The following is a 72089-nucleotide window of genomic DNA, read 5'->3' as shown; positions in this document are numbered from 1 at the left end:
ATGTCTCGTTGGCTATAGCAGAAACGACATTTTCCAGCTACAAATGTTATATTCTTCGCTAAAGCTTAGCCAAAAATGGAACTAAAATCCAACAGGTAATCCATTAAAAATATTTTATAATCACAAAAATATTTTTATATTATGAAATTAATGTTTTGAACAAAAAGGAAATAATGAAATCTTAAAGTTTACATATTAAAAGCAAGACTATGAATTAATTTTTAAATATAAATAACCAATTAGTTTTAAAATAAGCTACAAATTACACAGCTGGGCTTTTCAATAATTTTATTGAATTTATGGCGTATTTAAATTTTATGATTATACTCTTTTTCTCATATTTATTTTTTATCATATACATCTATACTGGTATGCTTCTTGAAGATGTGGGTATAAAATACCTCGAAATGTATGTGAAATATATATACATGAATGTGTATAACTGAATCACTACATTTATAACACAAACCAATACTTAAAACTTTTATATTTGTGAGGTTTTTCGATGCAAGGCTATCTTCGTCAGACACATCACACAAGTAAATAGAGAAACTAAATTTGTTTCTAATAATAATTAGACATATGTTCTTATAATATTAATGTAGCCTGTATGGAGTAGTGTGTTAAATAAAATAAAATAATTACTAAAGTAATTACCATATACATAAAAAATTTTATTTTTGTAAGTAATATAGAATTTTGTATTGCTACATGTTATTAATGTAATAACTCTTCTGTATTAGGTTGATTTATGTAATAGGATACCCAAGCATTTTAATATCTAGGTGTGTTAACGTGTTTTAATATTTTTATTCCTTTTGATGTAGCGTTTCCAGTATTCATACAGAGGTGTGCGAAAGGCCTAAGAAAAATAAAAGTTTTAAGTATTAGTTTGTATTATAAATATAGTAATCAAGTTCATAGTAGCCAATACCAGCTTCATCTTCAACATAAATTTGTATATTTTATTGAAAAGATACTTGAAACAAAGGAAGATTACATGAAATAGAGCATCATATTTGACCATCAAAATACTTGGTAGATATTATAGTACGAGAATACAGTGAAGTATATTATACAAGATAGGAATACTGGTATATTCACCGCCAGGTACCGCCTTCAAGCTGTCGAGATAGGTTTGCTAGTATAATCACAATATACTTTATTGACTTAGAGTTGTGACTAAGCATGTATATTCCCATACTGACTTTATTCTCTCAAAATAAGATTTATTTTTTTTAGAAAGTTTTAAAGTTAGGTTGTCGGCAAAATATTCTAATCTCGATATATGTCTGGCGAGATGGAATTACCGTTGAAACCTGTGTATTCTCTACACAACTGTGATGGTGGTGAGATGGAATTACCGTTGAAACCTGTGTATTCTCTGCGCAGTAGTGAGATGGAAATTACCGTTGAAACCTGTGTATTCTCTACACAACTGTGATGGTGGTGAGATGGAATTACCGTTGAAACCAGTGTATTCTCTACACAACTGTGATGGTGGTAAGATGGAATTACCGTTGAAACCAGTGTATTCTCTACACAACTGTGATGGTGGCGAGATGGAATTACCGTTGAAACCTGTGTATTCTCTACACAACTGTGATGGTGGCGAGATGGAATTACCGTTGAAACCTGTGTATTCTCTACACAACTGTGATGGTGGCGAGATGGAATTACCGTTGAAACCTGTGTATTCTCTACACAACTGTGATGGTGGTGAGATGGAATTACCGTTGAAACCTGTGTATTCTCTACACAACTGTGATGAGTGAGATGGAATTACCGTTGAAACCTGTGTATTCTCTACACAACTGTGATGGTGGTGAGATGGAATTACCGTTGAAACCTGTGTATTCTCTACACAACTGTGATGGTGGCGAGATGGAATTACCGTTGAAACCTGTGTATTCTCTACACAACTGTGATGGTGGTGAGATGGAATTACCGTTGAAACCAGTGTATTCTCTACACAACTGTGATGGTGGCGAGATGGAATTACCGTTGAAACCTGTGTATTCTCTACACAACTGTGATGGTGGCGAGATGGAATTACCGTTGAAACCTGTGTATTCTCTACACAACTGTGATGGTGGCGAGATGGAATTACCGTTGAAACCTGTGTATTCTCTACACAACTGTGATGGTGGCGAGATGGATTTACCGTTGAAACCTGTGTATTCTCTACACAACTGTGATGGTGGTGAGGTGGAATTACCGTTGAAACCTGTGTATTCTCTACACAACTGTGATGGTGGTGAGATGGAATTACCGTTGAAACCTGTGTATTCTCTACACAACTGTGATGGTGGTGAGATGGAATTACCGTTGAAACCTGTGTATTCTCTACACAACTGTGATGGTGGTGAGATGGAATTACCGTTGAAACCTGTGTATTCTCTACACAACTGTGATGGTGGTGAGATGGAATTACCGTTGAAACCTGTGTATTCTCTACACAACTGTGATGGTGGTGAGATGGAATTACCGTTGAAACCTGTGTAGTACTGGAATTACCGTTGAAACCTGTGTATTCTCTGCACAACTGTGATGGTGGCGAGATGGAATTACCGTTGAAACCTGTGTATTCTCTGCACAACTGTGATGGTGGTAAGATGGAATTACCGTTGAAACCTGTGTATTCTCTACACAACTGTGATGGTGGTAAATGGAATTACCGTTGAAATCCTGTGTATTCTCTACACAACTGTGATGGTGGCGAGATGGAATTACCGTTGAAACCTGTGTATTCTCTACACAACTGTGATGGTGGCGAGATGGAATTACCGTTGAAACCTGTGTATTCTCTACACAACTGTGATGGTGGCGAGATGGAATTACCGTTGAAACCTGTGTATTCTCTACACAACTGTGATGGTGGCGAGATGGATTTACCGTTGAAACCTGTGTATTCTCTACACAACTGTGATGGTGGTGAGATGGAATTACCGTTGAAACCTGTGTATTCTCTACACAACTGTGATGGTGGTGAGATGGAATTACCGTTGAAACCTGTGTATTCTCTGCACAACTGTGATGGTGGCGAGATGGAATTACCGTTGAAACCTGTGTATTCTCTGCACAACTGTGATGGTGGTGAGATGGAATTACGGTTGAAACCTGTGTATTCTCTACACAACTGTGATGGTGGTGAGATGGAATTACCGTTAAAACCTGTGTATTCTCTTTACAACTGTGATGGTGGCGAGATGGAATTACCGTTGAAACCTGTGTATTCTCTACACAACTGTGATGGTGGCGAGATGGAATTACCGTTGAAACCTGTGTATTCTCTACACAACTGTGATGGTGGCGAGATGGAATTACCGTTGAAACCTGTGTATTCTCTACACAACTGTGATGGTGGTGAGATTCGGTTGTAATAAAGTTTACACTTTAGTGGGAGGCTTGTGATTGAGTCCTTTTCAGTCAGATTTATGCATTCCTACAAATACTATAATACTCCCAAAACAATGAAGAAAAGTACAAAGAGGAAAATCCTTCAGACAACTTAGTATATTTAAATAGTGGAAAACTGTTTTAAGAATTGTCGTGGTATTCCAAGAAGTGTAGGTGAGCTGTTGCTGGTTCAATAGTACTTTTTGTGAAGAAAATAATTTAACAGTTTGATAGCATGAAGCATGGTAATCATTTAAACTTTCGAGGTTTAATCACAAAGGCACCATTAATCAGCCTGCTCCTGTAAGAGTTTCTTCTCTCCTGACATGGATCTCGGCATGTGGAAGACTGTTACAAACAATCTTTACAAATCAGGTATATTTACTTATAAATACACATTTGGGGTATATATGCATAATAAATTGATATTCCCCGAAATTACGTTTACTTGACATATAACTTTGAATGATTATATTAGATATAAAACATGTCAGTTACTAAATATTTGATACAAAAATATTTTATCTCTTTCGTATGATTTGTTCAAGTTGTTCTGTTTCATGGAAAATTTTGTGAAACAGCACTAAAATTCTGTTGGGTAAAAGGATTTATATTTCCGTGCAAATACATTCTAATAACCTTTATTTCGATTCTTAGTTTCTGTTTTGTTTTTCAATTTAACAATAATTTGAAATTAAATATTGATTTTAATATAGATTTTAATATCAATACAGTAAAAGAGTTATCGTATTGTTATCGTTGACCATCCTAAACCTTAAACGTAATGTTCAACATGTATGAATTTTGTTTTACCTTCAATTTTGATCTTACGATCAATAAAGGACGATAATTTTACGGGGCTAAGTTTCGAGTCTTCAGGAACTTTCGTATAGACAAAAAGTCAGACAATGGAACGATCTGCTCAGTCCAGATTCTTTAATGTAAATTTTACTAAATTAGGACATTCATCCAATTTTACAATTAAATTTGTTAAGAAGCATACTAAAGATTGAAGAAATTATTTAAAAAACTAACTTGTGTTTTCTATTTAAGTAAACATTTCCAAATCAATGTATCATCAGAAAAGATTTTCTAAAAATAACTCAATCCATACTTTCGTCACTTTCAGTATTGTGCTCCCAGGTAAAATAAGTTTCTTAAGAACAGGAGTCAGCTTGTCTATAAAACTTTTGTTAATTAAAAGTTTAAAATATTTAATTATACTATATTGACATAGATTGCTATGGATCATAGAGAGGTTAGTGTATGGATATGAAAACTAAATATAAGAGGATTTGTAACACCTGTTATAGTCATCAGTGTAATGGCTACAGAACAATTAATTATAGAGATATCTCTACATCAGCATCACCTGAGGCATTCAACTTAGCCTATTCATATGTTCCTACAACTCTTAGTATTGCAAGCATTTATTTACATAAATACATTGGTTTTATATAAATTTCTTATTCGAGGTATTGGCTGAGTGGTTTTTTAAATTATTTTCTGGGGGTTACGCCCCCCAGGGATCCATTGATGTGGTGTATTGGCTAAAATTATGTACGAAAAAATGAGAAAATAAGAATATGTGTTCTTTATCTAGACTACACCGGATATCTGCAGAGTAACGAAGCTGAATGTTTTTGTAGCATAAGTGTGTCCCTGATGTTTAATGATGCAAGGAGTTCGTTTAAAACGTTTTCCCCAATTTTTATGGATGTCTTGAGACAGATGAACTCCAGATTCCAGGAGTTAATCTATACCCATGACTAAATGGAGCATAAATCAATATCTGCAGTGAATAAATCATTCCAACTATAGCTGCGTTATGGGTTAAAGTAGATCATAAGCTAAATAAATCAATATCTGCAGTGAATAAATCATTCCAACTATAGCTGCATAATGGGTTAAAGTAGATCATAAGCTAAAGTCTGAGATATGAGTTAGCTGGGAAATTAAATTTTACTTAGTTTGTGTAGTATCAAGAGAGTGTTGCGTTCATTATTTAATAACCATTAAAAATTTATCTAAAGGGGAAAACGTTAGTGCTTCTAACAGAATTAATATTCACCTTCCATAAGGAGTTACCTGAGAAATTTCGGCCTTTTGTTGTTACTGTACTACATGGAATACTATATACAATCACGTTGTCTTAATGAATAAAACTTAAACAAAAATACATATTCATTATCTTAGTAAATTAAAAAGACAGGTAAACTTCACAAATTAATCTCACATCTTAAGGCAAGGCATTATTACAGTAACATTCTTTTTGTAAAGTTAAAGAGCTCAAAAATCTTTGATGACTTAAATAACACATAAGATTTTTAAAGTGTACAAACTCTTTATCGTCAAGGAGTCATCTAATAATATTTATAAAGAAATAAATGTCGTAAAAATATTTAGAAAATTTTATATATTATTGTAAGTCTCTGATTAAGTTAACATTAAATATTGAGACAAATTGTAATAAGAGAATGATACGAAATCATTTAAATGAAAATTGTAGTTTAAAGATTATGATTGCTAACAAACTTCTTCAACGTAAAATTATTCCCACCTGGTATAAAAGTTCTTGCACACTTTTCTAAACCTTAAAGATGGCAATACTGATAGTCTAAGCACTAAACGCCAGTTTTCATTGTATAAGCACCTACCTTAGTTGTTTGTGAGCTAGATAGAAAAATCTTTCCTAAAAAATTGCATTAGCATGCATGATAATTAGATAAGGGTAGGCGTGCTAAGGTATCAAAAAAGGTTCCAATAATTAATAAAACATATAAGTTTCTAGGCACACCTAAAACATCTACTTTGTTTTTACTTAGAGTGTGTGCGGCTTTGTGTTTAAAGACATCACTTGATCCCCTGAAGATTTACTACTATTAATTCTATCTATGTAGTATCCGTTATACGAGACTGAGTAAAAGAGAACAGTAACGTTTAACAGTCAACTATTGGTGGTATCCTATTTTAATTTCAAAAATGAACCTTGATACATAAGTGTAGCATTTTCTTATAACCGACTTCTAAAGTGATAAATTTAATATGAATGTAAATAGATTATATTGGATTAAAAAGTGTAAGAAATTATCAATATATTATCAGTATGTAAATAAGAAAATAAGTTCCCTTATAACTATTGAAAAATGATTTCGGTATGCTTTCAGCTGTTACTAACATACAATACCATTATATTATACTACAATAATATATTAAAATTTCATATGTTGGGTTATGACCAGGAAATTTATTTTCTTTTATAAGTATTCTATGCAATTCACAACTTGGGTTGTAGTGAAGCTATCTAACATAGGTTTCTACATTGTTTACATTTAAAAGACAATAGCAAAGCAGTTCCTTAGATTTTGTACCAAGATATTGGCAAATGGAAAGGAAAGCCTTGTTACTATGGAAAGTTTTGCAGAGAATTAACTACAACCTTAGAATCTGGCTAAATGTCTCACCTTATCCGTCAACACCTCTGATCCTGGAGCTAATAGAAACAGTACACTAAAATGTAAGATGCGTTATATTTTGTTAAGAGAATTCAGTATGGACAGTACGCAATTTGAATTAGAATAGTTTTTTTCAAGAACCACGTAACCGTCAATACTATTTTGTAGATATGTTTAAATAATATAAATTAAAAAAATTCTGGTTTAAATAAATATATAAAAAAAATAATTAATTTGAACTTTCTCTAAATGTTAAATTTTAAAAGCAGTAGGAGAAAACAGTATTTGCCTTTTAGTACATATAACAGGGAACGTAATACACAAATAAATACTTTCAAGGAAATTGTAATAGAATCTTAAAACTAGAATAAAAGCAACAGTTTAGGACAGATGTAATCAGAAAACATAATATGAGGCAAAGTACTTACTAAAGGTAAATGATTTACCGTATAAATACTAATTTTCCGAATAATTTCATATTGGAGAAAATGAATTATTTTGCATAATATATTATTTTAACTGTGTTACCATGTGTTTTAAAATTAAACTTGATGAAGAAACTAGAATAAACACAAAATGTTATTTTAATAAATACATAAATTATAAATTAATAGGATTGAGCCGTGAACAAATTTCGAAAAAAGCCATTACAATTTTTATTGGTAAAACAGTAGGAATGATGATGAAGGCGACGGCATAAAATAGAATAATCACTTTTTACATATTTAATAGCTTGAAAATATAATATTGGTAAATTCAAAAGCAAAAAGTAGTACTTAAAGGCATTATCACACAATTATTCCCTAAATGCAACTATGTTAGAAGTAAAGTGAAAGTCTCTTTAAACAAATATAAAAAGACTATTACAAGAAATTCTCCACCCACTCATTACAAAAATTAAAACTTTTTAAGGAGAAAAATATACATTACAAATACATAAAACAAGCAAATAAAAATCGAATAAATTTTACGTAGTTATTTAATTAATAAAATAAGAAACATTCATAGTAATTTTAATGATTACTAGGGTGGCAGTAAAAAAATTCTTTTCGTATTCTTAGTATGATTTACGAAATTATATCTTTGACTCTATTGAGTAATATTTAAAATGTTATTTAATTTTTTCTATAATTTATTTTAGTATGTAGGAAGAAGGGTAAATTTAGCTTCTCTGTGTTAGGTTGCACAAAATGACAGTGATACCACAGCTCTGGTCACCTCAGTGTCACGTAAAATATTATGAGAGAGTATGGTCCTCCGTTACTGCAACTTGCGTGACGCAATAACCTTAACATAACGTAGGTTCAGTATTCTACAGTCAACCCAATCCAAGTGCCTGTGTTATTTTTGTGACATGTTTGCGTTAACCTTCATCGTTGAACCTAAGTTGTGTTGGTGGACGGATTTATCACAAAATTGAAATTACATAACATAAAACATAAATAGACTAACACATTTAATATCAGTCGCATATTGCCACAACAGAAAATCACGCGCTATGTTACATTTATGCATGTCGTTACAAGTGGATGACTAGAATTACGAAACCTCTGTTGCTTGTTCTGTCCCGCGTGTGGTGTTGTAGTTCCAATCAGCTGTTCTGAATGAGACAGAAATGCCTTGGAAGTAATAAATCATTGCGAAAATGGCAATTTATTATTTGTGGAGCTCGTAAGTGTGATGATGGTATTAATCTGTTTATTTAATATTTACACTTAAAATCTAATACTATATACAACACTGTTATCCACAGTGAAAAGAAGGACAGCACTCCAGTTAGCTTAGCGTATTTTTATATAGACATTGATTTCTATTCCTTTTTTATTAATTTTTTTGTACAATAAAACTTTACGGTGTCAGTATAATAATATAGTTCATCTAAGACTTCTTAGAAAATCAGACTACGTTGCAGTTCTAGTAGAGTCAAAGCAACCCTGGCTGTAATACTACAAGGGTTCCGACTGTTTTATGAATAATTTACCACTGCGGCCAACGTATCAACTTTTATAATGTGAATGGCTCCCTTGGCTAGCTGGTCTAGGGATAGAGTGACTGCAATGCTACACGAGTTACGACTTTTTGTGAGAAGCGTTTATGAATCATTCACCGCTGCGGTTACCTCGTCAACGTTTATATTTTAATGGCTCCCTTGACTACATAGGTTTGTTTTCATAAGAACCTATTCTCTACTTATGAAATTTTACAGTATAGATTACAGATTTTGTGTAATGGACAGAAACAATGAATATCGTCTTTTTTCATTTCATTGTCATTTTATCAATAGGATGAGATATTTATGATTGTACTGAAATTTTTTTTCCATTACGACAATTAAGCTGGTAATTTGAATTGATTGATCCAGTGGATAACAGATTATAAAGTTGATTCTGGGAAGTAATCTTAATCCTAAATGAGTCATATATTGCTAAAATATTAAAACGTACTCATTTATGGGAAATAACATTACTTTATAAAGTTAGAGTTAATATTTTTCCTATTACTATACATACCGATAGTAAGTATTGTTACATCTTGGTTGTATTACACTGGAAAATGCTTATATTTAAACTTGTTTTTGCTTTCTTAATAAATAAGCGTACTAAAATATTTTATTTTATTTTCTTTATTCAGTTAAAATAATTTAATAACGGTTACAAGTTCATGCGGTTTTATCGCTTCCTGTAAAATAGACTTCTCTCATAAAGAACAATTAAAGGTGGTTGGAACTACGATCAAGATAAGAGACATATAAGGTTTCAATGCCACCTTGTCTTCCAAAACTGCTCGCCTTGTCAGTGGTTAAGTTTATTGTGACTGAGGTCCCAATAAAGTCGATTAAAACAAATTCTCTCCATTGTGGGTTGCCGTGTGAAGGGCAGAGTTGATTAACAGCGGGACTACAAAGATTACACTGTCCTCTTGTGCCATGAAGTACGCAAGGTGTAATTAAATTAGATTTCCGATAAATTCTACAAGTAATGATGCTTGAATTAACGGATATACAATAGTGCGCACAAGTGACCATCTATTATTTTTGCAATTTTACGTGAAACTAAAATGTACGTACAGTTTAAATTGTATACACAACTTTGAAGTATCACATTGAATGAGATGTTTTAGTTTTGCTAAGGACATGAAGTATATTGTGGCTTTACCTAAGAGTGTAATGAATGTGTACGTTTCAATGTCTGAAAACTACATTTGGGTCGTTCAACACTGGAATTTATTTACAGAATTCTTAATAGAATAAAATTTTAAAGTATAAAAATATCTCAACAATTGATTTACTGTTATTTGAACAAATTTTTACAGTCACCTTCTGGAATTCGTAATATGAGCTGAACATAAGCTTTTCTGAAAAGTCGGCATTGTACATAAAAACATATACACACGTTTGATAAATAAAGATTTGAATTTTTTATATAGTAAAGATAAGTTTAAGTATTATTTCGCATTTTCTAGCTAATCAATACTTCATTGTAAAAAGTTGCGAGAGAATATATGATCATATTATGGACTCTAACGAAAATTCTGTTTTAATTGTAAAAGCAGTTTTAGATCAATAAGAAATGATTAATTTTTCTTATTTAGCCTGAAATGTAGGCCTTTCGACCACATTATTGCTGGTTCATAGTAAGTGAATTTTAGCGAAATTTCATGATGTAACTCGTGGCGCTGGAAAATTTCATTTCTACATGTCTGCCTGTTCACTAGATCTCGAACTGAACTATAAACTTGAAAGCTTCATTTTTATATTAGCAAAACTGATCTGACTTCAGCGTACTATAGCGTTTTAGTCCCCTCCATACCCAACCAAAACTATGACACCTGTTTTATTGAGGAAAGAATGTGCACGTATCATGTGGCAAGATATTCAATAAAGATCTTCAGACTTTAAATTGTGCAGGAAAACTTATTTCTAAATAGACAATAATAATTTGTATGCACGTTCAATCATGGAAGTTGTCATACTATGACACAAATGGTTGTTAAATCTGTTTTCTGCATAAGGATATAGAAATGTCTACTGTGTAAGATGATTACTGTTGACCGAAAGAAATTACGAGAATTAAATCAAGTAAATTAGAATTTTACGTGCAACTTTTGCGAAGCACGTGTGTATGTATCTCCTTGTCCATTTCAATTTAATCCATTACCTAAGAAATAAGCTTTAAAATTCAGTTGCTCTACTTAATCCAAGCATATAAAGTAAAGGTATATCCTGATTAATAGGATATAACATGAGTAGATATCAACCCATGATATATAAATGTATGATATAACTTTCTGGTAAATTTAATCGGCAATAAAAGAAAGAATACTGGTATTTTAACTTCTCTCTTTACCTAAATTCTTATTTGCATTGAATCAGTTAGGATAACTAAAGAAACTGGAAAAAGTCACAGAACTAATCCTGCTGAAAGCCGAGGTATACAGTTGGAGATAATTCTATATGCAAATGCTGTCTCCCATTGAGGAAAGCCAAGAAACAAATATTTCACCAGTTATTCAGATTGAACATAATAGAAAGAACAAAAACTCTAAATATGAAGTCTTAGTGATTGTGAATGTTGTCGCATTGAACGGGTTGTTTAAAAGTAGGAATATGCTCCTTCTTCTCATATCATGATGAGGAAACAAATTACAAAAAGAGCATTTATGACTCCATGATATGGTGGGAGGCATTGATTAAATGTAAATATTTATATTAGCTCCATTCAAACTTCCACTTAATGAAATCTAACGTTTCTGTATATTTTAATGAATCACCTTTTATAAAGCGTACAATTATAGAAATAAATAATAAAGTAATAAAACTCAATTTCAAAGAAGTGATACAAGCTGTTAGTGGCGTAGTACATTTTCTACAAACGAGAGATCGTTCTTTATCAACGCAAGTTTTCTATACAGCTTAGGTTTTGTTTGAATATTCATAAAAAAAACATATAATTAAGTTCCGTACAATAATAATCGATATATATATATATATATATATATAATTTCAATAAACATTGAATCACAAAAAGTACTTGCTCCGCCGGGATTCACAATATATATATATATATATATATATATATATATATATATATATATATATATATATATATTCATCATTATAATGAACGCTTGGTGGAGAGAAACTTCTTAGCTAAAATGTTTGACACTTCAAGTACAAATACACATGAACAAATAAAGTTTGATTCATCTACGAATAGCATGTATAATGCGTAGGAAATTCTTAAAAATGTAAACATATTTTTATAGAATTATAGAACATAGTTCTTATTTTAAAGAATTTATTATTTAAACTATCCGACCGTTCCTACCTCCTCATGATATTTTTGTCTCCTAGATAACTACTCATCTATGTCATATTCCATCAAATAGTTATACGTTATTTTATTTTTAAACCGTATACGCCACCTTGGTAAAGTTTTTGATTTTTAAGTACTTAGATTTTAGTTGTTTCATTTTTAACGTAAATTCTCCAGGTTCTATTTAATACTGACAATAAAACACGATTATGTAGTGAAACATTTCCTGTGGATAAATTATAAACGTGAAAGTTTGAGAAGATATTTTGTTTGGTTATTATCCTGTATACATATATCCTGTCCTTAGAAAACAATTAACTTGGGTATAGAATGAAGGCAGTGAACCACGTGGCCCGCGAAGTAGGCATACATACCCTTGGGATTAAACATATGGTAAATTTATTAATAAATCGGAACAATTTGAATGGTTTATATTTTTTCATAGATATAAACGACAGCGTAATTCTCGAAAACAGTTAAAAGTACAAAGAAGAGATTTACCACCAATATGCGTCTGCTGAATTGTAACGCAATGTGAAAAGTTAGGAGTTTGCAATCTACCCTTTATATCAGAAGTGAAGTAAAATCACAGGAATTGAACGCTTTATTACAGGGATAGCTTTTTTGTTAAAAATATGGATATATATATATATATATATATATATATATATATATATATATATATATACTTTTAAATGTTGTTTCTTTGGGTAAGAATAACTTTGATCATTAGTTTGATGTTAGCCACAATACGTATCGATTATACATCAAGTAAGCCTACTTTTATTAAAACATATTATAAGACTCTGTCGTATTACACCAATATTGCTTTAACTAATAAGCTTTGACTTTGGGGCTCCTTCATCTCAAATTTGTCAAGTGTAGTAGATAATGTGGTACCTGTTCAATCAAATAAATATAATGTTGCAGATAAATTGTAATCAAGCGAAGGACAGTTACTAGTATTATAATGTAACTGAATATGTTTAAATGTTTATTTTTGTTTAACATTACAAACTACTTTCTATTATGAAAACATAATTTAATTAATTTCCCTTCGGCACACAATCTGCTATGATTAAGATAATAATGGGATGGAATTACATTACCATACGATTAGTGTTTGCTATCAGAGGTATGTAGATACGTAGTTATGACTTCATTATCTGACTGAAATTGTTCATCGGTTATTAAACCTATAGATAGAGATAGATATAGGTTATCATGTTTTTGAATAAATACTCTTACAATTATGACGTTAAAAATGAACGTGATGTCAAACATCAATGTGTGTTTTTATAGTCATTGACTTCCTACCACAAATATTTATTTATTTTTTTAATGCTATAAACTGAAATCGTGATTTCTGACATTGCCCGTCGTTATATGTTACAAGGACATTACATTTAGTGTCGAGGGTATATTTTTGCGTCAGTCTATTACATTGTGTGGTGCTAATAGTATGTTATGTATAGTACGCTTGTATTATGTAGTCCATAGTTTATGATTCTCTAAACAGCTATGAGCCTCAGGTACTTGATTAACACCTTAAACCCCCCGTGGAGATATATGATTATGGCATTTAATCTTGCTGAAGAGTAACGTAGACGTCTGGAGCTAAAAGTGTAAAATAGCAATACTGTTTTCGGTAAAGTATAAAATGTTAACACTGTCAATCCCAAGTAAAGAATTAATTTTGGTATCTCAAATTTCTGCAGATTAACATAAACGCCTGTCGTTGACATTATATATTTTTGCCACTCAAGTTTTTCTGTTTTCGGTATTATTGTCTTCATCTAGTACTTCACTATGTGTTTATTTAAGCGTTCTAACTCTGAGTATAAGTCTTTGTATACTTGGAAAATAGGAAAGACTGCAGCCTTCGAAGCGTCGCGTCGTGTTCTTTGCTTAAAGCTTGACCATACCATTACTTATAGATACTTTCTAACGTTCATTGATTCTATTTAAATCAATAACCCATTTAACGTATATCGTAAATGTTCAACCTTCGATATTCAGTTTTTCCTTTAAATAAAACAAATTACATAATATTATATATTTTAATACACAGTATTAAATAAAGGAAATGTTCTGGGATCTATGTTAAAAAAATCAAAACAAAAAACATTAAGGTATCATAATTTGCTTCTGTTATAAATGATAGCATGAGATTCGATTTTACATTGAGAAGATAAACTATCCTTATTCTTGCCCACATGTATGAATTTAATTTAATAATTCCATTCAATCTTAGATAATCTGGAAATATAGAATATTTCTAAATCATAGAAAAAACATATTTCTGGCCAAAATATAATTCTATGTTTTATCGTGGTTAGTTGACCTAGTATCATTCACAAGGAAACTATGTCGGTTGGCTGCATCATTTTACTAAATCAGGCATGAAACCACAATTAATTGGATTTTTTTCTATAATTATATCAACATTTAAATTGAAAGCAAATATTTGTTTTTATTAAATTTTTCTCACTATTTCCTGAATCCAAGTCTGAGTTTTTTTTAGTAGTGATACACCCTAAAATATTTATATTTTTAATAAAAAAACGTCTTGGAGTGAGACCTTAAATTAAAAAAGAAAATGTTTTATTATTCTTCCTGACAGTACTGAGGTAAATAATAATTGAATATTAATTAATAAATACTACAGTGCCAAATATGATTTATTTGAATTACTGAATTGATGAACAGCTTAGTTTGATTTAATATTTTACTTCTATTTATCTGGAGTGGTTTTATGCGTTATTTACGTACGTGCATGCTAGAAAAACATGGATATAAGAAAATAACAATCAACTCAGTAACATTTGTTTGTCGTAATTAAGTGATAATTCTTTAGAAAACAACATCACTCGTGATGCATGGTTATTTTCTTCAGTAGAAAATCATATTAATTATAACAATCAACTCAGTAACATTTGTTTGTCGTAATTAAGTGATAATTCTTTAGAAAACAACATCACTCGTGATGCATAGTTATTTTCTTCAGTAGAAAATCATATTATTATAACAATCAACTCAGTAACTTTGTTTGTCGTAATTAAGTGATGATTCTTTAGAAAACAACATCACTTCGTGATGCATAGTTATTTTCTTCAGTAGAAAATCAAATTATATAACAATCAACTCAGTAACATTTGTTTGTCGTAATTAAGTGATAATTCTTAGAAAACAACATCACTCGTGATGCATAGTTATTTTCTTCAGTAGAAAATCATATTATTATAACAATCAACTCAGTAACATTTGTTTGTCGTAATTAAGTGATATTCTTTAGAAAACAACATCACTCGTGATGCATAGTTATTTTCTTCAGTAGAAAATCATATTATTATAACAATCAACTCAGTAACATTTGTTTGTCGTAATTAAGTATAATTCTTTAGAAAACAACATCACTCGTGATGCATAGTTATTTTCTTCAGTAGAAAATCATATTATATAACAATCAACTCCAGTAACATTTGTTTGTCGTAATTAAGTGATGATTCTTTAGAAAACAACATCACTCGTGATGCATAGTTATTTTCTTCAGTAGAAAATCATATTATATAACAATCAACTCAGAACATTTGTTTGTCGTAATTAAGTGATGATTCTTTAGAAAACAACATCACTCGTGATGCATAGTTATTTTTCTTCAGTAGAAAATCATATTATTATAACAATCAACTCAGTAACATTTGTTTGTCGTAATTAAGTGATGATTCTTTAGAAAACAACATCACTCGTGATGCATAGTTATTTTCTTCAGTAGAAAATCATATTATTATAACAATCAACTCAGTAACATTTGTTTGTCGTAATTAAGTGATGATTCTTTAGAAAACAACATCACTCGTGATGGATATTTATTTTCTTCAGTAGAAAATCATATTATTATAACAATCAACTCAGTAACATTTTGTTTGTCGTAATTAAGTGATAATTCTTTAGAAAACAACATCACTCGTGATGCATAGTTATTTTCTTCAGTAGAAAATCATATTATTATAACAATCAACTCAGTAACATTTGTTTGTCGTAATTAAGTGATAATTCTTTAGAAAACAACATCACCTCGTGATGCATAGTTATTTTCTTCAGTAGAAAATCATATTATTATAACAATCAACTCAGTAACATTTGTTTGTCGTAATTAATGTGATAATTCTTTAGAAAACAACATCACTCGTGATGCATAGTTATTTTCTTCAGTAGAAAATCATATTATTATAACAATCAACTCAGTAACATTTGTTTGTCGTAATTAAGTGATAATTCTTTAGAAAACAACATCACTCGTGATGCATAGTTATTTTCTTCAGTAGAAAATCATATTATTATAACAATCAACTCAGTAACATTTGTTTGTCGTAATTAAGTGATAATTCTTTAGAAAACAACATCACTCGTGATGCATAGTTATTTTCTTCAGTAGAAAATCATATTATTATAACAATCAACTCAGTAACATTTGTTTGTCGTAATTAAGTGATGATTCTTTAGAAAACAACATCACTCGTGATGCATAGTTATTTTCTTCAGTAGAAAATCATATTATTATAACAATCAACTCAGTAACATTTGTTTGTCGTAATTAAGTGATAATTCTTTAGAAAACAACATCACTCGTGATGCATAGTTATTTTCTTCAGTAGAAAATCATATTATTATAACAATCAACTCAGTAACATTTGTTTGTCGTAATTAAGTGATGATTCTTTAGAAAAACAACATCACTCGTGATGCATAGTTATTTTCTTCAGTAGAAAATCATATTATTATAACAAATCAACTCAGTAACATTTGTTTGTCGTAATTAAGTGATGATTCTTTAGAAAACAACATCACTCGTGATGCAATAGTTATTTTCTTCAGTAGAAAATCATATTATTATAACAATCAACTCAGTAACATTTGTTTGTCGTAATTAAGTGATAATTCTTTAGAAAACAACATCACTCGTGATGCATAGTTATTTTCTTCAGTAGAAAATCATATTATTATAACAATCAACTCAGTAACATTTGTTTGTTTGTCGTAATTAAGTGATAATTCTTTAGAAAACAACATCACTCGTGATGCATAGTTATTTTCTTCAGTAGAAAATCATATTATTATAAACAATCAACTCAGTAACATTTGTTTGTCGTAATTAAGTGATGAATTCTTTAGAAAACAACATCACTCGTGATGCATAGTTATTTTCTTCAGTAGAAAATCATATTATTATAACAATCAACTCAGTAACATTTGTTTGTCGTAATTAAGTGATAATTCTTTAGAAAACAACATCACTCGTGATGCATAGTTATTTTCTTCAGTAGAAAATCATATATTATAACAACAATCAACTCAGTAACATTTGTTTGTCGTAATTAAGTGATAATTCTTTAGAAAACAACATCACTCGTGATGCCCATAGTTATTTTCTTCAGTAGAAAATCGGAAAATCATATTATTATAACAATCAACTCAGTAACATTTGTTTGTCGTAATTAAGTGATGATTCTTTAGAAAACAACATCACTCGTGATGCATAGTTATTTTCTTCAGTAGAAAATCATATTATTATAACAATCAACTCAGTAACATTTGTTTGTCGTAATTAAGTGATAATTCTTTAGAAAACAACATCACTCGTGATGCATAGTTATTTTCTTCAGTAGAAAATCATATTATTATAACAATCAACTCAGTAACATTTGTTTGTCGTAATTAAGTGATAATTCTTTAGAAAACAACATCACTCGTGATGCATAGTTATTTTCTTCAGTAGAAAATCATATTATTATAACTTTTCACTATAAAATATATATATTTTTTATGCAACAACACAAAAAGTAAAGTCTTGAATCGAATAACAAAAACAAATACATTTAGATATGAGACATGTGCTACAAAACAGTTTAAGCAACATCAGTGCTTATTTTTCAGTGAAAGGTACAATAACATAAAAGTGGCTCTTTACTTCTTCCTGTCACCACCACAGAAAGAGAGGAAATCAAAACCAGAGAGAAAGTGAGGCTGTTAAGCCTGTAACAATGGAGGCGCTGCCTTTGTCTGACCGAGAAGTCTCCTGCAGACATTACCAGACAAAGATACGGCAAAGAGACAAAGCTTGATTGATCGTTACTGAATTAGGAAAACGCGAGAAATGCCTTTCCAATTGATACAAAGATTACTTCCCTCAAAATGAATTCTTTGTAGTTAAGAGAACCCTATATAATATTGTGGACGGATGTGACATGCGATAAAAAAGCTGGAGAGTCGACATTATCTGTGTTTAGTAATACAAGTGTTTTACGATAATTAATTAACAAAGTAGCCGCCAGGGTATCTAAAAGCGCTGACATCAGACTGATGTGAACATTAACCGCTTCACAGATTATAAATGCACAGGATGTCCTGTCGGTTCCATCGATAGACCATAGGGTTGTTGTTATATACAATTTCTGTTTTCCGAATTACAGTATTCTATTTTCTGGTAGCGCTCAATTATTATATCACCTTGAAACCTTGGTATCACCTTGGTAAATAATATTTAAATAATGTACACTTTTTGTCGTTTAAATAAATATATCAAAGGTCATACGAGTTACTAGAAACGACCTTTGGCTGTAGAAAGTATTTTGTACATTTTTAGCTTTAACTAAATTGTATTTAATACAATTTAACTCTCCTCTGGCTAAAAATTCAGGGACAAATAAATATTGCGTGTAATTACATTTATTTATTAAGTACACTTCCTGATTTATAGAATAAAAAAAAACAATTACTGGGAAGTACTGGGATTATAAAAATGTATTCCTCGAGATTTTAATACAATGTATTTTTAAACAGCAAAGGAAAGGATGAAACATTATAACAGTTACAAGTTTAGATGGTTTTGATGTGATGTTTGGTGAATATAAATATATATATATATATATATATATATATATATATATATATATATATATATATATATATATACTGAATATTTTATATATTCCGAGTTCAATTGCGCATTGAAGATTATCACGAAATACAAAAACTAAAAGTGTCAGAGAGGTGTTTTAGAAATTAGCAGATTCTGTGGCAATTGAAATTGTTTATTAAACGGTAAGAGTGTTTTAAACAAGGTATTTCAAAATTATTTATTATTATTATGGAATACACGATTTTCACGATGTAAATTAATAAAGACAAGATACTGAGCGATAACTCATTATTAACTGTTCCGCCTTGGTACTGAAATAAACGTCACGCTGACTGCACGTTATACTTTATAAATTTGCTTAAATACAGTAAAATATAAACTAAAAAAAATTTGCTCACAAAATAACTATCTAAATTAAAAGTGTACAGTTCTCAGTGCCTGTGGTTGTTTTCTGTAAAGGAAATTATTTTCTTACCAGATAATATAGTTTGGAAGATATCCGAGGGAACTTCGATTGTATTTAGCATGTGGTGAAGTGGACGAAACAATGTTCACCTGCTGTCTTGTATCGGTGTCTGGGGAATTGTTTTGTAATTTTTTGAAACCTCGGATTAGTTGACAAAATAATATTCTCAAACTCTCTGGATATCCCCATTCCTACATTTCAGTAACCAGTTTATTTTAAAGATTAATATTATAGTTCCTGGTTAACTTAAAACTACTGCTTAGTAACTAAAATATCCAGTAGAATGGATTAGGTTTATATATTTCATAAAATACTCTTTACTACTTTTGGCTGTGAAAATTATTTAGGGCATTCCTATGCCAAAACCAATACCGGTGAGCTTATCCAAGTGACCGTTTTATCCATCGTTCAATTTAACGGCGGTCTCTCATTGGTGGACACATCGCGTGGTCCTGTCTGTCTGTCCCTTAGACGCCCGGCTCCTAGAGTAAACCGTTATAAAGTCTCGCATTGTTCCCTCTAGGCAGAGTAGTTCCGTGGTTCTAGATGCCCCACGTTATAAAGTCTCGCATTGTTCCCTCTAGGCAGAGTAGTTCCGTGGTTCTAGATGCCCCACGTTATAAAGTCTCGCATTGTTCCCTCTAGGCAGAGTAGTTCCGTGGTTCTAGATGCCCCACGTTATAAAGTCTCGCATTGTTCCCTCTAGGCAGAGTAGTTCCGTGGTTCTAGATGCCCCATTTTCTCGTGCTCGTTATTGTGTGTATCGTAGCCCCCATCGGAGATGACATGGTTCCTGTCTGTCTGTCCCTTAGACGCCCGGCTCCTAGAGTAAACCGTTATAAAGTCTCGCATTGTTCCCTCTAGGCAGAGTAGTTCCGTGGTTCTAGATGCCCCATTTTCTCGTGCTCGTATTGTGTGTATCGTAGCCCCCATCGGAGATGACATGGTTCTGTTGCAATCACTTACCTCTTTGTTCTCGTGACGCTTCATCTCTAAACTTACTCCTACCCCGATGCCAGTAACAATTAGCAGTGAAAGTGAATCATTCTTCAGTCGATCGTATTCTAGCCCTGGAAGCCCTGAATGAGCTGTAAGTCACCCCTCCCGCGGATGAAGCAAAACAAGAACCAAGATAAACCTCGGTGAGTTGGCATCTGTCCTCAAAAACACCCTTTATACCTCATGTCTCACCAGTCCCCCCATCTCCAGATTTAATCGTATTCGTTTTTAATTTTATTTGTAACTCTTCCTCCAATTAACATTTCGAGCCGCCAAACGAGATTCTCTGTTTCCATTCTAACTATTTGTCTCTATTTCAGAATTTAACAACTACATGCTGCCCAAGTCACTAGACTAATGTAAACATCCTTGTATAATTCTATATCTATGCATATATTTTTAAATATAAATGCTACGTGTAAAATTTACGTAACTATAATGATGAAAATGTTTGATTGTAGTATTTTGGAGTCAGTCAAAAACCTTGATTTAACAACATTAAAGGATGTTCCGGTTTAATATATTTCCCGTTATAAATCTAATTATTAACTTTATTTTGATCATGCAACTGGTTTTTAATGAAATTTATGCATATGGTATATATACAAAATGATTATTTTAAAGAGATTTTTTTACGAAGACATTTTTTATTAAAACACAACTAAGTTTAAAACGTTCATAATGTTTTAATTATATGTAGTAAAGAAGTAAAGAACAAAATTTGTTGGGATATTGAAAATATTGCTTGTTATTAAGCGGTTTGAATTAACAGTTTTTTTTAATAGACCAAGTTATAATAATAAAGCGGTTTATAGAAAATATTCAATACTTCAACATAAAACTACAGGATTTGGTAGAACGAAAGACGAACAGTCGTGTCCCCTGAGAAAAAAGTCAATACTAGATCTATTATCCGTAAATCATACTTAGTTAATATTAATTGGTTGCAATAGATCTATCCCTTTTCAGATACAGAATGGCTGTACGTTTCAGTTTACTCATTTAGAAATAAGATAAAATACACACGAATAGCAATCCTTTAATCATAATACGAGAGGTTACTTGAACGGACAGGTGATAACAATAACTTAAAGCTCACTCCTCCACCAAACACGTTTACTTTAATCCGAGTGAAGAGACAAACTTTTCTCTTAAATACTGCTCAGTGCTTAAGTAATCACGGCAGATCTCACAGACTTCTCACGTCATATATAATTCTTGCCGCCGACCCAACTCTCCTGGGAACCTTTTACTTTAGAGATTCCCCGATTAACAATGCATTATGTAATTTGTATGTTGCTTGTTGTATAACTGTTTTAGTTTACGTATATATGTAGAATGTTAGGATACATGTAAAACTAAACACTTTCTAAATACTCTTTAACCATAAATAAGTTTATAAATATGCTTAGATAAATAAATTAATTACATATTACTTAGTTTGTTCTAAGGTTTTCACTTATAACTTAAATCTGTAACTAAACATATCAGTCATAATGCTGTAATATACTAAATTGTTAATTTGCGTAAAAGGACTCAGCTAGAGCACCAGCAACCAGATTGCGCCACCGGTGAGAAGCTCTTACATTTATTTAAAGCGCTATATATGGTATAAATTTAAATTTTATTCAAACATATTTTAGTTAAAAAGATTTGGTTTTAACATTAATCTTCCTATACAAAACAATCCTTAGTAATTAGTTCTAAAGGAACTTCTAATCCTCTTTCCTCGTAATCTCATAGAAGTTTATTTACCAATAACGACCTATTAAGAAAGAGAACTTAAAACATTGTTTAAATGCAGTTCTCAACCATACGCAGTAACAAATAGACACACGAATTAACTTTAATTCACCTGCATACAAGTTTTTAAACAACTTATTCGTACTTAATAGATATAAATATTACTCGCCCCCACGGTAGTGTTAATGAGTGTGGTTGCAATAAATCATCTTCTCTACGTCAATTGACCATTAAAAGTACACTATAATTTACGAAAGACCATTGTATTGGCGTTTATAAGTAGTAAAATTTAAATAAATAGTCAAATTAAAAAACTCGGCATTATAACTAAATTTTAATTTAGAGCTAAAATCAATAATAATTTAGAAACATATATTTTAACATGTCTTAAGTTTTTTTTTATTAGGAAGGTAAGGAATATTTTTTTGTTTACTTACTATATATATATATATATATAACTTTAGAGAATCAGGCTTTGAGTTGTCTGGTTTACCTCAGTTACGTACATTCGATTTGAAAGTACTTGTTTTACTGTTCAATGTGGATCAATGTGAATATAGTTATTTAAGTAGTTTTAATAATATATGAAGTGAATAGGACGTTTTCGGTATAGTAGTTTTTTCATACTGTACGGAAGTAATGGTATTAGTCCTGGAAACTCTTCTTAAGTAAGATAATCTTTGTGTGAAATAAACATAAAGTGATACCGGTTTTATGTAGAGTGTAAGGGAACATCATATTTAAAAAAGTGATTGATGTTAAGAATATAGAAGTTTGACAGTATGTGGTGCAAGAATCATTGGAAAGAGGAACGTAAAACAATAATTTTTAAAGTCATTTTTTAAACTCGGTTTCATAGTTTTATAGAAAGCACGAATTTTTATTAATTTGCATTTTAATACAAAATTTATATTATTATATTATATTGTAAATCATCATACATATATTACTGTCTGAATGCATGCTATTTCCAAGCCTATTTAAAATTCTTAAAAATGTATAACTTTAAATTAAATTACTACTTCTTTGAGTAATACGTATAAATTTATTAATTTTTTCGGTCTTCACAGAAGTTGTATTAAAATGCAATGTCTTTGAAACTTAACACAATTATCCCAACCAAACTGCGATTTCACAACCCTAATGGTGGAGTAATTACATTTTCTTGAGAGGGTGAAAAGTGAGCTGGATTTCCTGGTATTGTAACACTATCCACGTTCAGTGTGCAGTGTCTCACATTCTTACCTTTCCTGCCACAGTAACGTAATGTGACGAGGAGGAGGTTTACCTCTTTCACCTTGGTGACAGATATATTTGGCTTTACACAGAGAATGACTTTAAAGTTAAAAAAATCTCATCGAAATATTTCAGTATGTTTTCAGTAGTCTAAGTTTCTATACCTACAACTAGTTTAGTTTTTAGTTTTAACTTCAACTTCAACAATATGTTTTATGAAAATCTTTCGATGTTTTGCTTTCAGACGTAAATTATTCAACCAATTTTACTGAAACTTTACCTGGATATTTATAGGTTCCCTGGGATGAATGTGACAGCAAAACCATATCTTTTACAAATATAACAACTATTTTCAATAGTTTACATTTATAGTGTGTAATTTTTTTAAGGAACACTTCTAGTTTCTTTTGATATAAATAGGATTCTGATATTGTGATAGCTGTGTATGTAAACTTGCACATGATTATGAAATTCGCTAAAGGAAGATAATTTAAATCAGTAAATAACTCAATTATTGACAACGAGTAATTTGAGGGATGAACTCATATAAAAGTCCATATGGTTATTGGCCAAACAGTCAGCTGAGCATTTATCACTCAATGTCGGGTTACACAGTTGACTGATAACAGCTATGCACATACTGGTACACTGCCACCACCCCTTCCTATCATCGGTAACTGTCACCTCAATTACTAGCCGTCAACAAACGATATTGTGCTGTTTTGTGTGAGTTTACCAAACATCTGTTTTCACGATGGAATGATGTGTTGGCCAAAATTACAATTTTTCAACTAGAAATACAAATGTTTATCGTATTGGATAATTCAAATTGTTGGAGTATATACAGTTTGAACAAATTGATGTAAAAGCGTCGAAATTATAAAACAAATCTAGAAGAAATGTCAATAGGACTGCATTTAGCTGTAGAAAGAATATAAGAACTTAAACAATAAATTTCATGCTTATTTGGCAGTTTATAGTACCATAATCAAGCACAATGGTAACATAATAACTTTATGTAGTAACTTATTGTATAAAAAATATCTTGTTTAATGGTTTAATGGATATTTGTGCACCTTCGTTTCTATATTGGAAGAAATTAATATACAACACATTATTTTCTTCATCCGATATACAATCATTGTATATATATATATATATATATATATATATATATAATTATTATTATTTATTCACTGTTTATTTACTTTTGTTTGTACTTTTTCTTTTATATTTTTATATATTATACAATTTATGCACCTGAAGACGGTTTTCACCTAAATATAGTGCCAATTAAAAAAAACCTGTTTTTATACAGTAATTTACTAAAAATAATATATACCTGTATACATATTATTACATATATATTACATATACATATATGTATTACATATATACGTATATGTATATATATATATATATATATATATATATATATATATATATATACATATTGTATGGGAAATATAAATGCGCAAAGGATTCTTGCAACAATAAAAGAAAAAGACTTCGTACAATCTTTCAATATTTCGACATAATGTCGTTCATAATAATAGTATACAAACACAGAATAAAAGTGAAGTTACCTTAATTAATATTTAAATTATAAATTGCAACAATTGTGTTACAACAACTTAAAATTTAAAATATATATAAACAATATACTAAAATTATAAAGATATAATATAATTTAGTTTTTATTTAAATACCGGGAATCAATGAAAAAAAACTGCTTGATTTAATACCGAACATTCTCGTATAACAGTGGGAAAATATTTATTCTAAAAAACTGAGAGTAAGACATTACTTCTCTTTTATTGATTCTTTTCCCAGTGAAAAAAAATTCAAATTATCTATGTAGTTCTTGTATTAGATATTCCTGTCGTCAATTGACTCTTCGCTTCAAATATTGTTAGTTTACAATAATGTGCATGTTGAATTGTGCTGGCTTTAGATTATTTTTCCGAACTCATTGTTGACCATCCACCATTGGATGTGAAGAGTCAATAACTACTTTAAAATATTTCTAATTCCAGTATTCATTCACTGAGTTTAAATTTTACAGCTTGAGCCAAGCCATGAGTAAATGTTTCAAACTACACACCAGCGTACTCTTCAGTTCGAAGTTGCAGCATTGCCTCTAATAATGAGACGTTAATTTGATTTACTTCTTAACCTACGCTCTAATTTAAGATTTCCTTCTGTCTCCTTACGTGCCATCTCCCAGACGTAACAAAAAATGGTAGTTACAAAAAGTATATATAGGTGCAGTAATTATGTACCAGGTTTTATTGTTTTACCTGTAATCGTTCAGAAATTAAAAAGTCTGTGCGGGACTTTTTCTACGCTCTGTATAAGATCAGAGAATATTAAAGGGTTTTTAATCATCACTTATGGTCAACACCTTAAAATATACATCTGATACACAATTCTGATAAGACCTCTGGAAATGTTAAACTTTTTCTTAATAAATGTTTATTTATATGCAACAACACTTTGGAATGATTTCTTTTAATTTATACGTAAGTTTAGGAAATTAGGAAATACTCTGGCTAATTTTGGTTATTGAGACAAGTCACAGAGATTTTGGTTAGGATCCAGCTAAATATTGAGACAAGGACTCAGAAGCAGAATATAACAGCTGTCTGCGCAGGATATTGTGTCTCTACTGTGGTAAGACGTCAACTAAAAGCTTGGATTAATTTACAGTGTACTCTCTTTACACGTTGCATAAAAAAATAACAATGCTGTTTTGCTCAGACCAACTATTTTATCTCTAAAATAAACTCTGATTGAGTATTCCGATATTGTAAAAATATAAATTTATAAAACTAATAAAGTCTTAAAATAATTTTATTTGTTTCCGCCTCTTGAATGTCATTCTAAGAATGTGATATTGCTAACTGTTATTTGACACGATAGACGACAGAAACGTCCTAATATGGAAATGCTCTAAGAATGCAAAAACTGCTGTTCGTGGTTGCCAATTTCCTGACCCTGTGGCCCCTTGTAAGTAATGGTCTTGCATGACGAATTCAATGATTTGCTCACCATTTCATCTCAGCCGCCACTTACTAGATTCGTAGCCGTCGATATCCGCCATTAAAGTTTGGCTGTGACATCACATGTTTACCAGTTTTCTTACAGGGCAGTATTAGAATATTAATCAAATATTACACTGGTAAAGTTACTGGTAGCAAACATATTCTGCAAAATGCAATGGTTTACTGTTATATGCATTCATTAAGCAACATTTCATTTATAAATTTTTTATACTATTTCAAAACGTTGTAATAATACAAAATACATAGTTTACAGTAGCTGATATGTTTGCCTTTTTATATGATTTAAGGAATTTAAGATAATAAACCTATTAATCTCCTTCCAAATCGTGTCTAATAAAATATCTTGAAATGTTAATTATACTTTGTAATGCACTATGTTATAAATTCGTTCCGTGTTTCCTTAGACTATTTTCAAGCAGTCTATAAACGTTATCAATTACTGCATATTTTAAAAAGGCGATTTAAAAAAATTATGTAATGCTAGCCATGAATGCGTTTAAACTACGTACATTTCTTTGAAGAGAAGTTTAGTAAATTGTTGTAACAACATAAATTTTGGCCTAAAAGGTGCAGAACCTCACTCTTTTGTAGGTACATTATTTTTTTTGTTGGGTAAGACGTCCAAAAATTGCAACGTAGTTTTGAAGGTTACACATTTCCCTGTAAACGGCTAATATACCAAATAAATTTAGAAATAAGCAAATATTACCTTTTATAACTTTTGTATCCTAGCACATGTTTCGGCAATCATTCCATAATAACAGTAACATTTATAGACTGAAGACAAACTATAAACAAATACAAATATAACACAATATGGTAATGATGATATGTTATGAACCATAGCTGTTTATTATTAAAGGCTAAGAATTTGATTAATTTCTTAATTTTGATTATTACAGTGATAATATTATAACACAGTTACATAACTCAAATAGGCTCGAGGAGTACTAACCGATCGGGGAATTACGTTTCCCACAACATCACCCTCACTCCATTTCCGTGACGTAATTTTCATATAACACTGCTATTTTTTAACCAGTCGCTTTAACCAACATTTAATTTAAAACTAGTTACATTTTTCCCAAGACTCGTACATGATGGAAGCTTGTTTCTGCATGCGCCGCTTTAAGCGCTCTCTTTTCTTGGGCCTTTAATTTAAACTTCATACCTTAGCTTTTTTAGGTTTCTACAGGGTTGTCACTGTGTGTAAAACCCCCTAAGATGTAAGGTTAAAATTTACCTTACGCTATTTTTAGTTTTTATACTCCTAAAACAATATATAGGACAATTTATAGTAAATCCTCGAAAAGCAGTGTTTCTTCTTTTTTTAAACAGAGGCCTATATTTTGTGTAGGTTTATTCTATCCGTCATCATGAGCATATTGTGTGTGAGGATTTTCTCAGAATTAGGGGAAAGTGGACAATTAAGACTTCGGAGTTACTGATAAAAAGTTCTAAGGTAGCAGACACGACTCGAACCCGCGTTATCTCAAACTCAGATCCAAAGTCTGACATCCGCTATTGCAGGTTATAATAATCACAATTGTCAGAAACCTATTCTATTTCAAATTATACATCGTCAACAAAAAATTGTAAACAAAGAGAACTTAGTTACCATCGTAATTGTTTTGGAGTACTGTTAGTGCATAATCAAACATGTTATATACGTAGCAAATAATTCTGAAGCCATATTAACTGAACAACTCATAAATTATAAAATACGGAATAAAAATATGTACCTTTTCTTGTATCCTTTGCTACCGCAATACTCCTCTTCAACTGAAGATTAAGGGGAGTCCGACTCCCATAAGACCGCAATGTTAACTATATGTTGCATAACTTGAAAAATATTTAAGATAGCTTACTGCTTTTGGTTTTATTTTGAAGATAATGTATTTTTCTAGTGCCCTAGGAGAGGTTTTTAGTTTTTTCTTTTAATAAATAAATTATGAATTTTTAAAATTTTTGTGTTTAAAAATTTAAAATTTAAATATATAAATATTCTTAAATCAAATGAGGATAATTATATCCCAAAACCCTCTCCTAGGGCACTAGTATTTTAGCCAAGGAATGTGTGTTAAAAATGTCATTAAGATATCTCAATCGGAGTAGGTTTTATGCAACATACAGTTTAAAAAAAATTAAGTTTCGGTAAACAGCAAAAAACAAAAAATATATGTAATAAATACATTTTCTTACTTTTAATAATGTCCAGCACAGTAACTAGGATTGTCTGGATCATCTTCTGCCTCATAAAAGTCCTCTAACTTCCTTTTGGCAAAATTTTTTGACTGTCTAATTTTTTTTCATATCGGAAACAGCTTTTTCAGCTTTGGAAACACGGTCGAAATCGAGTCGTCTTGCAGTTTGAAGTAAATTCCTTCCAATTTGTAGGCCTAAGTGTTCCATTAATTTTACTTTAGCTAAGTGTCCACTGTTGAAAACAGCTTCAAATACACCAAATTTCAGGGTTTCAAGATTTACAAATGTTCTTTTAGGTATTTTACTCCAGATAAAATTGTTCAAAGATTTATTGGGGTTTTGGGATTTACCTCTGAGACATTTTTGCAACAGTTCTGGCTTGGCAAGATCCTTGAATATAGGTTTGATCTCTTGAAGTATCACCTCAGGCAAATGGAAGTGCTTGGTGTGGTCATAGGTATCATTTTCACGGGTTGCTTTTACAAACTTGCACCAAGTGTCATCTGTTTTAGGGTAGAGTTCGTGTCTAGGAGTTTCATTGATGGACAAAAGATGAAAATAAGTTGCCCATACATCTTGCTTCATGGCAACCAGGTTGTTACTGTTCCTGCGAATAGCCAAACCATAAAATATTTGTATTTTTTGTATAGCAGCATCTGTCAGTCTGTTTTTGCCAGAAAGTGGTTTTCCATCGGACAATAGCGTTTTCTTCGACCTTTCTTTTAGTTTGCGCAACCTTGTTCCCATTCTTTTTTGGACATGACCCACACACTCTAATTTACTAATATTAGTAAGTGGGCCATAAGGTTGGCTTTCAGAAACAGCTTTGAATGCATTTGTGTCCCCGTCGCCAAGATATTCTGTGTACTTTACATCATACAAAGACACAGAACGCGCAAAAATATCAATCGCTCCTTTCACCTCCATCCCTCCGCTAGTGCCTAAATAGTTCGCAGTACACAAATCAATATGTATATTTTGGGTCCTGTCTGGGCATTGGCAATACTTAGACATTACTTCAATGTTTAACACTTTTCCTGTATCAACTGCAGTTACGGAAACTTCCATTTAGGGAAGTATGGCCCCGTTTCTGCCAGGATCCGTCTACTGCCACACTTAAATCTCTGTCATTAGGCTCCTCACACTCAGCAACTGCCTCATCTACAGCCAATGTCATAGACTCTTTACACAATAATTCAATGTGATGGCTAATAAACATTTCATGTTTTCTATACTTAGTTGGTGGAGAAGGGATATTCAAAATGCCGCATAAACTCTGAGCGGAAGTATATCCTTTTCCGATTACCCTCATGCCATAGGCTAACCTAATATTTAGATCAAAAAAGTTTTGGGTAGTTTTCAGGCCTAACTTGGTGTTTGTTTCCTGTCTACAAATATCTTTACAATTGGTAAAAGTGTTATTGTTATCACAATTACTACATGCAATGTTGATTTCAATTGCTAGGCCTACAATGGATTTTCTTGTAATGTTTAGAACTCCTTTGCATATAGTACAGGCTGCTATATCCTTCAATGTATTGTTAAGAACACTCAGATCAATGACATCATACTGCATATTTTCAGTTTTACTATCATAGTAGTCAAAGTAGGATTGTAACTTTACCTTAGAGCTAGAAGTTGTTATAGGTTTATCTACAGCTTCTGGAGTGTGGGTAGGAGTAGACCTCGCCCGCATCGAGCCCCAACATGGGCTCTTATGGGAGGGAGAAATTCCCTCATTTGCTGGAGAAATCCCCTCATGTGCGGGAGAAATTCCCTGCTCACACTCTTATCCTATGAAAATGTTCCAAATTCTGTCGAAATTATCGTGTTTTTTCGGTAAAATCGGTGATTTGTTGGGTCCTCACACTCCCCGTGAGGGAGAAACGAGGGACGGAGGGAATTCCAATATGGCGGCGGGGGCGGGAAAAAATTGGCGGGAACAGGGGAACCTAACCTCACTTTCTTGGTTTCCCGCGTATTCAAGATGGCTGCGCGCAGTTGGCGGGAACAGGGGAACATAACCTCACTTTCTTAGATGGCTGCGCCCAGTTGGCGGGAACTGGGGAACATAACCTCAATTGTGAAAAGGGCGGGGAAAGTTAACTAAACAAGAGAAATAAAGACGAATCGCAAATATCTGCCCTGCGTGCCCAGACAGTTTCTCCATCCTGTAAAGAGGAGCATGGAGGAATAGTTTGCCCACAATTGATTTTGACACCCTAAATCACCGATTTTACCGAAAAAAATACCGATTTTGACACCCCAAATCACCCCAAAACACTAGGATAAGAGTGTGAGCAGGGAATTTCTCCCGCAAATGAAGGGATTTCTCCAGCAAATGAGGGAATTTCTCCCTCCCATAAGAGCCCATGTTGGGGCTAGATCCGCGCGAGGTCTACTGGTAGGCCTAGGTTTATTTGTTTTCATTTGAGCAGTAGTCTTCTTCCTATAAAAACTGTATCTTCCTTGTTTCTTTTTGTTTCCCATAATGTAGGCTAAACCAAATCTGTACTAACACTACTCAGTAACACTAAAAATATTTACACTATTATGTTGCACGTAACTATTGAAACAAAACTTTACAAACAAAGCAATCACAAATAACACAGCAGATTGAAGCAGAAGCTACAGACACTGACAGTGAATACAACTGTCAAGCAGAATAGCCAACTACATAAAACTAAATCAGCTGATAAATGTATCAGTGTACTGTATAAAGTGAGTCTGACTATAGTAGCGGGGCTGGATCGACTTTTTGGTGTGCAAGGTTATTTTGAATAATTTTTTCACTTATTTAGAAGTTTCTGTACTGTATGTGTTATATATCGTTAGAAAGAGGAGATTCCAAAGAAAAATAAAGTGTTATAAACTAAAAATCACACAAAACAAAATTTCTTTGGTCAGACTGCCGTTACGCTATTTTCAATACAAATGTTTTTAAAGTTATTCAAAGAAACCTTCAATGTACTGCATGTATTTATTATTTTTTTAAAGGAATTGAAGTAATTTACCATTATACTTTTATTTTAATGTATACATTTATGAAAATATGTAAAGTTTTGTTTTATAAATTATTTATTTATTATCTTAGTAGGCTATATCAATGAATAAATCCAGTTATAGCATTTTACTTAATAATTATCTTGTAAATTTCGGAATGGTTATTAAAAAAATATTACATTTATGCTTATTGAAACAATTTTAATATTTAAGTAGGAACAAATTAAATGTAATTAAGGGGAATACTGATCCTCCAACTTCATGTTTTGAAAATAGAGCTGATAAATTTGTTCACTATAAACAAAACATGGTAATTATAGATGTTTATGTTTTGGCAATGAATAAGGAAAAAACTTCTTCCAAATACATTATTCTTCGTTATGCTTATCGTAAGTCCTTCAAAGCTTTTTTAATAGAAATCTCTCAAAAGTATTATACATTCACATCACTACGTGCGATGATAAATGAGGTTTAGTGGTGTATTATGTACTACTATGTAAAATTTGGATGTCAAGATTAATTAAAGTACATAATACACCACTAAACCTCATTTATCATCGCACGTAGTGATGTGAATGTATAATACTTTTGAGAGCTTTTCTATTAAAAAAGCTTTGAAGGACTTACGATAAGCATAACGAAGAATAATGTATATATATGTATATATACATTTATACATACATATATATATATATATATACGTTTTTATAGTAAAATTGCTCAAATTAAAGTTAGGTGTCAGAAGGTTTTACATTTAGATAAAAGTTTAATTTATTAACGTCTATAACTGAATCTACATTAGAATAAAGATCAAATAAATAAATAGAGATGACATTTAGAAAATGTAACACCAAAACCTGCCCAAGATTTCAAGGACAGTTTGAGAACAACGGTATTTTACAGCATTCCAACAACAAGTGTAATATCTATACGGTTTATATTACACACAAGTCACACAGAATTTTAGAATACACAGAGTTAGGTCATTTTAGAACGCTGCTATGAAACAAAACATAAAAAATTGATCTTAATAAATAAAAGTGCAGTCGAGTATCATCTACTACTTTTAAAGAATTAGTACCACTACCCATCGTTGTTAGTAAAACCCTATATATAAAAAAGGGGAAATAACGTCCAGAAATAAGATGGCTTTAAATGATTACAAATCTATTGATGATGCCTCCCTGAATCAAAACCTAAATTATACAAAAATTTAATAGTATTAGAATAGTTTTATCCATTAAGTTTATCTTTGAATGCTATGTTTATTATTTCCAGTAGAATACAGTTTGTTCTATATTTGATGCTAATTGAACAGATCACTTAGAAACTACAAGAGATATAGTAAAGACTAAATAGACAAAGTTGTGCGTAATAATAAGAACAAGAAATTATTGTGGTCAAGTTGATTATTTGTTGTGTCGTTTACTCGCTGCGCTCAATAAACTGTTTTGGTCAGAATTTTAAATTTGTAACAGTATCTATATTCTTACTTTTTTCACATGAAACCTGCTCGAAATTTTATCTATTTGCCAAATATACTAAAAAAACTTTTTATAACAGCAAGCAGAACGTGTAGGGCTAGAGAAAATTGTTTTAATGCATCGAGCCTTTTTTACTTAGTATATATAAAGTAGAATTTTTATTAATTTCAAAAATTCTATACATGCTATACTTTTCTGGTGGTTTTCGGCAAATAGTGTAATCGATAAAAGCACAACATAGTGGTGTGAAGATATTTTGATTGTACTATTCCGATAGTTAGTAAAGATGGCTGATATTGCAATGCGCAGTGCACACAGCGTTAGAGTCAGTTGTTTAGTACACATAGAAATTGTCTGACAAGATCATTATAAAAACTACTGATCTGAAATTCTTTTAATCGATTAGCAATAGCACGTTAGTTTTATTAATAAAATGTGTCATTTTATAAAACTTAAAAATAAGAACCATTAATGAAAATGATTAACAACCTAATTACAATTTAACGCATAAGTTATTTTAACTATAAAGGATTATAATGCTTAAATACATTTTTATGTAGGACGAATATAAACGTAGACTTAGTTTGAAGTAACTTTTTAAAATTTGTTTTCTATAACGCGTTTTCATCACGCACATTCTACAGCAATTTCTAAAACATTCAATTGGCCGCTATTTTGTACTGGTTTAAAATAGAGACCTGTGGTTGCGATCTAGTTTTCATAACAACCTTTAGAGTCAGGTGTTACTCTATTTGGCTTATCATTTAACATTTTTAAATTGCACTTACAATTTGCCTTTATAGGTTTGTGAAAAAAGCAGTAATTAAGCTCAAAAGCTATTCATAACATGACATAAAAGTGTGCAGAGTTTAATTTCATATGTTTTAAAAAACCTATATATATATATATATATATATATATATATATATATATATATTTATATATATATATTAGTTATGTAAATTCGTGTATTACTAGTAAATATATACTCTAAAAATAATCCACGTATAAACAAAGTGTAAACCCAGTTTTGGTAAAAATAAGTCTCAATTACCAAGTTGTAATAAATAATAGCATTTTCAGTACTAAAAAACAAATTTATTGTAGCTTTAAGCACCAAAGGAGGCATTTGCAAACCAAGCTCGATAGGAATATAAGGTTTTATGTTAACTCAGGTTTGCTTTAAGCACCAAAGGAGGCATTTGCAAACCAAGCTCGATAGGAATATAAGGTTTTATGTTAACTCAGGTTTGCTTTCCATATTTTATGCATGAATTCAAAACCACATTCTATAAACATAAACCTGTTAGCACAGATATCCTTACTGAAATGAAAATAAGAACCTTGAATGTAGAATGTAGGTTAAACAAACAACCAGCTCAGTTTAACAGTAGCGGTTGCGTTTATTATTTTCTAAAACCTAGTACAACATTTAAATATATTATAAAAACTGTTTGGATTTTTTAAATTCACTACTTGCTGAAAATACATAATAAGATATGAACTATTACTAGTTAAAAATATGCAGCTGATAAATTGAAACATAGATCTGTTAAAATGGCACATCTATTTATAATGTACTTCCGTTGTTATCGTAATACATAAATACACTATTTAAACCTACAGAAAAATGCATGCTATGATAGATAAAGCAATATTACTTAGTTATATGCAGCTCATATTTTATCTTATATTATGAATAAAGGTAATCACGGTACGGCTGCATAAATTCGGCTAATTTGTTTTAATATTCTTTGAAGTCCGACAAAGAATATTTCAGAGTTCAGAGAAATAATTAAAATATTCACGAAACGTAAACCAAAGTGAAGTTAACAGCTGTTGACACTTTTCAGCTGTAGTTCATCAAAGAGGCAGACAAATTTGCTTACATTTATATTTTAGAAATACACTGCATAATCATTAGGGTATTGCAAGGACAGATACTTTATAATTTTAACTTTCGATTGAATTAGGGACGAATGAACCAGCTAATGCATTGCAAATACTATTAGCAGAACTCAAGGAGATAATTTAGAGGGTTGTTTATCAGAGTAGTTTTTTTATTCTAATTTGGTTCACTAATCTCAAATGTGTATTTATTTTCTTAATCAGTGCAGCAACATAAACTCAAATGTGTACCCGCAAATAAATTAGATCGGGTGTGAATATAAACGGGCGAAACTGACACATTTTACCGTAGTAACTTTTCAGTCGTACGATATATTTCCCTTATTGGAACCAACAGACAAACACGTATGGCACTTGAAATATCTTGGATTAGAGGAAGATAATGAGAGCTAGTAGTAACCTTTTTTAACCTATCTATATCTTAAAACCAACATACATTTTCTTGATCCAGGCAACATTACCTGTGATACCATAAATAAATTAGAGTGGAAGGTAAATAAAACGGCCGGAACTAACTATTTTGATCATACTATTCTCTCAAAAGCAACATATAACTTTTAGATTTAAAATCGAATGCTTATTGGATGTTTAATGAAGTGTTTCAGTACAAAATATTTATTTAATGTAAAATCATGGTACTGATTTTCACGGAATGTCTTAGGTCCCTGTCATAACGATCAGTTGTAATGGCATAACGACATATACAAATATTATTAGTTGATTTTATCCATACACAATAAAATGGAAAAAGGTACCTTAATAGTTTTCTTTCCAAACAGGTGACATAATATTTGTTTATAGTTGGTTAAAACATTAATGACAATAAAAAATTAACAGCAATAATTCTGCAAAGAGCTGGATTTGCTATAAGATTATTTCCTTAAAAGGGAGGTCGTCCTGAAATTAGAATTTTCCTAAAATTTTCTATTTGAGATAAGAAGAAAGTCGTCCCTTACTGACCTGAGCAGTGAAGCGATAACCAGACAAAAATAAACAATCCAGAACCAGTAAAACAAATACAACTTCACGTGACACTTCTAGTTCTGGATTGTTCCTCGAGCTTATTTTAAAAGTGATATTTTTTTTGGAAAATATGGCTATTTCAGATGAGCACATAAATTAAAAATGTAATATTGATGTAATCAATATGTTCGTTCAAAATTGTAACGCATTAATTGTTCCTACATGCGTCATCTAATGTGGAAATTCTTACCCACTAAGGAAAAATATGAAGAAATATCTGATTACCTTTATTTATACAAGGTACTTTGCACTAATTATGGGGTGACAGAATATTCAGAATGGGTAAGGTGGTGGTAGGGGCCGGCTCCTTCCAACATAACCCAATTCAGAACAATTCTTCAATGGTCAACCAACCACCAAGAATTTTTTTTACTAAAAACTAAAAAGATATAAAATGATCCTTTTAATTTAATCAAAATCCACGGTTTTTAATATTTTTCATTAAGAAATTGTATATTTCCCCGATATAACTTTATTTATACGGTAATGATAAAATTAAAAGAGATTAATATGGCAAATATTCAATGATGCCTATTATTTATATTTTGAAATTTCACAGATTTTACCGCACCCAGCTCCTTACTGTTATTTAAACGTCACATTTAACGCCTGATAAACAAATAATACTTTTGAAGAAATGTAAAAGCCATTTATTATATACAGGATTATCTTGTTTGTGACAACAAAATTATTTTAATGCCAAATTTCAATGACAAAATGCAAAACAATTATCAGCATTTCTGAAAATTCACAATCACCATACACTAATAACATGTAAAGTGTATTTTATTTACAATAATTTAAACCTCTTACTAGAGAGATAAAATGATATAAAAGTAGAAATGTAATTAGAAACTATCAATTGTGACGTACAATAAAACAGTTGTATTTCACTTAATTCTGCATATTCTACTTATTAAATTACGATGAATGTCCTTTATGTAACACTAGAAGTGCTATACAGTGCTTGAACAGTTAAATTATGACTTACTGGAAAGATAATGGTAAATAGAAAGGTATTCTTCATTGTCTGACGGAATTCATTACCCTTTATTGTTCACTCAGGATAGAAGAGCGAGGTGTTTAGTCGACATAGCTTGCTCTTGAGAGCTACACTACAAACATTACGTTGTCTTTATAACTTCATTCTTATGGGAGTAAAAATAAACTTTTAAATATTCATTTCACATTCATATATTATCACTGTATTTTTAATAAGACCATCTTAGTTTATTTAAAACAAATTATTGCAAAAGTTTTCCTATTTATTTAATTTATTGGGATCTTACTTAGTAGCAAATAACCATATGGATTAAAAAAAAATAGTAGTTGTATGCACAAGTGTGGTTATTTATCTAATTTGTCAAAAACCGACATAGCAAAAAAATATGAGAAGATTTTTTATCAGAAATATTTTAGCATTACCTGGAGAGACCGCATCGACATTGTTTTTTCAAAAGTTGCCTCAGGCATTTATGTCTTCGCAGCCTAACAAAATTTTCCCCATTGAATGTATTGGAATAACTACTTTGGCCTAATAGATCCACATCCGGCCTGCGCTTTGGAACTATGCAACAGCTGTTCTAAATACAAACATAATAGAGTATTTAGAACACAATATTTATCAACGGAATTATTTATAAACAGAGAGTTGTGTAAAATTTCTTTCGGGGATCTTGGATTGTTGATCTGACCCAGGCTGTATGTTCTTTATATCACCCAGTTGCCGATTCAAATGTGAACTGGTTCAGATTAGGGACATCCACCAATACGAAACCAGATGCAGGGATAACTTCAGGATAAAGCTACTACACTCGAACACTTGCAATCCCAAGTAGGAAGCTCCATAGTAATCTCAAACGAAACAATGAACCTAACCGATTCGTCTCAATTAACACACTTTCGTTTTCAAAAACATTTAATCTCTTAATAAGTTTACGATGGGCCACTAGGATGAATATTTGCTTTTTATTAATATTTAATTTATCCTTTTCTAAAATCTGAAACGTGCAAATTGCTAATATAGCATTAAAAAAATAATAATATGTGGAATTGACTGTTTCAATAATAATTAATTATCATAATTGTTTTACTGCAATAGAACTATTATTATCGGTCTAAATTAAGAGGTGGTGACATTATTAAATCAAAGGTGATATCAACAGCAAAATTTAAAAGAAAGGGGCAAAATAGAAAGAAGAACACATTTCATACGTATGTAAAATAGTTTAAATTTACAAAAGGCATTAATAAATAATTTCTTTCTCTGTTGCACTTTGTAGGTCTATTGTATACTAATTCATCTGGAATATATCCTTATTATTTCTAAATCAAAGCATACTACCACAATATATTCTAAGTACTAATAACAGTCATTTTTTTTAAAATGAAATATTCTCTGAAAAAGTAAATTATCTATGCAGGTAATCAATTATGTACAAAACAAGTTTTAAAATATGTTTGATCCCTCCACATTAACACAGAACTTTTTTGATCCCTCCCTAAAAACAAAAACTGATTTAACTAAAATATTGTAGAAGCAATAAATTCCTAAATGTTGACCTATAAGGTGTTTAAGAATCATATAATGACGAAGCTTCATAAGTCTACAAACTTAAAGTGTTTGGGAACTCCTAGATATCACACTGGAAGCACAAGGATGCCGGAAACTGAGGAACTCTCAAACTCTGCAAACTCAAACCTTTAAGAATATAAGTTTTTTGAGATTAAGAACTAACTAAGATTCGTATAGGCGACAGGACATATATATAAAGTGATAGTTCCTTTGAGTTTATAACTCTGTGTGTGTGTGTGTGTGTGTGTTTTACATTATCAATACCTTTTTTGACAGATACATTGCATAGTTCATCAGAGCAAATGGAAAACAAGTTTTTTGTAAGAACGGATACTAGATCATACTTTGTTTCTTTGGCTAAATTTTAATCATAATCACATATAATTTAGAAAACATCGTAATTTAACACATCAAAAATTTGACATTGCAACAGATATGTGTCACTGTTTTGATAAAGTTATAACTGAATCAATATAGTTGAATACAGAGTAAGCTGACGGGTTTGACGCAGTTGTCAAATCCATCACCCAGCAACATATTTCTGGTTAAGTGGATTTATCTTGCCTCCGTGATTTCATATAACGTAACTGAATTTGACTAAGCTCAGATATACTGTATCAATCTAAAAGTTATAAAACAATTAACTCCACAGAACTTACTGAGTTTAACTTTAATATGCATTACTTTACATTGAGTATACAGGGAGGGATCGTGGGGGGAATAAAACAATGATCATTATATTTACATATATTTAACCTTTTTAATGCCATAAATGTGTATTTACGAATATTTCCATTATACTGTATACTAACAGTTGTCATTAAAATTAAAATTCAGATTTTTTCAAACTTTTATAGTATCTGAGTCAATAACGCCAGAGTTTTAAGTTATTTGTTATGTTTTGTGTGATACTTTCCAGACGCAAGGCGCTAAGAGGGAGGGAGTGGAGTGGTAAAAGAATTTCCATGACAAGCCGCGCTTTTCCTATCTGATTAACGACATATTTTATGAGGTGTTTTGATATTTGTAGGGTCTTAGCTACTTTTAAACAATATTTTAAATATTTATATAAATGAAAGAAGCTTTAATAAAATTACGTTACTAGTATAATTGTTAATAATAATTACATTTTGATATGGAATGGTCAGCTTTTATTTCTGTTTAATAGAACTGTCAGTCAGTGGTGGTTAGCGCCGGAATAAAATCAACGCGGGTAGGTTTGAGCGCGATATTATTATCTGTGTTGTCGCGTTTTATTGCACCGTTTTAGTGTCATTGTGTTGTATACAAAGTGAGTCTAATAATGTTTGTTATTAATATATTTCTGAATGTAGGAATTAGCGTAGTAAACTTTTGTTTTATTTTACTAAAGAACGAAATATAAAAAGAATACGGAACAATATGCTATATAATTCCCAAATAATGGTACGGTTTAAATCAGGCTGAGAAACTTAGAAAGACTGTTCTCGTGATGAAGGGGGTTAATAGGTCTGTAGACAATTGGTTTGAAAACAAGTGACTGAAGGTAATGAGGATGTGTTGTACATCCCATCTCTTCGTGGTCGGAAACTTTTAGAGGGCCAATCATGAGACCCGATAATGAGGCAATGAGAATGTTTTTGGAAGAGATGGCATAACACACAAGAACGAGAGTTGAAGCCTCCTTACAGTGTGCACAAATTATTATTGACTGAGTCTCTTGTGTCCATTGCATTGAGATTCTGAAACAGTCTATAACGTTTAATAGACTAAACATACAGAATTATACTTTCGTTGTAACCACCTGGTCACAGAGCTACTGCGCTAATCGCCGATCTAATTAATCTTTTTAATGGGTAATTTTGAATAAATGAATATATTTTCAGGGTACTGAATAGGTAGGTGCCTAAATATTAAAGGCAATAGACAAATTATTACATTCTATTGTAAATTTCTCGTATATTTATATACTAGAAATGTATGTATACATACATACATAGTTATTTAATACTGTATATTTTGGAAATATTTGTACGTAAATGTAATTTATATACGTTTTTATGATTTGAAAATATACACAATCAAGAACACAGTACAGAGTAATTAAACCGATGAGTAACAACAAGGACGCGCCTTATTCAAAAAGGTTTGCTGGAACTAATACAATAATTATTACACCAAAAGCCAAATTTATTATTCGGGGTCTGTAACTAATGAATTTAAACGCCTGTTCATCTAACTACGTTGATCCCCAATTGAATACAAGTAACTAATACAATCATTGTTACACCAAACGCCAACTGTTCCATCTTCATTACACGCTCTACGAGTATGTAACTAATGAATTTAAACGCCTGTTCATCTAACTACGTTGATCTCCAATTGAATACAAGTAACTAATACAATCATTGTTACACCAAACGCCAACTGTTCCATCTTCATTACACGCTCTACGAGTATGTAACTAATGAATTTAAACGCCTGTTCATCTAACTACGTTGATCTCCAATTGAATACAAGTAACTAATACAATCATTGTTACACCAAAAGCCAACTGTTCCATCTTCATTACACGCTCTACGAGTATGTAACTAATGAATTTAAACGCCTGTTCATCTAACTACGTTGATCTCCAATTGAATACAAGTAACTAATACAATCATTGTTACACCAAAAGCCAACTGTTCCATCTTCATTACACGCTCTACGAGTATGTAACTAACGGATTGAAACGCCTGTACTTCTACATTGCTCTTCCATTACTAACAAGAAATTAATTCAATTATCCTCACACCAATCGGTAGCTGTTCCGGAACAGCAAGTAGTAAGGTCTCGCCATTTTCATTACACCGGATTTGTAAATAATGATTTAAAACTTCTGTACATATACGTTGCTCTCTTATTTCATTAAAAGTAAATAATTCAGAAATAAACGATCGATTTATAAGGAATAGGTTTAACAGATAATTTTGTTCTTAACATAATCTTTAATGAGGCCATAACTACAAAAATGTGAGTAAGGTCTTTCTAGAAAAGATAAAGTCCTTTGTAAGGTAAGATTATGTTGATTAGCATCAATGTTCGTCATTGCAATATATCTGAAAAATATTTTTGAGTTACCAAGTTCATATACTTGGTATTTATGTAGGTAGATTATATTTTGAATTTAAATTTTAGCGATAAACGCAATAGCTGTGATATGAAATGTTATTAACTATCTTACGGTAGTTTGTGACCACTGATAGCTATAATAATAAATACTAAGACTGTTAGTAGTATATAAGAATAACCAAATACGAGTCAGGATATGCTCCAAGTTTAAAGAACAAGCGAAGAATAACAAAAATCAGTTAGATAGAAGACATTCAGGAGGGTTCGCTTCAGGTTAGTTTAAACCTACCTTCAAAATCCACATCCTTTGCAGTAAAATGAACGTGTCACTTACATCAGGCTGCCTATTGTATTATTGAACCTGTCTGAGGTGGAAGTATTCATAAACTAACATTCCGTGCATGCAGTCAGTAGTTGTCCCTACGTCCTACGAATATACGTCTGAGTCCCTACTAATTACACACTATTAGACATGAAGTACAGAGTTGTCTGTGAAAGTGTTTTTAGCCCAAATATCTTGACATTTGCGTTTGTCACTCCTGGAATGCTGAGTTGTATTACGCATATTCAAGTGACTTATCAGTCCCTACTAATTACACACTATTAGACATGAAGTACAGAGTTGTCTGTGAAAGTGTTTTTAGCCCAAATATCTTGACATTTGCGTTTGTCACTCCTGGAATGCTGAGTTGTATTACGCATATTCAAGTGACTTATCAGTCCCTACTAATTACACACTATTAGACATGAAGTACAGAATTGTCTGTGAAAGTGTTTTTAGCCCAAATATCTTGACATTTGCGTTTGTCACTCCTGGAATGCTGAGTTGTATTACGCATATTCAAGTGACTTATCAGTCCCTACTAATTACACACTATTAGACATGAAGTACAGAGTTGTCTGTGAAAGTGTTTTTAGCCCAAATATCTTGACATTTGCGTTTGTCACTCCTGGAATGCTGAGTTGTATTACGCATATTCAAGTGACTTATCAGTCCCTACTAATTACACACTATTAGACATGAAGTACAGAGTTGTCTGTGAAAGTGTTTTTAGCCCAAATATCTTGACATTTGCGTTTGTCACTCCTGGAATGCTGAGTTGTATTACGCATATTCAAGTGACTTATCAGGTTTTGCTTTACCCTTTGCAAGTTTTAATGGCCACTATAATCTAAACAGTATTAAATCTTCATGCATAACTAATTCTGGTCATGTCATGAAATAGTGTAGCTTTACTTTGCATTGCTAAATTGGGTGAAGAGTTTTAAACTAATATTGATATATTCCTCTACTTGGTTTGAAAAAGAAAATATCTATTAAATGATTTAATTTTCTTTTAACCTAAAGTAATTATTATATCGAAATTTATCAGTTTAAAACGATAATCTGAACTTTTCAATGGTTCGGTCCACCTTTTCCTTGCTTTCCAATCCGTTAAACCAACCACTGAAGTGGAAGTTGTTTAAGGACTTTAGGTTTATTCATCTGTTCGTTTTACCAACTTTGAATATTAGAAGACCTAATTTATTTTGTGAAGAAAACTTCAGTCTATGAACAATGATGTATCTAGAAAGATTATATTATATCAATATACGATTAAAACCTATATATATATATATATATATATATATATATATATATATAGAGAGAGAGAGAGAGAGAGAGAGAGAGAGAGAGAGAGAGAGAGGAAACAATTTATTGTGTTTAAAGAGAAAAGATCTTGTATAAATTATATTATTGATGATTATTTAAAGTCCGTCATTTTTATGGCTGTTTTATAAACAATACCGATCGTGAGGCCAATTCCCACTTTTTTGAGTTGAAAAATAACCCTTTATACTCTTTTTAAAAATTTATTTTACGAAATAGTAGACATGGTGTGGACTTGGTTGTACACACGTATTGTTTTCTTTTAGATTTTTAATACTGTAATAAACTACTAAAAAGCACTAAAAATGTAAAGCAACGCACTTCACAGATTTTTAAAGAACATTGATCTTAATGTTAAATTATTTATTATTCATTTATCCCTATCCATTAATGAATGTGTTTAAAAAATATTACAAGCCATACCAGCTTTAGCTACCATTATTAATTGTTAATTGATTGGTGTATACATTTGGATTATAAATTTTTTGACCTCATACAACATCCTTGAATGTCAAAATATAATGCTTGTTTAATCATTTATAACCCTTTAAACTTTATTTAAGCTAATGTTTCACCGTTAGTATAACAAACTACAAATATTTTGATTTTATAAGACACTATAAATAACCGCTGAGTTGCTGTGGAAAGGTTCATAGCCTACATTAGGTTCAAAAACTCATATAGGAATCATTTGTTTTACGACATGTAACAACAATACCGAATAAGATGCCGAGACAAATGTTTTTCAAATGATCATGTTACCTCAAATATGTTAGGAAACATATAATTTCTCATGTTAATGATCTGAGTGACGTCAGTATTGAAAGTAGTATAAACAAATTCCATCGTTTAGTTACAGAACAAGGTTGGGTGCGGACAGTCCGTGCATGACGCTCAGCCCTGCCGTACTGTCAAGGTTTTATACATATTTCTACCATTTTAATTTTACGATCCACCTAGGTGAACTTTTAATTAATTTATTTTATGTCAGGTGTCAGTGCGTGTAGGCCTAGCTGTGTTTTTTTTTATTATTTGTTTATTTGTGTGTTTCACAACGCTGTGATCTGTGATCAAGGGAAACGCGCTACGTTTAAGGATAAATTAGATTGCTCAAGATGTGAGAAGATAATATAAGATTTATTCAAACAATTTTAAAACCAGATTGAAATATAAAGGTAAAAAGGAGAGGAGGGAGAGATCATCGCCAAGTGTTTATAAATCCCGCATGCACCCCCCCCCCCAAATCATGTTTGTTGCCTTATGAATAATAATAAGTTTCAAAGTTTAAATAGTTTGATGTATCATCAAAGGAACATGTTAAAATGTTATTGACTTATAGTATATGGTCAATATGATCACTTTATTATTTAATGCATATTAATTCGACTGTGCTCAATCATTTGTGTATATTAATAATTTGAGGCACATAGTGAAAGTAACATTTATACATGATTTAATCCAATATCATATACCCTGTTAATCTAGGTTTCATTTAATTTTAAAGCTTTATGTGAAATTATATAGTTCACTCTTTCTACGACAATATGCACGATGTTTTCTCAATTTAAAAAATGTTACATGTAATAAGTTGCCTACCTAAAAAGTAGGTCCAGACGTGTTACCTAAAATTAATATATCAATCAAGAGTAATTTCCAATGAGAATATTTAACCAAACAGAATATGAAACCTTAACTTTGTATAAGGTCTGATAGAAATGTTGGACATTGTCACAAAACTCATTTTTAAGGTATGATAAACCTTCTCATTCCTTAAAAATAAAATAAAAATATTTATTTGTATCTATTGTCAAGAAAGATAGATAGCTCAATTCTAACTAATTCTGAATAAAGTCCTACAGTAAATTGAGTTTTTAAACCATAGCATTAACCCAAATCAACGCACACTTTAATCCTAACTAAATCAACCCTAAATAAAAAAAATGGTAAAGTAAGAAATACGACATTCATATTATACATGGTAATATTATACGACATTCATTATTTTTAGTTTGAGTGCTGTTGCTATGAAAAATAGCTTTTCGGCGACATTAGTTTACTTCCATTGAAGCAAGAGATGGAAGAAACTCCAAGCACTCTATGGAATCTAATTTGGATCAGTCTTCTAGTAGTAGCGATGCAAAGTTATCAGCGCCTATTTTGTGAGTTAGATTTTTATAACAAAGAATAAAAATGAAAGTTTATATTATAAAATATCTAAAATTATTAAACGATTGATCAGGAATGATACGGCTCATCAACATAATGAATGTTTAAGGCCAATACCTACATTCACGAATGTTTTTTGATGTTTATGAATGTAGGTGTGATATATATATATATATATATATATATATATATATATATATATATATATATATATATATATATATATATATATATATATGACTCTTAGTAAACTGGTAATTCCGTTTAGATAATCATGAAATCGAACGGTCAAGACAGATCCTCTTTAACTTATTGAGTCTCTGAGACTCACATCTGTATACACAAAATGTTAATAAAGTCCTTTAACTACAGAATGTGTGTGACTCACCGTACCAGAGTCTATGGCTGCTTAGAGGAACTCGAAAGTGATCGGTTATGATTAATATGGCTCTTCAACATAATGAGTCTGAGCCTTATAGCTGCATACACCGAACACTCTTCATGCCAATTTATGTAAATTTGTATAAAATTTGACTTGAAACCAAGCAGTCATGTTATAGTTGGTTTCGTTTGTATAGCTCGTCAACATAATTATTCTCTGAGATTCATAGCTGTGTACGCTAAAGACTCTTATAAACTCATGAAACTATAAAAGGTGTGTCTCATCATACCCTAGGAAGGTGTTTGCCAATATTCTGTATACAAATAAAAATGGCTTTAACTGTACTGAGCAAATCGTCATGTTTGCTACTTTTTGCTCCAGAACCAGTTTAAAGGCAATAAAACTCTAGTGGAGTCTGAGTTGAGGATCCAGCTTAAATAAAATATAACTTATAACAGGTTCTGTGCTTGCCTGCATTGTGTCCCCATTTCCCAAGCAGGTTAAGCAAGACAAATAAGATCCCCAAGATTTTCAGGTAGAGAGGAGGGAATGAAGAAGATTGAGGTTATTTATCATCGAGGACGTAGTTACCGTCTTGCTAAACCTCTTTTTAAGACCTTTGTAAGGTTATCCTGAGTTAAAAGATTAATAAAACAGTTTCTTCCATTTTCATATTGTTTGTATCCTTTTATTACTTACATGTCTCAATTTTTGTATCTGTCTATTGAATCTTTAAAAGGAAATTTCAGACCAAATGGAAGGTCTTTATAAAGAAATGTTTCGTTGTTCGTACATAGAATTCATAAGATGGGTGTTAAATACGACCTAGACTTTTTGAATCCGGAGTAAGTAGTAACCTTGCGTCTATGTCTTGTGCCCTCAAAACTTTAAATGCGTCTACTTAATTATATTTTTGACAAAAAATATCCCAAAGTTATGGAAATTTTTATAATGTTGTGATCGTATCATTATTCGTATCATTCGTTTCCTTTCCTGCACTTTGGAAGAGACCTAAACAGAAAATAACGAAAAGCTGAGCCGTCACCTGTTTTATTAAGTTGAAGGAATACTAATATCCATAAACAAAAACTAAACTATCATCTATCGGTTACACATTGTCAAATTTGTTGCAATCTTTATTGTGTATTATATTGTATTATAGAATTTAAGATATGTATGTTAATTTTGTTTAAAATATTTTTATTGTAAATAAATGTGTGAAAAACTATTTTTATTTGAACACAACTTACAAGGCATCTTTTACTAAACAGTACGAGATAATTAAATAATATTTATCGGCAAATTTAATGATTTCATTAATCAAAAAGACCGTCTGATGTGTATCAGATTTCCAAAATGTATCACTTGTCGGCCGTTTTTCTCCAGAAATTGTAGGAATAATAACTGCTAGAGAAGAGTACAAATACTAAGGAAGTTGTGAGTTGGAACACAGAGATCAATCAGTGAAATGGAAGAGTAGCAGAACAGCTGCGTTAACCGATGAGTATTTGCTGTTATCATCAATAACATATGGTTTATATTAGATATCATATTTCATGTAATTAAATATAATTGATAATTAAGTATAATTTACATCAGGATTAAAATTTAACGGTTGGTATATTTTAGTTTTTAGTCCCAAACTAATCCTGAAATATATAGGTATATGTGTGTGTGTGTATTTATGTGTTCTTATAATTTAAGTGGTCTAGTAATCGTTGTTAAATCATTCTAATGAATATTTTATTGCATTGTAAATATTCAAATATATCGTACAATTTCAAAAGAAGCAAGTTGCCAATCGTATTTCTGAAGTATATGTTTTTTAATATTAATTTTGGCACTTAATATTAAAAATTGGGTTCTCGCATAGTCTTGCTACGTCGGATTGAACCATCTTATCAAATAGTTAAAAAATGTTACCCATTCCCTCATTGAAGATTCCATTTGGCTTAATGAGGTTCATTATTGTGGAAATACTGATTCTGAAGTCGTAAAGCCCATACGATAAAGTCATAGGCGGTTCTTACACTTAGGAATAAAATAATTCGGTAGTAATAATTAAAAACTGTATGCTGAAGAAAAGATTAAGAACCGTTGGGACATTTTTATTTTTTAGAAAAAGGCTTTTTGTTAATAACAACTTACAACCCTATACAATTAAACTTTGGTATTAATTAAACTTTCCTCAAATTTAGTTTTTTAGTACTATTGCATATCCGAATTCTGTTTGTTACAGTCAAGGATATTGATGGTTTTCCATCACTTACCATGAAGCTGCTTATTTTGAAGATTGAAATTTGGTCCTTAAAAGTAAACATCGACGAGAGTGGTAATAGAAACTAGGTTAATGTTACCTGAAGAAGACTACACTGGTCTGTAACAAAGTGGAGCGTCCACAGTCCTGAAGTGGCAGTTTGTTATTATAAAGTTAGAACTTTAGCCATTAAAAGTAATCACCACTGGGAATGGAGTAGAAACTAGGATTATGTTCCCTGAGGAACACAACACTGTTCTGTAACAATTCTGTAACAAAGTGCCGAGTCCACAGTCCTGAAGTTGCAGTTGGTTATTATAAAGTTAGAACTTTGGCCATTAAAAGTAATCACTACTGGGAATGGAGTAGAAACTAGGATTATGTTCCCTGAGGAACACAACACTGCTCTGTAACAATTCTGTAACAAAGTGCGGAGTCCACAGTCCTGAAGTGGCAGTTGGTTATTATAAAGTTAGAACTTTGGCCATTAAAAGTAATCACCACTGGGAATGGAGTAGAAACTAGGATTATGTTCCCTGAGGAACACAACACTGTTCTGTAACAATTCTGTAACAAAGTGCGAAGTCCAGAGTCCTGAAGTGGCAGTTGGTTATTATAAAGTTAGAACTTTGGCCATTAAAAGTAATCACCACAGGGAATGGAGTAGAAACTAGGATTATGTTCCCTGAGGAACACAACACTGTTCTGTAACACAGTGCAGAGTCCACAGTCCTGAAGTGGCAGTTGGTTAGTATGAAGTTGAATCTTTGGCCGTTAAAAGTAATCACCGTTGAGAGTGAGAAATAAAAAGGTTAGAGTTTCCTGGGGAGGACAATACTATTCTTAACCAATTCTGTAACAAAGGGTAGAGTTCTGAGTCCTGAAGAGGCAGTTGGTTAATATTAATAAGGAACTTTAGCCGTTAAAAGTAATCACCAATGGGAGTGAGAAATAAACTGGGTTAGAGTATCCTGGGGAGGACAATACTATTCTTAACCATTCTGTAACAAAGGGGAGAGTCCTGAGTCCTGAAGTGGCAGTTGGTTAAAATTAATATGGAACTTTAACCATTAAAAGTAATCACCAATGGGAGTGAGAAATAAACTGGGTTAGAGTGTCCTGGGGAGGAAAATACTATTCTTAACCATTCTGTAACAAAGGGGAGAGTCCTGAGTCCTGAAGTGGCAGTTGGTTAAAATTAATATGGAACTTTAGCCGTTAAAAGTAATCACCAATGGGAGTGGAAATAGAAACTAGGTTTATACTCCCTTGAGGTGGTCAGGAGGACCAAATAAACTTGTTATTGTATTTAACCTGCAATCAATGATTGAGAGCATATTATTGTTGTTATGACGTAGAATGATCTGGATGAATATTTTTAATTAAAGTGTTTGCCAAAAACTCTTTAGTCTTTTTATTGTATCTGTAAAATATTTCTTTAACCAGAAACCAAACCAGGAAGGTATACTTATAGCCAATGTTTACTGGAAAACACACGCTCTGTGTTTCAATAACAAGCTAGTCCTTGTCTTGGAGCTGTGTGCTCACTTAAAAATGATCAGCTGTGTTTTTCCAAGTCTCATTGCACTTAAGTTTACAGTTTAAGGTAGTTGTGAGCTCCGGACGTGATAATTCGGGAATTTGAAGTTTGTTAGAATGGTATAATAAGGGTACCTCTTTTATAACGGTATCACTTAATAGAATTGTTGTGTGTGCATCACTCATTTATTCGATCTTAACAAATAGTTAGATTTTAGAGACAAACAAATAACATTTTTTTTCTGATGGAAAACCGCAATGGCAGGCACGGTTTTTTGAGTAATAATATGTAGTAGACTTGTGATCCTTGTAATAGTGAGAGAAGCCCTGCTAAACTGGATTTAATACTTATTAACGAAAGAATAAAGGATTTTAGCCATTACCTCACTGATGATAACATTTGGCTGAATGAAACTTCAACGATGGCACCTATGTAAGTCCATAGTAGTAGTCAAAAACTAGAAATAAATCCTCTGGAAATGTCAGAAAAGCTAAAGATGGAAACTTTCCCCTCATATGAGCTACAGTTTTGTGTCTTAACAACGTTGTGCATTATTATAGTGTTCTACGACCAAGTATTTAAATGTTTTCGTATTGACGGTATTCCTTGACTAATGTTACTAGGTTTTATATTATAGTCATAGCGAGACTCTATCACTAAAGTGATATTTCAAAACAGTGTAACTCTAAAGCGGTACCTCTGGTGGCTTTTAATAGGAAAGTGGTATCTTGATAACGCTATACTAAAATATTTCTTTAAGTAAGGTGTCTTAAAAAATTATATCGCTAAGTACTCGTATTTTAGAGGAATCCTATAACACTGATCGTAGTAAAACTTCATATAGAGTATTAAGAGTATGTCTATTATACTGGTATACACAAGACTGTATATAGTAGGCCTACTCACAGCTGAAGCGTGTTTTTACAACAGTGTCATTGTAACCAACTCTCTTAGGTCCATAGCTTCGAGTATGATAGTGGTCTATTAGAAATGGTCATTTTTTAACTAAATTCTATTGTCAAGTATATTGAGAAGAGCCAATTAAAAATAAAATAAAAATAACAAATTGACCACTGTATTATTTAATAAGTTTGAAGTTTTACATTTATTTCTAGATTTACAACTGACTGATCTTTGATCTCAATATTACGATCCGTTTTTACAGCATTTAAATGTTACATAAAACACGTTTCATGAAAGAAAAAAATACTTATACTTTACTGAGATGTACTCAAATTAGGAATAGCAATTAGCTTCTTTGGTATTTACATACATTAAGACAGTTTAATAGAGCTAATCACATAGTAATAATGTTTAAATGTTATCATTCCGTTGTAGCAACTTTATATTCTAATATTTAATATTTCCGCTAGTAACTGGTTTCCTAGGAGACATTTCTATAATGTACAAAAACGAAATCATAAGTAACCTTCAAATTAAAAATCTTTCCACAAAAAATTTGTTTTGCTTGATCTTCGTCCTTAGCATGTTCATATTTTTAATGTTAAATCCTTTAAACACGTGGTAAAGGATACATCCTATATTACATAAATGATACTGAAATTTCGCATATCTCTTTTAGTACTAGTAATAGAGCATTGCCAATCAACATCTTTCAATCTGCTTGTCTAACAAACCTAAAACAATTTTTTGACATATTTTCGCCTTCAGGACTGCTTCAAAATTTCACTGTGTTCATGTAAGGGCCAGTGTTTTGAGGCCTCCAGGTCAGACAAAAACGTTTCAAAGTGGCAATATCATTAAATTGGTTGAGTAGATTATCATAAGTGTTTATTATATAAACCTGTAATATTCCAATTATTATTATTGATCTAGTCAATAGGTTGAAAATTATAAGTTTATTCTATGTAATATTTTGTGTCAAGTATTTTACTTATTTTATCAAAAACATATTGATTATTTCTTACTATAACACGTACGTTACAAAAAATGCCAATTACAAACTATCTTCGGAAAAGAGATGACACCGTTTATACCAAAATTGCTGTTAACAGAGTAATTGTAAAATATTTCCATTTGGCATGAGTTCAAAAATTGTATTTTTTGATATTTATAAACAACAACCTCTTTAAGTTTATCCAAAAAGAATAAATGGAATTGATAGAATATCAGAACTGCCAAAAACAGCTGCAATCGCGATATACATCTCGCATTTCATGTGTCAGTTATGGAGCTGGCTCAAACAGATAACAGAATTTCCGATACCAATCCATCTTTGATACAAAATATATTGCGTTTATTTTCACCCTATCACTGCATTCATAGTATATGTTAAGATATAGCGATGATTATTACATTAAATAAAATAATAATCTAAAAAACAATATCAACGTAAAAATAAATAGGTTTGAGAAAGTGTGTTTGGGAAGTTCGAAGGAAGGGTTGATCTGCATTATGTCTATGACGTTACGTCATCGTTTCATCGGATTTAAGTAACGCATTTAAAATTCAGCAGAAAATATTACTCTGCAAATAAAGTGAACAGGAGATGGATTAGTAAATTCTCCTAAGTTCCTTTGGCTGCTGTTTGTGGCATTTGGGAGAGTGTATACATAACTGATTATGAAAATTTAAAACACATCTATTAACATAAATAAATATTCAAATTGTAGTATGTAATTTACTAACCAGATAACTTGTAAACATTATTATATTTTTATTATTTATACTAGCGAAATATTTTTGAAATAATTCATTTATAAAGAAACATTTGATTGTAGTGTTAATTCTTGTATTACTAATTTTGTGCCATTCGTGTGTTTTTACATAATAAAAACTGTTACTTATGATTTGAATTTGGTTCAGAAATATGAAAAATATGAAAGAAAACTAAAAGATCTCCCAACATATTTTAGTGAAATAAAAGTTACTAGATGATAAATTTAAAATAATATAAATAACTTCATAATCACGGTTTTTACTATTCACTTATAAAATGACACGTGTACTAAACCCTATGAAACATTAATGCGCAAGTAGTAAGTCAAGGATAAATGAAAAGGCGTTAAAATAATTGTATGGTTTTTAGTCACTTCACCGGAATGGATGGTGTTCTATATTTATCTCTCAACCAGTGATATATGTGATTACCTATGTGAGGAATGGATGGTGTTCTATATTTATCTCTCAACCAGTGATATATGTGATTACCTATGTGAGGAATGGATTGTGTTCTATATTTATCACTCAAACAGTGATATATGTGATTACCTGTGTGAGGAATGGATGGTGTTCTATATTTATCTCTCAACCAGTGATATATGTGATTACCTATGAGAGGAATGGATGGTGTTCTATATTTATCACTCAACCAGTGATATATGTGATTACCTATGTGAGGAATGGATGGTGTTCTAATTTATCACTCAAACAGTGATACAGGATCATCGAAAAATAATGCCTAGATTTTAAATAACTGTCACAAAAAAAAAACTATTAAAGGTAATTTAAAGGTTGTAGTCTTAAAATGTGCGGAAATAAATAAATTTTTTTTCATACCTTAGTATGTTTCAATGTGAGCACCGTTCGTTGCCCTGCAGATATCAAGTCTGTAGTCAACTTCCTGCCACGTGTGTCCAATCATATCTGGGGTAACAGTTAAGATTGCGGAAGAAATTCGCTCCCGAAGATGGTCCAAATCCCGAATCTTTTCTGCGTAAACTATATTTTTTATGTACCCCCAGAAAAAGAAATCCAAAGGGGTAAGATCAGGACTTCTAGGAGGCCATGAAATGGGGGCTGCTCTACCAATCCAACCGTTTGGGAAGCGTGCGTTTAGTGCAGCGCGTACCTCGCGATGGTAGTGAGGTGGAGCCCCATCTTGCATAAAAATGATTCGCTGTCCAGTCTGTTGTTCGATATCGTCTAATTGGGGGAACACAAACAGTTCAAGCATGTCCAGGTAAACTAGGCCTGTAATGGTTTTTTCTACAAAAAAGAAAGGTCCAATAACTTTGTCATGAAATAACGCGCACCACACATTGAGTTTGGGAGAATCACGCACATACTCGTGGATTTCGTTTGGCTGTTGCGATCCCCATACACGGCAATTGTGACGATTTACACATCCATTTATGTGAAACGTAGCTTCATCACTAAACAACACTCTCTGTAGAAAATTTGGATTATCATCAATTTCATTTAACATAAAACTTGCAAATTCAGTTCGTTTAGGGCGGTCGGTAGATTTTATTTGCTGTTTTATCTGAATTTTATACGCATGAAGTCTTAGCCGTTTGTCCAGTACATTTTGTATTGTTGTTTTTGGAATGTTTAGTTGAAGACTTCGTCGAGCAATGGATTTTTTTGGGCTCCTAACACAAGATTGCCGGATACGCTCAAAATTCTCTTCTGATGTTCTTGGTCGGCCTGGTCTAGATTTTTTGCCGACGGTCCCTGTTTCCCTAAACTGGTTAAACCATCCAACGATAGCTTTGTTATCAGGTGCTGTTTGACCTGGATATGTTCTCCGAAAGAGCCGCTGTACACTGACAATTGACTTTGACTCCGAGTACCAATTCACGCACTGTGCTTTTTGTTGCACGGTCAACATTGTACTGAGCGGCGGCGCGTCTGTGGCCGGCTGACCTTGACGATTGCGCAGCTTGTCTGCGCATCACAAAAACAGGGAAACACAATCAGACGAACTAAAACCAAAACTTGCGTTCACCTGTTATCGTCCAGTGAGAGAATTACTCATTTAACATGAAAGGTTTTGATGTTATAATTTTATTAAATCTAGGCATTATTTTTCGATGACACTGTATATGTGATTACCTATGTGAGGAATGGATGGTGTTCTATATTTATCTCTCAACCAGTGATATATGTGATTACCTATGTGAGGAATGGATGGTGTTCTATATTTATCACTCAAACAGTGATATATGTGATTACCTATGTGAGGAATGGATGGTGTTCTATATTTATCTCTCAACCAGTGATATATGTGATTACCTATGTGAGGAATGGATGGTGTTCTATATTCATCTCTCAACCAGTGATATATGTGATTACCTATGTGAGGAATGGATGGTGTTCTATATTTTTCTCTCAACCAGTGATATATGTGATTACCTATGTGAGGAATGGATGGTGTTCTATATTTATCACTCAACCAGTGATATATGTGATTACCTATGTGAGGAATGGATGGTGTTCTATACTTATCTCTCAACCAGTGATATATGTGATTACCTATGTGAGGAATGGATGGTGTTCTATATTTATCTCTCAACCAGTGATATATGTGATTACCTATGTGAGGAATGAATATAAAAACAATTTATTGTGTGCTATAAGTGATATATAGAGATCTAAAAACTTTTACCTCGTGGTGTTGATTAAGGCTCTTCATCCATCTTTAAACCTGTTATATATGTAGAAACGTTTTATGACGAATGATTAAGAATACAGTATGTTGAATACACAGAGTGATTTATATATCTCTAACCACATACATAAGAGTTTTAAATTGAGATTCTCCATTTATCCCTCAACCAGATAAATTTAAGACATTGTGTGATTCTTGAACAATGAAACTATATTGTTTACATACTTTTATTATTTTTTGATATCAAGGAGAGGCTAATAAATTCCTTTACATAAATTGAACATGTAATAATTCTATGTAATACACTATCGAAAGTATTTTATTTGGTTTGGCGTGAGTGCATTTTACTATATTTCATAAGTCTCCTCTCACAGATAATTACCGATAGAATGATTGTAATATTTAATATATCAAGCAACCCACGCTTTTTACTCTGAATTAATTTATTCTGTTAATAACTTAAATGTTATTGTCATTTTATTTTGAGGTGATTGACTATGAATGATTGCCTTCTACGACCATAATATAAACTCTTTGTAACTAAAAACTATTTTCTATTTTTTAGTTTGGTTAGCTATAAAAGCGTGTTTTTTTTAGTTTTTTAAACTATTATTTATTTTTCATTTTTTAGTTCGATGTATCAATTAGTTTCTTGTGGAAATGTGGTATTTCTTAAGAATCATTCCGCAATCTCATAATTATCATTTAAAGCTTCACTATTGCATGGGGTATTTCCTGTTAACTTAGAGCAATCAAGTTCTTCAATCCGAATACCGTCTAAAGATCTTACGTGACTAAGTGCTACATAGGCTTGTCCAGCAGCAAACAATCGCGAGCCTAGATCAAGGATGTCGGGTCGGACAGGATTTTGCCCGCTTGGTGCGTTTCTGTCATCGGTGCCCCATTAAAGGTTCTGTCCTATGAATAGCTACCAACGGGGAATTAGCAACCTGCATCGCCTCAATATGACTCATCGAGCTTGCACTTAAGATGTCGGCTCTGATCCCTGGAGACTCGGAGCTTCGCAGTTCTCTTTAGATTAATTATTGTCGTAAAAATCGAAGACTGGCGACTAAGCTACCAAGGAACTGTGGCTGTTTGAAACACCTTAGCCAGGCTTGAGGATTAGGTATGTGAAGTATTTAATAAACGTGATGTTGTCTAGTATATATCATTTATCATTCTTACTGAGCTGTATTAAAGCTATTACTTATTTGATATATATATATATAATATATATATATATATATATATATATATATATATATATATATATATATATTTATATATTTATATATATCAAACATACTCATACACAATAAAACTAATGGTTATTGTAGTTCAAACTTGAATATACCCATATTTTGGTACATTTATTATTTAATTTATTAGCTATACATCTTAGGTAATGTGTAAAATAACTAAACTGTATTTTTTCAACTTTATTTTATAGTCAATAAAATTTAAAATGCAAGACAAATTTGGAATATTGTTGAAATGGAGTTAGTTAAAAACACTAAAGGCTTTATCTGATAAAAATACTATGTACGTTTCTGTAAAGCAACAACTCAAATTAGTATTATGTAATGTATACTAAACAAAGAACATGCACGGATCGTATACTTAGAGATCTGGCTGTCAAGGAAACCACTGGAAATAGCAGTGACTGGATGACTACTATAATATTGCTATATTAAGAGAGTCAAGCACATCCGAGAATACCGAGACGAATGAGAGACTTGAACGCTGGGTTAGCGCAGATTGAATGGAGACTTGAACGCTGGGTTAGCAGCCTAGTGCAGATCGCGTGCTAGTTCTTTTTTACTACAACACAGAGGATCTATAAAAATATTTATTAATCCTGGCGGTCCTTATAAGGATAATGGTAAACTATGATCAAATTATTGCATTGTCATCGGTCCTTGATAGGTATGAAAAGTTTCAAATTAATCAGACTTCTGGAAATTGGTGAAAATTATGCTTAAAGATTCCGTTACATACATAGATACAACCGAAGCTTATAGGCACAGATGTTTTCTTCCTGTTATTATTGGACGCTGTATAGAGATAATTTGGTAATAAGATTGTACCGTATGAAGATAACACATGGGGGTGGTGATTTCTGAGGTCGTAGTATTAAATACTCGAATTGCAAAAGTTTACTTATAAGTTCAGTTTAATTATGAATACTTACAAGCACCACTTTTAGATGGCAAAGGAAAAGTATGTAATGCCACGTTGCTGCCAATTAGAATATAAGAACTAAAAATGTATATCTGCTAGGTGGGCCTAAAATATCCAATGTTCTGTGGAATTATGCCTACGATGTTTTACTTTATAAAACAATAAGATTCCACTTCCCTTCGTAATATGTAGACTCACAACCCGGGCGTCGGCGTCTTGGCACGAGACTTTGAAGCTGTAGTCTAAGAATGGTTATTCCTAGAAGAGGAGTAGAAGTTGGGAAAGTGGTAGCCATCTACTCAAACAACACGTGAGATACATCAGCTGCGTGAGCTACGTGAACTCGCGGACAAAGCGCGCGAGGTCTGATCGGTCACGTAGTTGGGCTGCTACAAAGGGTTAGAAGAAGATATTCATACGCGTGGCCAATTAGGTAGTTACTCCGCCCAAATAATTTAGTTCCGGAACATTGGATAAAAATAATATTAAATTATACTGGCTGACTAGGTTGCGAAATTTTACATTATATGAAAATTTAATTACTAATTTACGGTACAGAATATCCCCCCTGTTTTGAGTTCGCAACCTAGTTAGTCACTTTACTTTAAACATATCCTAAATAACAAACTTAATTCAACCTTTTATTCATTACATAAATTCAAATTCTCTATCATAACAATACGATAGCGCGGGGTTTCGAGAGTTTCCTATGAAATCCGCTAAGATCGCATAAGCGATGCAGTTCTATCGCCATCTGAATTCTTTATCTGCTCGCTTAGGGACCAAAAAATAGAAAATCGATTTAGGCAAACTTTTTCCATGCAGTGCACGTTGCAGCGTTTTATAATTTGCAGGTCGTTTGCGAGAATAAGGGCATTTAAGGCGATTACATAGTGAACAAGTGTAGTGTAGTGTTTTGTTATATAGGCGCCACATTCATTACTTCTTTTTTGCATTCATACCAGTGTTTTGTGTATAGTGTTTTGCCATTAAATACCCTGAGACTTGCGGGACAAGTTACCAATATGGATCGAATACTTTGGAATGAAAACGTTTCCCTCACGAAAAGCTAAGTCTCACATTTCTTATTAATACTGCATTACTCTTAATATATATTTACATACAAACATCCTATACATCTTCCATCTACATGAATTTTAAACACTTCAAATATATCTACAAAATTCAAAATTCAACATTTCGACATACAAAACATTGTACATACAAAAGACAGACAATTTGTTATATTTGCTTCCCTCATTAAAAAGAGTCAGGATCAACTTTGTCTCATTTCTTTATACTAAGTCTACCTAAAAATTTGTTTTCTATATTTTATTTCCACTCGAACATTCGATTAGGATTCACCAAACAATTAACTTCCTGGGTTTTATGTTATATTTTTAAATTTGGCAGCAAGTGGTTTCTTAAGCTAGGGATGCTACAATTTTTTTTTTTATATAGAGCATGGCATTATTTTAACTTTAAATCCAATACATTATGAACCTTTTTTACATTCAAAATACTTTCAGTAAATTGTACAATAATAGTTATTTCCTCATTACAATTGAATTTAAAATAACATGAATCTCCATTAAGATCTAAAATTAATTTGCTATTAGTTATAAATGGGTTTCCTAATACAATGTCCCACTTTAAAAATTATCCAATACAATAAGTTTTATTTTCCAACAAAATTTAGAAATTTTTATCTTAGCATAACAGCAACCAAAACATTTTATTTCAGTGATATTTGCAGCAAACATTCTATTATCTGATTTCATTAATTTAGAAACATTTTTGTTCAACAATAGGCTATCATAAAATTCTTTACTAATTATATCTCTTGTAGCACCAGTGTCTAATAAGCAGTTTGTGTTTTTACATTTTTACCCACTATAGCTTCAATTAAAGGCATATTGTTACACTGTCTAACATTTAGTCTTAAATTAGGTTTTCTATAGTTTAATTTCTTCCAATTTTTAATTACCTTACCATTACACTCTCATAAAATAGTGTTTTTCTTTTCTAACTGCATTACTATTTATAAAATTATTATTCTTAAACTTCTGAAACCTGGGAGGGATATTTTTAGGTGTTGTGTGTAATACCACTCCCCTACCAACTAGTTTTTTTTGGATTCCTAAAACAATTTTTTGCTAAGTGACTAGGCCTATTACAAATGAAACATAACTTTGGGTTTTTGACAGTAGGCCTACTATTTCTAGGTTCAACATGTGGTGGATACATGTTGTTAACATATGTCTTACTTAAATTGTCCCTTAAGTTATCATTAAAAGTTATTTTGTTACTAGCTATACACAATTTTTCCCAAATCTGTAAAACAAATGGGATTGTTTTCAAAACGAATTTATTTCTATATGTAGGCTTAATACCTCTTTTTATACAAGTTTACCAAGTCCTGTTCACTTATGTTACACAATAAAAAACTTGACTGAGCTCTTTGATGTCATAGATTGTATTCATACAGTTGCTCATCAAAACCTTTGTGGCATATAAACTAAATCTAGTCTAAGTCTTTCAATTAGGCCTACAGGGATAAAAGCACTAATTAATTCCCTGTGTAGATAGTTGACATTAGGAATGACAGACTTACACTGTATTATTTTGGCTAAAAGTGGACCTTTTGCATAACATGGTAACAATGCTAAAATTTCATTATCTGATAGGCTAGTTTCACATTTTAGTTTTAACAAATTTTTTTAAAATTTTATAAGCTCAAGTACTATTAAACCATTTGCTACTGTAAAATTTTGTAAATAACATTCTACAGGGTTGTTTAATTTATTAAACATATTTAAACCAGACATAGGTTGACTAATACAATCATTGTTTGCATTATGAATAGGCGTTACTGGCAAAGTGGGGGTACTGGCAGTAGGCTGTGATATTGTTGGCGATTGTACAGAAGTAGGGCCTATTTGTTCTTTCACTGCCTGTTCCATAGTCTCGTCTTGTTCCAATGATTCATTTAAACTGGCTTCTAACACTTTAAGCTGTTCTAGGTTCACTTTAGGTAGCAAGTTTTTGGCTAACTGTTGTTCAATATTTACTAGCCTACACATTTGCAAAGTTTACTTATAAGTTCAGTTTAAATTATGAATACTTACAAGCACCACTTTTAGATGGTAAAGGAAAAGTATGTAATGCCACGTTGCTGCCAATTAGAATATAAGAACTAAAAATGTATATCTGCTAGGTGGGCCTAAAATATCCAATGTTCTGTGGAATTATGCCCTACGATGTTTTACTTTATAAAACAATAAGATTCCACTTCCCTTCGCAATATGTAGACTCACAACCCGGGCGTCGGCGTCTTGGCACGAGACTTTGAAGCTGTAGTCTAAGAATGGTTATTCCTAGAAGAAGAGTAGAAGTTGGGAAAGTGGTAGCCATCTACTCAAACAACACGTAAGATACATCAGCTACGTGGAGCTACGTGAACTCGCGGACAAAGCGCGCGAGGTCTGATCGGTCACGTAGTTGGGCTGCTACAAAGAGTTAGAAGAAGATATTCATACGCGTGCCAATTAGGTAGTTACTCCGCCCAATAATTTAGTTCCGGAACATTGGATAAAAAAATAATATTAAATTATACTGGCTGGGCTAGGTTGCGAAATTGTCATTATATGAAATTTGATTACTAATTTACGGTACAAGATGTTTATAAAATTCATGTTAAACGTTCTGCTGGTATTTTAAAATTAATATTTAGTTTCAGCTATACTTGTTTTGTTTTACTCTTGATCTACTCTGTTTGAATGATATTTAATTAGCTGTATTTTAGTAACTTATATAACTTACTTTAATAATATTTATATATTTTTATGTTACCCAATCTGCAACACTCGGCCTTTTAATTTTAGTCTTTTCATAGATGTCTTTATCTGATCACTAAATTATATTAACTCCTTAAAATTTTAGAATTTTAAGAACAATTCAATATTATAAATAAAAAAATTCAAATGTTCTTGGATTAGAACTGATTATATTTGATCTCATTATTTTAATCCACATTTCTAGAACTTTTTAAAAAATACTCCCACAAAAATCTCAGTTATAAATTACAAGATGAATATCACAGCTCGGATCACCGAGGGAATCACATCGTCATGCAAGAGTAAATGAAAATTATAAAAACATTTCAAATCACGGAATTATCTTAAGCTGGATTACGTAAGATATTAAATATTGCAATAACTTAAGGAAAGTTATTCGGGCTTACAACAGAATAAAAAATTGCAGATTAATTTTAAATACGAGGAACAAGCCACGGATGTTATGGGGGATGGTTGATAAGGACACTGGTAGTTCCAGCTCAATGAGAATGAGGATTTTGAATTCGAAATGAATACTTCTCTCATAGTCAGTAATCTGCAACTAGCTAATAATAAACAAAAGTTTTGTCTTAGATAAATTATTGATGGATATGACAAATTATAGATTACTTTTTTAAGATAAAAAATTTGTCAGGCTGTTTGTAAGTTTCTGTCCCTGAGGATGTGTTTTACATAAATAAAAATGTAAAATAGATCAAAATTGTGTGGATGGGGTAAAGTTCCAACGCACATATTATAAGTATCAACTTAATTTATATCAAAGAGTTTAGCTTGTTATTTCAAAACATTCATATCAAACTAACGTCATATAGTACTCCTTGTAGCAATTTCCATAGTTTTTTAATAAGAAGTCGCAGTCAGAGCTCGTAAACATTTTCTAAACACTATTTCGTGTAAAAACCAATTTACTTTCTACCCAATAATCAACAGCTTCGTCAATGATTGAATTATTGGACAAAATTTGATCTTCAGTTGACAAAAACCTCATGCTACATCCGTTTTCTGCGACAAATCAAATTTCATTTGACTGTGTAGCGTTAAATAGATGATCAATTCCAAGTTTTGTTTTCATAATATTGAACATATATGAAAAAAAATGCTATTACAATAGGTCTTCACTTATGTTTTCATCTCATTGACAACTTAATGACCATGCGTTCCACAGGGCTAAGTGCTGAGTCACCTACTACTTTCAATAACTGTGAACGATCTTCACATATCCTAACTATATGATCTGTAGTCCCGTTTTCTGATAACTCACCGTAAAACAGAAACACACAGAAACGACTTTCACGAGAGAATAACATACATGAAACAACTGAACGATGAAATTGGTTTTCTGCTAACGAATAATTATAATTGAAAATAAAAGCCAAATATAAATACTTTCAACACACCATTCGGCAAGTAACATGGTCCTGTAAGGTTTTTGGTTTAACTTTACATACTATTTCAGTACCATGGAAAGTACACACAGCTTTTATAGGAAATAAATTACATTCTGCCTGTTTCTCATGTTGTGGCCAGCTTAGATATTGCGAAAGCAGTTTACTGAGGTTATGTTTACCTACATTTGAGGTATGGTAGTAATTTAGGCAAAATCAGTGTTATAAAAATTACTCACATAAACTCAGAAGCATATAATTAGAGTCACGGTCAAACTTAAAATGAAACAATCCTGCAAACTACTATCTGAAATCAACAGATTCATACTTTATTATCTCTATATATTCCTGAAATATTATTAATACTTAAAAATAATAAAATATATTAAAAAATTCTAACATCGTCCACCAAAGCACTTCTCCTACAAATATGTTTACCTTTTACTATATCGTTAGTCACTTCTTATTGCAAGGTTAACGTAATTCTGTCAAACAGGTCACATTCTGGACTGTATGAAACTGAAGTCTTCCTATACGCCCTCTTTATAAAACGATTATTAAATTAATTTCTACCAACCTGGCAAAGATGGCACATCGTCATAAGACTAATTGTGATTTACAGTATTTGTAATATATTGTTTTATAGCTTTGGGTTCATTGGGTAATAGAAACTGTTGCACAATTTAAAATTTTTTAACACGTTATTAACTCCAATGCCTATTAACTGACAAATAAATAATGAGAAAAATAATAATGTTTTTACAAATGAAGTCTAGATTAAATACAAAAATCATCACTAAACCTAACGAATACTGTCCTAATGATTATTTACTGTTCACCAGTCGTTCTCGTATCCATTCATCATCATCCTTGATCACCAAATCTTTGTCACGGAAAACACCCAAATTGTATTACTGTATTGGTACAGTACAAACTTATGACTTAATATCCATACTCCGAATTTTATAACAAGTTTAAAAATATATTTAATTTACCATGTTAGTTTTATTACTAAACATTAATTTAACATGAGTTTACCATTGATTCAATGCGGGATTTAATTCACAATTGGACGTGGACGAAATTCCCTAGATTTAAATCTTACGAGCTGTGTTTAGACACGGTGTACATAATAAAAAGTCATTGTTAAATTTAATTGTAATACTTTTCATAATGTGATATTCCATTTTCGTACGTATTATCGAACACAATACAAAACCACGCTAACGCGGCGACTCATAACCAAATATCATTTCACCAGGTTAAAATAAAATAAACAATTGTTTTATGGAACAAATAGAAAACCGTATTAAAGTACATCGATGTTTGAATTAAGGCTGTCATAACCATGAATCCATACATTCAGCAGTGTCAGTGCAGTGAGTGCATTCTTTGCAGCGTGTTGGGCTGTCAAAGGCTAACACACTGTTCTATTTGAAGCCGTTTACTTTATCACATGACATGGCGGTAAACACTTTAAAAGAATATTCCATCACAGTACGCCAGGTTTGGTGGTTTGTAATGTAGAAATCAAAATATGTCGATTCGTAATTCAAAGCCTTTACTTTTTACGATTAAATTATTCTGTATTTGGCCATACCTGTCATATATGCGTTTAAATAACCAAAATAACATATGATCAGAAGACCAAATACCTGTAAAACGAATTTTATTTACATTAATTAAATTTGTATAATTGGCAATAGCCAAATTTTATTTTAATAAAAATTGAAGCACAAAAAGTACTTTTTGAGATTCAATGTTTATTTTAATTTGTATATATATATATATATATATATATATATATATACAAATTAAAATAAATACATTATTATATACAATTTAATAAGTACAGTATCTTCCGCACTAACCAGCTACCTGTGGAACAGAGAGAAATTACTGTCCCTTTGTTTTGTGTCCAAAAATAGATAAGAATACTATTTTTATTTATTAGTATTTTACGGACGCAAATGTCACTGTGTCGTTAGTTATCTTCAATATCGGATATTAATATCCAAATTCAGATATCGTAAAAAAATCACTCTGAGATAACTTTGTTAATTATTTATCATCACATTAAATAATTAACATTCCTTCACGAACTCAACTTGGTAGGTTTTACCTCATGGACTAATTAATTTTAAACAATGAATTGGTATTATGCTTGATTTTCTTTGTTCATTAAACAATATAATTTTAAATTAATCATATTTTTAGGTAAATATATCAAACGATATCACGAACTTACAACTAGTTTAATTAGAGACTTACACGCCTATTAGTCACATATTAATAATTTGATTACTTCTTAGCATACCATCGATTTATAAATGGTGCAGTTTGTTGTATTTAGTGCGTTTTCCTATATCTGAAAAAATGTATTATCATACAATTGCTTGAGATTTAATGAAATATGTTAAGCATTGACTCATAAACGAAATTTTATTGCTTTTGTAAAGATGTATTTCCTAAAAGGGCGTTTTATTAAATTAATGGTGTATATGTTTAAAATTTTGGTAAAGTAATGAATTAAATTATATTTTGTAAGCATCTCATTTTGCGGATAAAAATTCTTTAATATTTAAATAAAATGTATTTTATTCGGTGATGACTATTTATTGTTATTGAAAATAATGTCCTATTGTGTTATTTAATAACGTGCTGTGTACTAATATATTAATAGTATGAAAGTTTTGTCCGAATTTTATTCTTGAAGGATCTTATTATTCTAAATGGCTTTGTAGACAAGAAGCTATGGAGGATGCAATTGCAATGCCCACAGTTCAGCCATTACAAAATATTTCTTGAACTGCAATAATGAGGAATGCAGGATTAAACGTATTTCTCGCTTTAAAGCTTACCAGCAGAAAATCTCATGGCACATAAGATCGGATAACACACATAACATCCATCCTTAGTCCTAATGATTGAATTGATTATATTAAGAAAAACATCAAATAGATCCCTTAACTCTCATTTGGAAATAGACAATAAAATTAAAGCTCTGTATCTGTGTATTATTTGACACTTTGAGTGTTAAAATCAAGGAATAAACGGGGGATAATAATTTCCGCAGTATGAATCATTATTGACCAGAGAAACAATGCCGAGCACGGGATAGTTCCAATAACCAGTGCACCTGCCTAACATGGAATTGTAACAGTTATGTTGTTTTTTAATACGTAAATTTACCTATTTGAGTAAATATAAAGTTATAAAATAACTTTAACTAATAGAATTCACAGTTCACTGAAACGGTGAAAAATACAGACTACAGATTATATAAACTTTTGATTTAAGGGTCTTTTTTGTACATTCTTCTATCTATCTATGCTACTCAATCCAGTAAAGTATTTAAATAAGTGTAGATTTGGATCTTATTCCCTTTAGAATAGTACACAAGACTGGGAATTTTCGGTACGCAATGAGCGCCGATTGTTTTTAAACAACAATTTGACACAATTTAATAGAAAAGGTTTTTAGTACTACTTTACTGCATATATAGTGCGACTAAACGTTCTTTTTATTTAAAGTCTGATATATTTAGTATAGTTTTATTTAATTTCTTATATATAAGAGTAAAAAATGTTTTATTTTTGTTTTTCTAAAATGCTATAATTTAAACTTATACTTCTTGACCTCATCTTTTATATTATATCCTAAAATTAAATAAATTCCATTCTGAAGTAGATATAAGTTATAAAATACTATGATTTAGGAATAATGGAAAAAAATTGAAACACTTAAGAAGAAAATATTTTAATAGTAGAGAAGGGTTATAATCAAAATATTACCAATTCTTGACTTTCATTTTTATTTTAAATTAAATTTAAACTAAGACATTAAAATACTCATCATATTTATATTTAACTGCCTTAATATTTATTTTTACTGAAACATCGTACTTAGTAAAACTTGACATGCATAAAAATGCAGGGATTATTTATTATGTTCTTTACTTTTTAAATACAAGTGTTTTAGTTGAACAAGAACAATCTTTATATTATTAAAGGATGTTTTTAATCTTTAATGGAACCTTTAAAGCACTTATTTAATATTTCAATTAAATTAAATGTTTTTCCTGACCGCTGGATACTAACTAAAATAGTTTCAATGTTTAGGAAAGGCTTAAAAATTATATAAAATTCTATAGACCAATTGCCTTGATGTTAAATCGCTAAGCTATTCGAGTCAATTTTATACAATAGAATTTTCAATTACGTGCAAAATTTTATCAAGCCTTTTCAGGATGGCTTTTTTCCCCGAACGTTCTATTAATACAAACCTGTTATACTTCACAGATTTTTGCTCTTCAATTTTAAATCAAGGGGTCCAGGTTGAAGTAGGTTTTATTGATTTTTCGGAAGCATTTGACAAGATCAATAATTTATAATTACTAAAAAAACTATCATTATTGGATTTTCCGAAAGTTCTACTATATTTTCATCGTACATTGTAAAAAGTAAACAGATAGTGACATATAGTGGATTTTTTCTAGTGTTTTATGTACAATCTGGTGTACTTCAGGGCTCTAATCTTGTTCCGCTATTATGTATTATATTTATAAATGATATTGTGGAATGTGTAAAAAATAGTAACGACTTGTACGCGGATGATATGAAGACTTTTCTGGAAATCAATTGTATAAATGACTGAGAATTGATGCAAGATTACTTAGATCGTTTATTCATGTGGAGCCAAACAGGGCTGCGATTTAATGCGGACAAGTGTGTTGGTATGAGGTACACTAGGAAAACAAGGATCGCCTTACAATTTGATTACAAATTAAACAAAAATATTGTATCACTTTGTTCAAATTTCAAAGATTTGAGTGTTATTTTTTATACTAATTTTTCCTTTTCCAGCCATACAGTTGATATTTGTAAAAGATCATACGAAACATTTGTATTTTTATGCAGGTCTAGTGAATGTTTAAAAAAAGTGTCAACATTAAAATATTATAGTACCTTTTTTTAGTTCGTTCAAATCTTGAGTTTGGATTTGTAATTTGGAACCAATTTCAATATTATTTAATTGACATGATCGAACAAATTAAATTTTAAGATTTTTGTATTTTAAAACACTTGGAGTTTATACTTATTTGATAATGTATTCCGAAATATTGACTGAGTTTGAGCTCGAGAGCCTTCCTCGGCGGCGCTGCGTGGGTTTGCTAGTTTTTTTAAAGCTAATAACTGGTCGGGTAGACTGCTTACTTTTTTGCACTTCAATGTTCACTGCCCCTCATCTAGGGGTTAGAGCGTTGTTCAGTCCTCATTTTGCTTACTCAAATCTAGGTACAAATTCATCTATCGACACAATGATGCGGCTGCACAACGCTCTGGCCAATCATGTTGATATATTGTCATCGACCTTGACCTCATTCACCGCAACAATCAGAAACTGCTTTGAAATCTAGCAGTTTAAATGTTATATAACGATTGGGTTCAATTGTAAGGATTTAAAAATATAAAATAAAATATGTTAGGTATTGTTAGTGTTTATATTGTTTTGGTGAATAGCATTGTGCAATTTATTATTATCGATAATTTATTTACACTATATTAGGGTATATTTATTGTTATTTTTTGTTAAATATAGGAAGGCAATAAGAGCATGGACTAGGATTTAAAAAGTATATTTCTAAAGTGATTTTTCTTTGTAATTTGCTAGTAATAAGTTATCAATGAACTATATATTAATATGGGACAATGGAATTGCATTCTGAAATCTGTATTGCAAAATTTTAATAAATAAATAAAATAGTTGTTGTATCATACTAACAATACATTAAAGATAAAATCTCATGTTTACAAAACTATTCAGAATGGTGAAAATGCCCAGGTAAAACAAAAACCACACATACCTGTATCGAGGCCGTTGTGTAATTGCATTAAATTTTGTCGGTTCAGCCTCGCTGGTCGTTTATCATTGTAATACGTAGTCTGTAATCAAAACTCACACCTTTTTCACTACTGAAAAACTATTAGTTTTAGTTAAACAAATAACTCGATAGTACACGATAATTTTTTTTAGTAATTTAATATTCAAAGGTTAATTTCTTATTATACATTTAAACAGATATAATGGTAAACATAATATTATTTGAACGTATTTCGAACGCTTATACCAGTCTTGACTACTGTACACTACTTATTATTTTATTAAGCTGCTTAGTTATATAATGGACTTTTTATATTATAAAAAACAGATATTATAGTAAATTGAATTAACAAAACATATTTGACGCTACTATTTATTAAGCACTAAAATTCAGTTTTTAATTATTTTTCATAGTAAAAAACCAAAAGTAACACAAGTTATAAGATATTCTAAAGCTGCCGGTACTTCATTATTTTATTGTTCGCTACTCGGTGAGAACCTCAACTTGGATCATGCTTTGTCACAGTAATCAGCTCTAAATCAGTTATTTTATATTCCTTTTAAATAATTTTGGTGTCATTAGATTTAAGATACTATTTTAGAAAATGTGTTTTTCACGTATTCATAAGCGAAATTGCAGGCTTTTAAGATATTCAAAACTTTAAAAGATTTTATGGCCACCAATTAAAAAATATCATAAATAATACCTATTTTTAAACTTACCTTGTTATCATAAACATTTAAACCAAATTTGGTACAATGTAATTCATTAGTTTTTTTAACATAGTAAGTTTTGGTAAAGTAACGCATTCAGGAAGATGGAAAACGGAAAATAGGCTGCCCATGTTAAAATTATGAGATATATTTTTCTTGGCCAGAGCAATAATGTGGTATGGTACCTCATTATGGTATACCTCATTGTCAAGAGAGTTATGTGCGCGCTTTTTATAAAATCCTATATTATTTATAAAATGGTGATTTTGAATATCTGTCTATTTATGTCGGAGTTAACTGTACATTTTAAACCACTTCAGGCTTGGATTATTAACTATTTCAAAATTTGGAAAAGCATCATCGTTTATGAGTTGACAAGTTAGTGTGGATATGAAATAAATATTATTTTTATAGGTTATACATTTAAAATTGTTTAGTTGTTTAATTAAGTGTGACTTACAGGAAAAACAAAGAAATTTCATTTAAAACATTGCATTCCTTTCAAACATGTATACACATAATACATATATGCATATTCACATACACGCACAGATGTCTCGGCAGCGATGTAACTTGTTACTTGTGAGCTGTAAAGTATAAGGATTAGTGAGTGGCGCTTCCACTCCAACTGAACGACCAATGGTTTAAGTATTTGCTGTTGTAAGATTTTTATCTAAATTATGTAATTCTACATAGCTTTATTTAAAAATGATATGTTTATAAAAATGTAATACGTCCATAATTTTTACATTAATGGTACAATTATTAATATTTGCCTTACAGTATAATTCTATTAAATTGAAATAGAATTCAAAATTTTATAAGTTAGAATAAATTATTTTGTATTTAATTTTCAGCTACAGATTTGCGGTTTAAAAATAATGACCAAATTTGAAGTGCCATTTTCCTTCAATGTTCACTGGAGCATCGGTGGTAGGTTTAAGATAACCAAACTTTACCCCTAGATTCTGCATTCTCTCAGGAACTCTCTTAACTTGTACGTTTACGCTAACCAATGTGAAAATTATTTCTAATGGCCTTCGGGTACAATCAATGTAAAAAAACAGATCCTCTTCTAGTTTTGAGATTAAAGCTATCCCTTGATATAAGAGATAACTTATTGCAGAAGTACAAAAAATTAGAATTTAATAATTTAAAGAACATTTTTTGTAATGTTTTGAGTGAAATATTATATTAAATCAATAACGGAGCAAGTATGAATATAAACGTGAAACACCACACAAGAGCCTACTTTTATTTCGCATTTGAAACTTTTCTCTAACTAATGGATATAATAAAATAACGATAAGTTGAAAATTTTGAGTAATTTTACAAGGTGCAGTATTTAACAAAAGCTACGACTGAAAAATGTTTAGTTCTATATAAGCAAAATGTCTTAAACTTTTGTATAAACAGCTTTAGTTTTTTGATATTGTAAGGCTTCGTGGTAATAGTTAATCTACGATTAAATTACAATATATTCTTAGATATAAATGTGATTTACTAGAGTTCATTTATATGTCCTTACATACCGACATTATTAGTACGTTACGATTGTAATTAAATACCTTTCCATAAGTAAATTAGATAAATCAAGATAATAAATAATACTTAGTTATATTCTGTTACACTATGTTAGTTATACATACGTTATGGAAGGTTCTCTTAATAAAGTAAACTCTTTTAAACAGGACACCGCGATTTAAAAACCCAGTTTATGTGAGGCGAGTGGATTCATCACTGATTGTAATTTTGGTCGTTGTCAGACTTTCTTTTCCCCGGAGGCAAGATTTCAAACAAAATAAAAATTTTCGTTCTCACTTCAAAGGATATTTCATATGCAAATTATTCCGCCAAAATTAGAATAGTCGCTTCTCATTTCGTAAGCATGTATTACTTAAAGCGTTTTTATTCTAAAACTAATAGAGATATAAGTCAAAGAGTGTGAGTTTACAGTAGTTTTTAATAATAAAATATAAAATATATAAGAGTAAATTATTCTATATTTATTTTATTATATATTATAATTAATTTTCACGTGAATCCTTAGCTAAACAGAGATCATGCAACGGTATTTATTGGTTACAATAAGCAATTTATATTTATTATACGATTGAGCATATAAAAGTAACAGCGCTTTCTGGCCTACAGGAAGGTGTCGGTAGGAATACATCGGAAAATGTAGTTCTGACAGAAGTTGGGGGGGGGGATCCTTAAATCTAGCAGTCACATGGACTTTACGATGATAGACGTTTCCACAATAATAGTTACGACCATAAAATAATACTTTCTCTGAGATGATTGGAGTGTATACATATTAGCAAAAAAAGTTTATCCAAACCAAACAATTAACTGAATACCTTAAAAATAAATTAGAGCAAACAGTTATAAAGTACACAGTTATTCTATGTTTCTAAGGTTATAGAATAAATTTTAATAAATTTATTGATTTATAAAATTTATAATGAAACTGTAGAATAATAAAACCACATTATTATAATAATATTTAATCTATATAAATATCGTACATATTTTAATACGGAGTAGGCCTAGTGTTTAGTATTGATGTATAAGGTTTTACGAAAGTTAAAAAAATAAGCATATTTAATGTTATTTCTTAACGCTCATTCTATATATTATATATATATATATATATATATATATATATATATATATATATATATATATAGAATGAGTTATACTACAAGTATAACTTACTGTAAGAGTTGAATTATAACACTAAATTCATAATGCTTTGCTTAGGCTATGTGAGAGTGAAGATTTAAATAGTAGCCAAGAGGGGTTTATATTCTCACTCCACCTCGTTGC

This window comes from Homalodisca vitripennis, chromosome 6 (genome assembly GCF_021130785.1).
Source record: "Homalodisca vitripennis isolate AUS2020 chromosome 6, UT_GWSS_2.1, whole genome shotgun sequence".
NCBI lineage: Eukaryota > Metazoa > Arthropoda > Insecta > Hemiptera > Cicadellidae > Homalodisca > Homalodisca vitripennis.
Note: the sequence above shows the minus strand (reverse complement) of the source record.